At 49.7% G+C, this 71,360-nt stretch overlaps 3 long non-coding RNA genes across 5 annotated transcripts; 2 read left to right on the plus strand and 1 right to left on the minus strand.

The window, feature by feature from the left end:
* Positions 1-28,465: 28,465 nt before the first annotated feature.
* LOC128116425 (uncharacterized) lies at positions 28,466-33,014 on the plus strand. Its single transcript, XR_008220445.1, has 3 exons — positions 28,466-29,226; positions 30,619-30,728; positions 32,276-33,014. It is a non-coding gene; the product is annotated as an uncharacterized LOC128116425 (long non-coding RNA).
* Positions 33,015-36,989: 3,975 nt separating this feature from the next.
* LOC128116426 (uncharacterized) lies at positions 36,990-49,244 on the plus strand. Of its 3 annotated transcripts, none has more exons than XR_008220446.1 (3): positions 36,990-37,726; positions 39,480-41,793; positions 47,099-49,244. It is a non-coding gene; the product is annotated as an uncharacterized LOC128116426 (long non-coding RNA). The 3 variants fall into 3 exon arrangements; XR_008220447.1 differs by lacking the exon at positions 47,099-49,244 and adding an exon at positions 42,183-45,154; XR_008220448.1 differs by lacking the exon at positions 47,099-49,244 and having other exon boundaries at positions 39,480-40,315; positions 41,286-45,154.
* LOC128116427 (uncharacterized) lies at positions 48,538-54,960 on the minus strand. Its single transcript, XR_008220449.1, has 2 exons — positions 54,709-54,960; positions 48,538-50,103 (listed from the first exon to the last, which is right to left on the minus strand). It is a non-coding gene; the product is annotated as an uncharacterized LOC128116427 (long non-coding RNA).
* Positions 54,961-71,360: the final 16,400 nt, after the last annotated feature.

Genomic DNA, 71,360 nt, shown 5'->3' on the forward strand with positions numbered 1-71,360 from the left:
CTGTTAGTTTTTGAACAGTGACCTCTCAGCACGGGGACTTTTCCCCCAGACTGGACAACAGAGCTGAAGTTTCCCCAACTGAGAGCACTCCTCGAAGCAGGCTGTCTTGGGAAGATAAATGAACTGAACTACTTGGGAATAAAAAGGGTCTTTAATCGGGGCATTTATAACAGGTGAGCAGAAGCCAGGAAAACTGCCAGCTGTCACCAGATAGTGACTGAGACATGAGAGGGGCAGTAGAGGTTGAGGGTACGATAAAGGAAGAGAGGGGGGCTCTTGCTGGACTTCCTGGGCCGTGGTGCCTCTCACCCACAGGAGGGGCAGTTTCAGGACAGTGTGTAGGAAGGAGGGAATTGAGGGCTTGGTTTTGGACATGATGAGTCTGAAGTCCCCATGAGTCCTTAAGTCTGAGGCCTCATGGGGAGTGTGATCTCTGAGTCTGGAGCTTAGACTTCTTACTTAGCTTTTCCTCTCAGGATACTGTCAGATTGCAAAGAACAGCTGATCACTGTCAGGGGAAGGAAGGAGACAGGTGACCTCTAGCAGGAGAGGAACCCGTACAGAGGCCTGGCAGGTACAAGTCCAGAGAAGCCACAGAGAGCTCCAGCCTGGGATTGGCATGACATTGGCATTACATCTAGAGAGATCTCTGGTACCAACACAGCAGACAGATCCCAGGGAGGCCAAACAGAGTCAACTCTGATCTATTGTCTGCTGATATAAGTGAATATCATGGACTGGATAGTTTTTAATGAAGGCTGGAAGGCTCAACAGTGTAGAAATGAGAGCCTTCTCGCAGATGGGGACTCTCTGCAGAGTTCCCAGATGGCACAGGAAACCTGTGGTGAGAGGGGTGCGTACATGACAGACCTACCCTAGGGAGCACCTGGTAGTCATGAAGCCACGATGGGACCGAGCCACTGGTAAGGACAACACCCTAGGACATAATTACCTCCAGTCTAAGTTAGGTTTCTATTACTGTGAAGAGACACCATGACCACGGCAACTCTTATAAAGGAAAACATTTAATGGGGTGGCTTATAGTTCAGAGGTTCAGTCCATTGTCATCATGGTGCAACATGATGGTGTGCAGGCAGACATGGTGCTGGAGAAGGAGCTGAGTGTTCTTACATCTTGACCAGCAGGACACAGGAAGCGGTCTGAGATACTGGGCATGACTTGAGCATATATGAGACTTCAAAGCCCACCTCCACAGTGACACACTTCCTTCAACAAAGCCACACCTCCCAAAGTGCCATTCCCTATGAGCTTATGGGGGCCAGTTACATTTAAACTTCCACACCTCCCAAAGACCTCACCTCTTAATACCTCAGATGGGGTTAAATTTCAACATGGGTGCTGGTGAGAACATTCAAGTCTCAGCAGAGGCAGAGAAGGAGGAGTCAGGGAGCTAAACAAACACTGGGCTGATAAGGGTGGAAAGAGGACTTGGTTTGAATGAGGACAGATGAGAGTGTGTAGACAGGCCTAGAATAACACCCAGTTTCCAGGCTGAGAGACTGTATGAGCCACGGGGTCATGTCTCCAAAGCATTTGTAGGAGGAAAATCAGGGCTGTGTTGGAGGAGGCAGGAGAAGGCAGATCCTCAGCTCACTTAGACTTGCCCGTTCCCAGAACAGGCCCTGTGTGGTGGAACCCTTTTCTCACCCCTGTCGCTGGCTAGGTCACACAGCAGCCTCGGGCTGGGTCTACAGGGGACCCTTCCTCTGCCATTGCCGATGTTGACTCTTTTCTCTGCCCCCACCCCAGACTCGCCACCAAAGTCTGAATGTGTGGCCACCACACTGCCTGCCTCCCTGTCTTCTCTGTTCTTCCCGTGGGCACCTCGTCCTCTTGACTTTCGGTCATGGCCTTCAGTCTCTCCTAACAGCCATCCTTGACATTTCTCTGTAAGTTTCATCATGCAGCTCACTGCTATGAGAAGTGCCGGTGGCCTGCTGCCCAGGGGGTTGCTGTCCAGCTCCTTAGCCAGGCTTATGTTCTGGTCACCGACTGAAATATTTCTCTTCTTTCCAATAGAAGTCACTTCCTTACCAAACAGCCTTCCACAACGCATCCTCAGGGTGCCCCAGCCACTTGGCTCCTGTTCTGAAGCCCGCACAGTGCTTGAGGGCCTTTGTCTCAAAGTAGCACTGCTGCGACGGGCTCTGGTCTTCTTCACTTTGCCTTCTGAACCTGTTGTCAGAACAGACACCGAGGCACATGTCTCGGGGATCCTTCAGGGAGGGCTGCCAGGCTGCCTCCGCTGACCCTCAGTCTGAGCTCTACTTTCATGGTTGAGGGCTACAGTGGCTGGAGATGGCTTGGACCACTCTGGACCCCTGGAGGTTGGCAGTGGCTTTGCATCTGCCTTGGGGTATCTTACAAAGGCATCTTGTTTATAACAGATAGTACTACCGCAGACAACACAGCACATCCTTGTGGGAGCCCACAGAGGTTTCCTAGTGAGACCTTACTCAGGGTCAGAGAATCTGAGTGTGCTTTACCCAGCAGGGCTGCATAAGGAGATGATTTGACCACAGACGTGGTTACCAGGTATTTGGAAGGGTCTATACTTGGCTGTACAGTGTGCTTTGATCTTGAAAGGGGGAGGTCTTTTGCCTCTCCCCTTGGCATATTATAAAAAGCCCTTTTGAATAAACGAAGAGGCTGGTGGGTATTGACTCAGGCCCTCCTGAAGCTATCCTGTGTTTCTGTCTTCCTTCTCATCATCTAGGTCTCTCTTGGTGGGAGCAGGTCGGAGCTGGACTCCCACAGGCTCCCACACATCCTAAGCAAGTATTAGGAGCACACCAATCAGTGCGACAGCATTGTCTCCTCTCATGGATAACGCTGGCAAATCTGAGTTCAGAACTGAGTCCCCGATTGCTCAGACTCTGAGGACCTGCCCACTCTGAAGGTTGCAGAACTGGACTGTTCCTCAGCTCCCTGCTTTACAGTCAGGTAAACTGAGATTAGTTCTGAAGTGGCAAGATTTTTCTGTTTGACCAGCCCAACAAAAGGATGTGTGTGCAAACATGCACACGCTTGCACTGTGTGGTCAGGTACGACTGGGTAGGGATTTTTGAGGTGGTAAGAGCTTGAGAATTAAGAGTGTTTGAGAGATGACTCAAGGGCAGGCTGTGTCCACGTGGGCCGTCAAGGCCAGGCTGTCCGATGCTTTCCCGACTAAACAAAAAAGAATAAAGCACAGTCTCCTACAGTCCTAGTGACCCTAGGCTCCACTGAGGTCACTATGTGCTGTTCATTAAATGTCTTAAGCACAGCCCTGGCCATGGTAGTCTGAGTGTTTCTACAGCCCCGGGAATGGAGGTTGCATTCTGGTGGCTTGGGGCTTGAAAGAGAGTCTGTCCCTGCCAGCTTCTTTTAGTTCCTTTTCTTCGCTGACCGAAATACCCGACAGAAAGCGACTTAAAGGAGGAGGAGTTTGGTCTTGACATACACTACGAAAAGATGCAGCCTGTCATGGCGGGGATGTGGCGGCAGGGCCATGAGGCAGCCTGTCACACTGCATCTGCAGCCAGCTGTCAAAGAGAGATCGGTACTGGCGCTCGGTCCAGGACCCCAGCCCACTGAACAGTGCCCCACCCCACTCAGGGTGGGTCTTCCCTCTTCAGTAAAACCACTGTGGAAACCACCTCAGAGACACACCCACAGATGAGCTCCCATGGTGATTCAAAACGCAGTCAAGCGACAAGGGCACCAGCCAAGACACCACTTCTCCTGTGTGCCCTCTTCACAGATTAGGAAGTCCGAGGCACGAGCTGTGTGAGTCTGTGCATGAACGAGTGTGCGAGTGGGAGATGGTGGAAGCTGGCAAGATCGCGGGCTGCCCGCCCTTGTCTGGATGGGCAGAAGTGTGCGGGCAAGAGAGCAGCAGCCTGCTGTGGGCCCGGTGGGGAGAGAGCCTGTGCTCTCTATGCTCACAGGATTGACTGCCCTCGGCCAGCCAGCAGCCGCCTCAGTGTCTCAGGATTCTAGCATGGTGGTCTGGAAGGCAATGAGGAAAGAGGAGGAGGGGGGGGGAGGAGGGGAGGACAGGGAGGAGGAGGGGAGGAGGGGGGGAGGGGGAGGAGGAGGTGGAAGGGAGGAGGGGAGGACAGGGAGGAGGAGGGGGAGGAGGGGGAGGGGGAGGAGGAGGTGGAAGGGAGGAGGGGAGGAGAGGAAAAGAAAGGAAGTTTTGCCTCCTTGCTGTTTTGACTCATGGCTGTAACTTATCAGCACACTGACAAGATTTTTATTTTTCATTGAAATGAAACTTTTGTTGAATGCTTGAGTACAAAGTTCGATACACTCACAGGAGTGAGAAAAATCAGATTTTATTGTGTGAGCAATTGTATATTCCTGAAAGCCAGAGAGTGCAGTTTAAGGCAGAGAATATCAAGTTAAATAGACTTATCATACTGATTGTGTGCGCGTGTGTGTGAGTGTGTGTGTGCACACACACATGGGTGAGTGAGGTGCAGGGGTGTCGGGAGAAGACGGAGCTGGAATCTGGGTAGTATGGGCATGGGGCAAAGCATCCTCCCAGGCAGAGGCCCCTGTTCTCACCTCTGGCCCCCAGCAGGTCCAGCACAGTGTAGGGCACATCCTGGGTACCTTGGGGGCGGGACTCAGAAAAGGCTGGATGAGCTGTGAGGGCAGTCCCTCTGAGCCAACGCAAACTTGGGGGGAAGCTGTGTGACTGGTCACCTGTGAGCTTTCTTGTCAGTCACAGCAAGGCTTGCTGACTGAGCATTTAGACTTGTCGTGCCTTTGAGCCTACACCTAGATTCAGGTGCCCACTTGACCCCCGTGACGCTTCCCTTAACTCCTAAGGTTTGAGCACCTGCTGTCCCGTTAACTACCACAACCACAGGGCTTTGACAGTGTTAGTACCAAGAAATGGGGGGGGGGGGGGGGGTTGCATGCATGCACGTACGCACAGAGAAGCCAGAGCTCAGCCTCTGCTGGCATTCCTCAGGAGCTGCCCACCTTGGTTTTTGAGGGAGGAGCTCTCATGGGCTTGGATCTGGCTGGGTGGCCAGCAAGCCCCAGGGACCCTCCTCTCTCACAGTCCTGGGATTAGAAGCTCCACCGCGCCTGGCTCTTTACATCAGATCTGGAGTTAGAGCGCAGGTCCTTGTATCCGCACGCGAAATACTTCACCAGCTGAGCTGTGTCCCCAGAAGTCCTCCCCTGTCACTTCATCTCCTTCCCTCATACTCTCAGGACCTTCTCCCCCACCCCAGAACTGCAAAGTGTCTACACCTTCTTCAGCTACTCTTAACTTCTCAGCCACTCACTTCCTCTAGAGCCACACTCTCGATATTCCTCAACGGAATCACTATCTAAAATCACCAACCCTACTGTGTCTTAAGTTTCCCTCACCACCTCCACGAAATCTCTCTCCTCCTAGTCCAGCATAAATTCCAAGGTCAGCCATTATATTACACATTAACTCCCCTGCCCTTTCCTGCTGTGCAGCCTGTAGTTCAGGTCTGGTTGAATCCAGCCACTTGTTTACTCCATACCTGTCCCTCCCCCATCTCAGAAGCTCCACCCACACACTTCAGCACAGATGGAGAAATACAAGTGACGTCAATGTTGCTTTCAAACTCCTGTGGGTCTTCAGCACTCACAGAAAACACAATGTATCCTCCGTCCACTTGTTCTTTCTCGTACTTCCCATTTTCACTTTCTCTCCTTCATCAGCTCCACCTTCCCATCCTCTGTTGGGTGATGTGGCTTCTGCTCTCACTTAGAAAACAGGAAAATCAGAAGAGGATTCAGCAGACCCTATGACCACGTCTACTCCTCTAACAGCCCCAAACCCACATGCTGTTCCCTGCCTCTCATAGAGCAATGTCTGCACCCCAATACCTAGAACCTACGACTAGTCTGTCTCCATGGCAGAAAGAAGTTTGCAGCCATGTACAGGCTCCAGAGGCAGGAGGATGACCTTGGGTTATCTGGGTGATTCAATGCATCAGAAAAAAAAAAAAAAAAAAAAAAACCCTTATAGGAGAGAAGCAAGAGGTCCTGCCCGAAGAGGTGATGTGTGAAGGGAGGGAGAGGCGAGCCCTGTCTCCATGGCTGGCTTTGAACTTGAAGAAGGGGGCCAAGAGGCAAGGCGTAGACAGGCTTTGGCAGCAGTGCAACATGAAGTCACTCTCCTGGCGCCTCCAGAAGATGGATTGTAGGGAGTGTAGCCTTCAGAACTGTAAGACAATGAGTTTGTGTTGTTCTCTAAGCGTGAGGCAGGGTCTTGCATAGGCTTGGCCAGCTTGGACCTTGCTGTGGAACCTATCTACCGTCTAACTTGGGATCCTCCTGCCTCAGCCTCCTGAGTACACGTGTATCCCCACGCCTGCTTTGTGTTTCTGTTAAGCAACGTTTGTACTAAACACATCTAAAATCAGTGGCTTCTCCCGTACTCCAGCCCAACAAGTCCCCTCGTGTACACTGGCAAGTTGTCCCCTCTCTTGGATATTCTCATTAACACATCTACACAATGCTGTTGTTTTTCTCTTGTCTTTAGTAAAAAAGAATGTATAAAACCTCGATACTATTCTGTTTTAGCTTGGAGTCTGATTCTCCGCACTGAAGTGTCCGTCTTCACTCTCATTCTGTTAAACACACTGGAATGAGGCTTTTTATTTCACAGTCCTCATGCTATGGAAGTTCTCCTGCCAAGGTCACAGATGAACCACGGTCACCACATCCCACAGTCTGCGCTGGCTTACCTTTCAACTGAGCCACCGGAGCGTTTGACACACAACCGCTCAGTCCTCTCAGTGGCTTCTCGGACATTATATGGTCAGTTTCCCCCTGCTCTGCTGACTCCTCAGCTTCCCCCTGCTCTGCTGGTTCCTCTGTTTCCCCCTGCTCTGCTGGCTCCTCATCTACCTCCTTTGTCTTCAGAGGTCTGCAAATGTCAGAGTCCCAGGCCCTGCCCTCAGGTCCCTCTCTTTTACCTATTGCCAGTGGTTCCATCATTAATAGGCCAGTGACTCCTGACTAGTTTTCATTATCAAGCTGACTGGATTTAGGATCACCTAGGGGACCTAGGATCACCTAGGGGACCTAGGATCACCTTGGGGACCTAGGATCACCTAGGGGATGTGTCTGTAAGGCTTTCTCCAGAGGTTTGACTGAGGAAGGAACCCCTGAAGGTGGGTTCCCAGTTGAAATAAAGAGAAAAAAGGAGGAAGATTGCAGAGCACCGTATCTACCTTTCTCTCCTGCTGAGTGTAGGTGAACTGTGGTCTGTCTCATCACGATCTCACTGCCAAACCTTCCCTGCCACTAAGGACTGCGTCACCTCCAACTGTGAGCCAAAGAAACCCCTTCATTCCGTAAACTGCGTTTATCAGGTATTTTGTTATGGCAGTGGGAAAAGTAACAAATACCACTCCCAACTCCGACTTTCTGGCCAGCATACCCAACTGGCTCTGTCTGTCCAATCACGGACCAATGTGCCTAATTGAGTGTCAGCGGCTGACCCTGACCTCTCTGAGGCTGCACTTCCTAGTTTACACACTTCTTCCCACAGATTCTTTCGTCTCAGTGAATGTCACACTGTCCTGATTTTCCTGGTGAAACCTTGGAGTCATCCTTCTCTGTCACCTCGATGCAGCTCACCAGCAAACCCTTTGTCCCTACCTTCAGAGTTTGACCTTCTCCCTAATATCGCTGCCACAACATTTCCAGCATTTTTATTCATCTGGATCAATTTCCCATCTGACTGAGCAAAGGCCAAAGTCCTCTCAGGCCTCTGTGGGGCTTTTCTAGATCTGGCCTCACTCGGCCTCCTACTTCTTCCTCCACTTAACTCTGCTTCCGACCCTGCTGCCCCTCCACACCTGCCAGTTCCTCCAACACGAGCTGCAGAGAACTTGCCTGAAGTGCGTCTGCACCTGGACAGCATCCAGAGCTCACAGTCTACAGCAGCGTCTGTCCATCAAAAAACCAAGAACAGCCTCCCCCCAGACCCCAGATCATTCATGCCAACAACCTCCTAAAGACAGCCAGTTACACATGATAAGTGCACCCGATCCCTCCGCTTCAGGCCTCACAGAAGGACACCCTCAGAGAGCCCACTCCTAGCCCAACAACAGCCCTCGCCCCCATTGGTCCTCCAGGATGTCCGAGTCTCTCAGAGAAGGTTTGAATGACCGACCACAGCCCTGAAGTCAGCTCTAATGCAATTCCAAGCAGCTTTGATTTTTTTCAGCCACATCCCTAAATGCCACTGGAACACAAAGAGAGAATGAGATTCTTGAAGGTCAAATGGTTTATTGATCTAGGTTGGCAGTACCAGGACTGGGGTGTCCGCAAGTTTCTGAGGTGGGCTAGGGAGGTAGTGGCTTCGATTCTGCAGAGGCTGAACATTCAGTCCCCAAGGGGAGAAGGGACTCCCAGCCACTCTAAAAGGACATTGACCCTCACTTCCTGCTCATAAACTAAATTGTGCTGGGCCATGAGACTGAAGAAGCAGTTTCTGGGTGCTCACAGTTTTATGAATTCCACCCCACATCCTGCTTCATTCTGGTGTTTATTTATTTCCCTGAGCTGCAAACTTCTCCAGCTTGTGACTGCAGTCACCTTGAGACAGAAGCCTGGAATAGTAACAACCAATTAAAATGCAGAAGCACCGATGACTGACATTGATTAAAATCACAGGGACACAAGTGACAAAAGATGGCCTCCTCCCAGGCGCGAGCCTGTGCCTTTCCCCTGCTGTGTCTCAGAGAGTCAACCAACACTCTTTCTCTAAGAGAAAGAGATTCCGGATTTTCTTGCTATATTTTTTAAAGTTTTTTTTTTAAATGTGTATGCCTGTGTAAGTGTATGCCACATGAATGCAGGTTCCTGTAAAGGCCAGAAGAGGGCATTGAGTCCCCTGGAAGTGGAGGTAGAGGTGCTTGTGAGCCATGTGGGTGCTGGGAGCCGAGTCCAGGTTGCCTGTAACCCCTAAGCCATTTCTCCAGCCCTATTCTTCCTGTCTTAATGAAGGGTCCTTCTTACCATCCAAACCATTCAGGCGGCACCAACAGACTGTCGCCTACCTCCCAGCTTAGCCTCTCTTAGGTCTTGATGGTTTCCCTCTTGATTTTCCTATTTTATTATTATAAGCCTTTCTCCACACATTTTCTCCTCTCTCTCTCTCCCTCTCTCTCATTTGTTTTACTTTCTCCTTTCTTATCCTTTTACCTCATAGAGTGACAGGCTCCTTGTCACAGTGCCGGTTCACCTTAGGGAGGGTTACACATACGTCTTATCACGTGACCGCTGCTGTCTATGCAGCATTTACTGTGTGGTTCAGTGACACACACCTTCAATGCATCGCCCTGCATAATATCCAAAGTTACTGCATGAAATTGTGAGGGGGCTTGAACCACAGGGAGCCACAAGGGACACCTAGTGGGCAGCATCTGAGTCATCTTCAGGTCCTGTGGGTGCAGCCTCAGCACCCGAGAGTGCCTGCCTTGGTCCTGGACCTTCTGGAATTGTCATTTCCATCATTGTTTTAACATACAAGGGAGCAAGGTTCACAAAGGGTCAGTCACTCACCCAGGGCCACAGAGTCCAAGAATCAATAGGTTGTGAACACTGGACTAGTTGATGCCAGACCCAAAGTCACAGGAATGATAACAATACACAGGCTGAGCATCCACATGGCTTTTAAGGACATCTTGTAAAATCTTAAGGGCCAGTCCGAGCGAGGTTCAGACCCTCGAGGAAAGTCTTCAACAAGTTTAGCGAGCCAACAAAGCAAGCAGGAAATGCCAACTATCTCAAAGCTGAGACAATGCAGACAGCAGAAGCATTGAAACTGATCTCCTTGAAGGACACAGGAGTGGGGTAAAAACCAGCATTCAGAAACTAAGAAAATGTTGGTAGAAATTATGTCCATAGTAGAAATGAGTACAGTAGCCATCCCTTATCCACAGGGGCTATGCTCCAAGACACCCCTACCCCAGCAGACACCTGGAACTGCAGATAGTACCACCCCTGTACATACATGCCTGTGATAAAGTTTAACTTATAAATTAGGTACAGAAGGACATTAACAGTAACTGGTAATACAATAGTTGGTTGTAATGGCATGCTGTAGTCCACATTAGTGGAGCGTGCTGTGTCTCCCTCAAAATGCCTACTCTGCTTACTCCCCTTCTTTTTTTTTTTTTTTTTTTTTTGTTTTTTTCGAGACAGGGTTTCTCTGTGTAGCTTTGCGCCTTTCCTGGAACTAGCTTTGGAGACCAGGCTGGCCTCGAACTCACAGAGATCCGCCTGCCTCTGCCTCCCAAGTGCTGGGATTAAAGGCGTGCGCCACCACCGCCCGGCTGCTTACTCCCCTTCTTATGATGACAGATGAGGCAAATGTCTGTATGATGACATGAAGCGGGGGTGAATGAAGAGAATAATGGGAGGTAGCTTTAGGCCCCTAGCAAAGGGTTACTTAGGAGCTGCAGGGTGATATCTCAACAGTCAATTAATCACTAAGATGGCTTACTAAGTGACTATATACAACATGTGTCTTTTGCTGTGAAAAGATAGCACGATCACAGCAACTCTTACAAAGGAAAATATTTAATGGAGTGGCTTACAGTTTCAGAGGTTTAGTCCATTATCATCATGGTGGGACATGGCGGCATGCAGGCAGACATGGTGCTGGAGCTGAGAGTCCTACATCTTGATCAGCAGGCAACAAGGAGTGAACTGAACCACTGGGTGTGGCCTGAACATATATAAGACCTCAAAGCTGGCCTTTACAGTGACACACTTCCTCCAACGAGGCCATACGCACCTAATCCAACAAAATCACAACTCCTAACAGTGCCACTGCCTATGAGCTTATGAGGGCCAATTACATTCAAACCACCACACCATGCATATTGAAATCTGAAATGGTGCCCACGGGGACATACTTTGGGCATTGGGCACACAGCTGGTTGAGGTGGGTCACTGGAACTGGGTCTTTGGGTGTCACAGCTTGGCTCCACACACTCTGGTCTCATTCTCTGCTCCCTATCCACTATGACATGAAGAAGAAAGATGTCATTGCCAGGAACAGGGGCAGTTCTGACATGCCTGCCCACCATGATGGACTGATAGCCCTTGAAGCCATGAGCCAAAGTCACATCTTCCTGGACTCCCCTCTAAATCCTGCTGTAGCCATTGCTGCCACCACGATGCCAGAATGAAAAGATCCAACAGCAACAGCTCCCACCGCAGCGTCTACAGCTCAAGAAGGAAGAGCCTGGGGAGGAGGGTCCACTGCTTCTCATGGAGGTCGCTCAGGATCAAGGTGGCCACTCAGCACTGCAGACTTTCAATCCTCTCCCCATGGTAGAGGCTCTGTGTGGGGAGACCTTGGCCCCAGGTCTGGCCCAATGTCAATGCTGGACCTCCTTTTCTTAGACCAGGCCATGGGGCTCCCTTTAGGGAAAGCATTTACAAAAGCAGAGAAACTCCAAAGGCTCAAAAGCTGCTCTCTTGTCAGCTAAGGAAAACCCACCTGTTGTCCTTTTATTTGTTTGTTTGTTTGTTTAATTGTTGCTGCCTTTTAAGTCACGGCTGTCCTAATCAGCAACCACAACTCCACAGCTACCCACAGCAGTCCGGCTGCAAAGGCTGAAGCCAGAAGGGATTCTGTTCCCTCAGGCACCAACTCTTTCAAAGCTACCAAGGGAACTTTTTAAAATCTCTGTCCCTCTAAAGAACTCAAGACTCAAAGGTTGAGGTGGAATTCCGCTCCTCAGAGAGGCTGAATAGCAAGTCACCCACCTCCTCTCCTTGCTTGAGTCTCCCTGGAAAAGCCCTCCTGCTTCTCCTTGCCCCTCCTTAAAAACCCTTCTCTACCTGGCTCCTTCCTACCACTTCCTGTCAGCTAGTTGCTGACTCAGCCTCCTGACTGCAGGTGAATTTTATTTAATCAAACAAATGTAACACTTCTTTGCATCATTAAACAAATGTTCCAGAGCATAAACAAAAGTAACACACCTTAAAAATACCATCCTACAACATTTCCCCCTTTCTGTCTAAACAAAACAATGAAAGGTTTTAACATAGTAAGACTGTACACAATAGGAACAATTATCAAGTAAAGATTGCATTCACAATGGAATGAATTCCAGTCCATTTGTGTTTGGTAACTTAAAAGAAAATACTCCATTATCTATCCTATCTTAGTGAATCTAAAGTTGTACACCTAATTTACTTTCTGTCATAACTAAAGAAAACTACAACTAGAACTATCTAATCTTCAACTCCATCAAAGGCCCCAGAAGGATATTATTTAAGTAAACAAAAAGTGCATTGGAAACTACTTCCAAAACTCCAGCAATGACAGAGACATCTGACTGTCTGGACAGTCATGCAAAGTTCCTCCTGAAATGTTGGGGCATCCATCTTCAGCCTGCAGGCCCATAGTATCTGGCAGACTTCTCAGTGAAGTAGGAAATTTGAAGGACTGTCCTGACTTGTATTGGCAAAGTTTATCAGTCGCTTTTCTCTATGTCCTGAAGAACATCTGACTGACTCTTCTGTGAAGCAGGAATTTAGAAGGACTGTCCTGACTTGTATTGGCAAAGTCCAACAGTTCTTTTTCCTATGTGTCCTGCATATTCAGTCTGCACAGCACATTGTCAGTAGTCAAAGGCAAGAACAGTTCCTTTGCCCAGTAGCTAATTTTGCCACAATGAAAGCAAATTCCATAAGGAGTTTCTTCAATGCCCATCACCTTCTCTGAAGTAAATTGGTGCTGCCAGGAACAAATGTGTTTCATTGTCATGAAAAATCTTAAGTTAACAAAACATTTTAAATTCCATATTCTATGGGCCTTTGAAGTGTTTGAAAACCATTTATCCATCTAAAATATATCTCTATATGATCTTGAAAACGTACTTAACGTATATACAAATTTGATTGTTATAAATGACTAACTACTAACCTGTGTTTCTTCATTATCCTAAATAGTTCATAACAATATTTCAAAAACTAGAATTTTACCTTACATTTTTAAATAAACTGCACAGGCACAATACCCCAAACAAGAGTAGAAACATGCCTGGTGGTGGTGGCACATGTCTTTAGTCCCAGCACTCGAGAGGCAGAGCCAGGCAGATCTCTGTGAGTTGGAGACCAGCCTGGTCTATAGAACAAGATTCAGGACAGACACCAAAACTACACAGAGAAACCCTGTCTCGAAAAATTAAAAAAAAAAAAAAAAGAGTAGAAACATATATACAGTGTAATAAAAATAATTTTAAATTTGTATCAATATACCATATTCTCCTAAATGAAAACAAATATCCATAACCCACCAAATAATCAAAAATCACCTCCCTCAACTCTTGGGAATGTGGGCATAGTTCTCTCTAGACTGCCTCCTGCTGTCTGTGGCAAAGCAGCTTTAGGGTCACAGAGAGAAAATTTGAGATAATGGCCAAGTCCTGCGAAGACCGGCGATAATCTCTGTTGATAGATAACACCTGTCAAAATTCAGGAGATCTCACCTGATCAGACTTGATCAATATTAACCCTGAAGGAACCCACAGCCTCTCCTCTCCTGTGGAAACAAAACTCCAAAGCCTTTTTTATTTCCATTTGACAAATATGTATTTTTTGACTTCTTCTATGAAGTTAAGGCAATCCCAAAGTATCTAGGTTGGTTCAATTTTGCAGCCCTGTTCACAGTCCCATGTGTCCCAGCAGCCCTCTTTTGCTCTTCAGCCTTCAAAAAATTCAAAATCAGCATAATACTATACAGGATCCAGATTCCCTGTGCATTTTCCATCTTATGTGGCCTTTTTCTTTTACTCTCTCTTTAAAGACTTTATTTTACAAACTATTGATTCCCCCCCCCCCATGACTATACCCTTTTTCTCTTCTTAAGCCTATGTACATTGTTAAACACACTGTAACCTGTTTAGAGGTTTTTCTCTCTGGACCTCTTTTAGCCTTTTTTTGATCGTGTGAGCAAACCTTTAAACTGCTACCAGCAGGCAGAAACACTTAAAGGAGCCATATCCTCTATTTCTTTTTTTCTCTCTGCTTTCTTAAGCCCTTCGTGGAAATTCGGGTCCAAGTTGGAATGCCAAAATGTTGTTGGTTGTTTTAGTTCTTTTAGGGGGGCCAGTCACCCAGCTCCCAAATAAACCACATGGAGGCTTATTCTTACTTATATATGCTCAGCCTTATCTTGGCTTGGTTCTTGCCAGCTTTCCTTAACTTTAAATTATCCCATCTATCTTTGGCCTTGGGGCTTTTCCCATTCACTCACTTCTGTAAATCCTACTCATACTCTGTGGCTTGCTGTGTAGCTGGGTGGCTGGCCCCTGGAGTCCTCCTCCTTCTGTGGCTACTTCTATTTTCCTCTCAGATTTCTCCTTTTATTTATCCTCTCTGCCTGCCAGCCCCACCTATTTCTCTCTCCTGCCTCGCTATTGGCTGTTCAGTTCTTTATTAGACCATCAGGTGTTTTAGATAGGCACAGTAGCACAGCTTCACAGAATTAAAACACAAGTAACACATCTTAAAATAATATTCCCCAACACTTGCCCCCACCCCCAGGTGAAGCAAGACAAATCTAATTGTCATGTCTGCCAACATGTTTCCAAAAGGGCCACTGTTGACGTGAAGCTTTCCATGCCTCCTGCGTGGGTGTCAACAGACTTCCTCTGTGAGACTGTGCCCTCCCTCTGCGACCCAGGGGACCCACCATACTTCCCTCCTGTCCGGTTATAGCTACTGTGAGGCTCCTCTGCACAACACTAGCAGTCAGTGGCACATCCACCCTCACCCTCCAGGTCCCTGATTTGGAGCTTTTTCATGATTGGCGCATGGTGTCTTCTGACCCAGGCTCCTAAGGCTCACCCTCCAACTCCATCTTGTCTCTCTCACTTGTCTCCTGGAACTTTCTCCCCTTCAGCGGTTGACTTCGGAATGGGAAACCTTTGGTGCTCTGTCTTGGGCATCTCTCCTTTGTTCCCATGTCACTGTTAACTCTGGTGAGTTAACAGTCTGCTATCTCTTAACTATTAAAGTCCCTCTATGGGACACCCCAGGGCTCTCAGCTCCCAGACACCCACAAGGCTTTCAGACAGAGGCATGGAGTTTGGGTGAGCCATCAGGTTTGTATGACTGGCACAGAGCTGCTCCCGCACAGCTTCTGTCAGTAATGTGAGCCCTGTTGCTGCGGCCTATGGTTGCTATACTTTTGAAACGTACATTCCCTTTCTCACCAGCTGGCATCTTTGTGACCTTTCCAACACTAGAATAAGGGTTTTGCCCTGGCCCTTTAGACTTTCCTGTTGTGGTTTGAATGAGACCAGCCACCATAGGCTCATATATTTTCATACGTGTTCTCCAGTTGGTGGAACTGTTTGGGAAGGACTAGGAGGTGTGGCCTTGTTGGAGAAGGTGTGTCACTGGGGGTGGGCTCCTCCTCAGACCATTTTGGTGAGACTAATGGCTATAAGGCCACTGGCTTTGCATTCGAGCCTGTGAATTTCCAGTTGGCCTGCAGGGAACCCGGACAGGAACCCTCCTCTTCTGAGCCTCTTCCCTTACATCCCCGGCACAGGTTGTTTCCTGTGAAAAATGTAGTTGACAGGTTGGGCTTTGAGCTGTTCCTGAGGAAATCAGCAAGGAATTGTGTGGGCAAGTGGGAGAGATGGGCGATAATGGAGAACTGAGAATAAGGTTTTTAAAAACATTTTTATATTAGTAATAAGTACAGTGGAAACCAAATTAACAAATAAATCCTCCCTCCTTACATTGCTTCTGCCAGGCATTTTTCACAGCAAGGGGAAAGTGATGCAATGTGAAAGGAAAGATGGTAAAAGTTAAGGCTTAATTATGAACAATACCTAATGGTAGTCATTATAATATATTAACATAAATTATGAATATTAATATGTCCAACATGTGAATAACATAGTGAAGAATGAGTTTGCGTATGCATGTTCTTACACAACATAAAGGCTAAATTCTATTCTATAGAAGAAAGTTAATATGTGTCTAAAGAATCAAGAACTATACTACTGAAAGAAAATGCCAAACACCTATCTAAAAGGGTGGACAGTGTTTTTCTCTGAAAAGATGTATTCCAGGTGACAAGAAAGGAGATTTCTGTTTCAACCTTTATTTCTGTCCTATTTTGCCTCCCTGTGCTGTGAGAAGACACTGCCCCAAAGTAACTTGATGGAAGAAAGGGCTTATTCAGCTGATAGGCCACAGTCCATCATGGAGGGAAGCCAAGGACGAGCTCAAGGAAGGAGCCTGGAGCAGGAGCTGAAGCAGAGACCATGGAGGGGTGCTGCTTACTGGCCTGCTCTGCATGGCTTGCTCACCCTGCTTTCATATACCACTCAGGACTACCAGCCCAGGGGTGGCACCACCCACAGTGGACTTGGCCCTTCACATCAACCAATAACCAAGACAATCCCTCCAGACATGCCTTCAGGCTCATCTGATTGGTTGAGGAGGCGGTCCTTCAGCTGAGACTCCCCCAGACAGCTGTGTCAGGTTGGCAGCTGGAGCTAGCTAGGAGAATTGCTGTGACCAAAACTGATATTAAAGGTAAGTTCGGAATCAGCTGACTTGCTTCTCTTTTCCCCTCGTAAAACTAGAACCCAGACAGGGACATTTTCACCTGACTGGGCACTGTGTCTTTGGATGGGGTATGTTGTCCGACTCCTTCCTTCCTGTTGGTATAGAACAGTAGCTTAATAACCCCACATAGCACAAAAGTCTTCAACCCAATATTTGATTTTGAGATTAATTTTATGGTTATATTGACATAGGTCATCAATTATATTGGAAAAGTCCACTGGGAACGAAGTTTAATACTGCCCACGGTGCCCAGTCTACCTCCTACTTTATTGTTTCCTAAGCAGCATGCCCATGGGAACTCCCATTTGGTCCTTTTTGAGTTCTCACATGTTGCTTGGAAGCAGCTGTCAAACTCAAGGGTTCTGCCCCCACTCAGTTAAACACCTTCCATCACTAATTCTGTGAGGGCTTGGTTTTGTTTGTTTGTTTTTAGTCTGCCTGTTTATTTGCCTTTTGAGGCTGTTTTCTATGTAGCCCTGGCTGGCCTGGAAACCTCTACATAATTCCAGGCTGGCTTCGTTGCAATCCTCCTGTCTCAGGTCACAGTGTGCTAGAATTACTGATGTGTGCCTCTGTGCCTTGCTTCCTGTAAGTGTTTATCAGGCATTCTGGTATACTCAATGCTGAGAGGAGGCTGGGGGAAGAGTGGTTAAGAAATCCTCTCTGCCTTTAAAGAACTTAAAAAGCCAGTGAAAAAGAGGAAACCCAAGCCAATAAAACCCAGACAAGGACAAAAGAAACCAAAAACTCAAGTGAACAGCGTGATGGGCAGGAGGCTGCACCGTCTGCATCCTGAGCCTGGGAGAGCAGGGGTGGAGGCCAGCTACAGGGGTGAGAAAAGGCCCTGTGCTCAGACTTCTGTTTAAAACTGTCCTCCTTGAATCCTCTGCATGGCTGCTTCTCCCTCTCCCGCCTCTCACCTGCAAGGTGACCCGGCCTCCATCAAGCCTGTGCTCTATAAGTCACCTGACCCAGCGGTCAGTCTGAGACATGGCGCTTGCTGACGGCTGCCCCCCCACCTGCAAGGAGAGTGTATTTTGGTAGCCCAGCCCCTTTCTCCACCCGTGTTCCTGTGTGTGAGCTGAATCCAAGGGTACTGTTCACTACACAGAGGAAAGTGTCTGGAAACGGGGCCTCCCTTTCCCGCCCTCCCTGAATGTGGAGGAGGAGGATGTGGGAAGGCCTGTGGAGGAATGACTCAGAAATGCAGGCAGGATAAGAAGCAAGACCACCCTACAGGAAGGAGAGGCTGAACTCTGACCTGTGTACTGTGGATGCCCTGAGAATCCACATTTCCTTCTCTTGGGCCTCACATGTGGGTGACCACTCAAGGCCTGCCAGGTGGACTGCCTTCTCCTGACTTCTCCAGCCCACAGAGCAGAGCAGCAGTGGAGGCTGGCTTCCGGTGGGGCCAAGTGTTGACTAAGGTCCCCAGAGGCCTGCAGATCTCCAGTCACTTGAATCCATCCCGAGACCTCCCAGGAGCTAGCAAAGCATACCTACTCTAAGGCAATGCACAGCTGTGACCTGCAAAGCTGGCACCCCGTCTCCTTGCACTCCCTGCAGGAAAAGAGCAACATCTGTCACTGCTCAAGTCATTTGGAAAGCCTCCTTTGAGGAACATGAGGCCAGGCTGAGACGGTACAGAAGCGGTCTCCTCCATGCCGGGCACACTGAGGGTCCCAGGGTTCAGTGGTCACTGAGCTGCTGCTACTGTTCCATCCCCCTGACCGCAGGACAGCAGGACAGCAGAGAACGGCAGCATCTTTGAGAAGGACAAGCGCTCTAATCATGACTTGCATTATTTTTATAATTCCTTTTCTCTTTTGACCTAGTTTTTTTTCTTTCTTTTTCTTTTCTTCTTCTTCCTGTTTTTTTTTTTTTAGAAAAGGTTTCCAGCCGCCTTTCTCTTGAGCACAGAGGTTGTGCTGGTTTGCCTCAGTGTGGGCACAGCGTTTGAAGCCGGCAGAGGAGGGCCATGCGCTACCCCAGGGTGTGTGCAGGGGTGTCAGCTTGCTCCGGCTGTGTCTGGGGGTGGGGCTGGAGCGGAAGGAAGGAAGGAAGGAAGGAAGGAAGGAAGGAAGGAAGGAAGGAAGGAAGGAAGGAAGGAAGGAAGAAAGTGGAGGAAGGAAGGAAGGAAGGAAGGAAGTGGAGGAAGATGGGCAAGGACAGCCCCCCCCAAAGTTCCCCTCGCCTTCCTGTCCATTTTCCCTCCTGCCCACTGCAGCGCCTACCTTCCTGAGATGTTTCAGAAGACATGGCTGCCCAGACCCCACTACTGGCAACAGTCCCACTCCCTTGTCTGGGAAGGAATGTGTTTGAAGATTGTCTTAGGGGCTGGAGAGATGGCTCAGGTGTTGAGCCTTTGCTGCTGTTCCAGAGGACTTGGGGGTTCAATTCCCAGCACCCACCCAACTATCTGTAACTCCTGTTGCAAGGATCTGACGCCCTCTTCTGGCCTCCGTGGACACCAGGCCCGCAAGTGATACACTTACATACATGCAGTCAAACACTCATAATTAAAATAATAAATAAAATCTTTACCCCTTCAAAAAAAAAAATACTGGGCATGGTAATATACACCTTTAATCCCAGTACTTGAGAGGCAGAGGCAGGCAGATTTCTGTGAGTTCAAGGTCAGCCTGGTCTACACAGTGAGCTCCAGGACACTCAGTACTACATTAAGACACCTTGTCTTAAAATATATATAAAATCTTTTTTTTAAATTCCTCTCAAGACTCTCACGAGCTGCCGGGAGCAGATGCTCTGGCCTAACGAGATGGCAGAGCCACCCTTCTCTTGGAAAGTGAACCAGCTTGACAGGCTGCCCTGCATGTTGGAGGTATGCGGCAGAGAACCTAGGGACGCAGGCATGCAACTGGCTTTATACTCCAGACTGTGTGTGAGCTGGACACTCCTGAGCCTCAGTGCCTACAGCTGTAAACTAGAGAGAACAGTGATTTATACTGCAGGCTGTGTGTGAGCTGGACACTCCTGAGCCTCAGTGCCTACAGCTGTAAACTAGAGAGAACAGTAATTTATACTGCAGGCTGTGTGTGAGCTTGGCACTCCTGAGCCTCAGTGCCTACAGCTGTAAACTAGAGAGAACAGTGATTTATACTGCAGGCTGTGTGTGAGCTCGGCACTCCTGAGCCTCAGTGCCCACAGCTGTAAACTAGAGAGAACACTGCTGTTCCTTTTCTTAGAGCATCCTGGGGAGGACTGATGAGGTCAGGCCTGTACTGGGGTTCTCCAGGGAAGCACATCCATTAGATAAGGGGGCAGCTAGACAGAGTACTGGTTAATTGGTCATCCTTGTCACCAAAATGCCTGATGTGGATGCTACAAGGTTTAGTTGGAAGTCTAGAGAAGACAGCATCCTGGCCGAAATCAAGCAGGAAGGGTCCTTCACCCTTCTTGTTGAGAGGACCTTCATCTGATTGGATGAGGCCTCTCATCTCAGGTTACACTATCTGCTGTTCTCAGCCCACAGACTCAGATGCTACCCTCCTCAGAAACATCCTCACAGGCAACATCCAGAACAATGCTTTACCCAGTGTCAGGACACAGACAAGTTAATACACAAACAGCCATCAAGCACACGGAGACCCGTCATTACTGGCCATTACCCGTCTGTCATCATTGGCCGTTTCTGTCCACTGCCATCACTGACAATGCTCCCACTTGGACTCACTGCTCTTCCTTCCTGCCCAATCTTACAGGTGGAGGTGGCCCTGAATCTCTTGGAACTCCTCACCAAAGACCAGTTCAAGACCTTTGTCTTCCTATGCCAGAAGAATCCTCCCATTGGGCCCTTTGTTCCCAGGGGTGACAATAACTTAACCCCTGACACACAGTTTCCAAACATTTCCCATGCCCTCCCTTTAGAACTGATCCCAGTCTCATGAAAACGTCAGCAATGGTCTCAGCTTGAGTGGCAGCCTGAGCCCTTTCTCTGCCCACAGCCACGGGACAAGCCCGGCCACCCCAGAATCAGCGCTGGCTTTGAAGGATTTGAACCTTAGACAGATCTGGCAGGCTGCCTGCTCACCACCACCTAACACCTGTGCAGTCACTGTGCTTAAAAAAGAATTCTCATTTCCTCTCTGGAGTGGGTGAGCCTCCATGCCTGCCTCCCCCTGCAGCCACAGGGGCTGAGGAGGCCTGTGCCCAGTCCCTCCTGCCCCACACCTGCAAGTACTGGATAGGATGGAGGAGCCTGGATTCTAGGGGAACCAGAGCCAGAGGCACAGTGCATGCTGAACCAGGTCCTCAGGATAGAGGAGAGTGTAAAGGGGCAGGAGTGCACTCAAACTAACCACTCCACACAGCCTCACCCCTCCACACAGCCTCACCCCTCCACACAGCCTCACCCCTCCACACAGCCTCACCCTCCACACAGCCTCACTCCTCCACACAGCCTCACCCCTCCACACAGCCTCACCCCTCCACACAGTCTCACCCTCCACACAGTCTCACCCTCCACACAGCCTCACCCCTCCACACAGCCTCACCCTCCACACAGCATCACCCCTCCACACAGCCTCACCCCTCCACACAGCCTCACCCCTCCACACAGCATCACCCCTCCACACAGCCTCACCCCTCCACACAGACTCACCCTCCACACAGCCTCACCCTCCACACAGCCTCACCCTCCACACAGCCTCACCCCTCCACAGCCTCACCCCTCCACACAGCCTCACTCCTCCACACAGCCTCACCCCTCCACACAGCCTCACCACTCCACACAGCCTCACCCCTCCACACAGCCTCACCCCTCCACACAGCCTCACCCCTCCACAGCCTCACCCCTCCACAGCCTCAACCTCCACACAGCCTCACCACTCCACACAGCCTCACCCCTCCACAGCCTCACCCCTCCACACAGCCTCACCCCTCCACACAGCCTCACCCCTCCACAGCCTCACCCCTCCACACAGCCTCACCCTCCACACAGCCTCACCCCTCCACACAGCCTCACCCCTCCACACAGCCTCACCCCTCCACAGCCTCACCCCTCCACACAGCCTCACCCTCCACACAGCATCACCCCTCCACACAGCCTCACCCTCCACACAGCCTCACCCTCCACACAGCCTCACCCTCCACACAGCCTCAACCTCCACACAGCCTCACCCCTCCACACAGCCTCACCCCTCCACACAGCCTCACCCTCCACACAGCCTCACCCTCCACACAGCCTCAACCTCCACACAGCCTCAACCTCCACACAGCCTCACCCTGTACACAGCCTCACCCCTCCACACAGCCTCACCCTCCACACAGCCTCACCCTCCACACAGCCTCACCCTCCACACAGCCTCAACCTCCACACAGCCTCAACCTCCACACAGCCTCACCCCTCCACACAGCCTCACCCTCCACACAGCATCACCCCTCCACACAGCCTCACCCTCCACACAGCCTCACCCCTCCACACAGCCTCACCCCTCCACACAGCCTCACCCTCCACACAGCCTCACCCCTCCACACAGCCTCACCCTCCACACAGCCTCAACCTCCACACAGCCTCACCCCTCCACACAGCCTCACCCCTCCACACAGCCTCACCCTCCACACAGCCTCACCCTCCACACAGCCTCACCCTCCACACAGCCTCACTCCTCCACACAGCCTCACCCCTCCACACAGCCTCACCCCTCCACAGCCTCACCCCTCCACACAGCCTCACCCTCCACACAGCCTCACCCCTCCACACAGCCTCACCCCTCCACACAGCCTCACCCCTCCACAGCCTCACCCCTCCACACAGCCTCACCCTCCACACAGCCTCACCCTCCACACAGCCTCACCCTCCACACAGCCTCACCCCTCCACACAGCCTCACCCCTCCACACAGCCTCACCCATCTAGATGCTGGAGGCTGGGAGATTTGGGTTGTCACAGCAGGAGGAACTGCCTACCACCACAGCAGGATGGGGCGTCACAACTGTCATCCCTGGGGTCCTTTAGCTTCTTTCCATTCCCAGAAGAAGGCAAGTCTACCAGGCATCGGCCAAGGAGGCAGCTGAGCACCCTCTGGGGACAGGGAGGAAAGTCCCCCACAGAGGACTCGCTGGTGTAAGATGTCTAGGAACGAGGCCAGCAGGGCTGTGGGAGAGAGCCCTGCATGAGGCTAAGTTCGAGCCAGATGCCTTCAATCCTAGCACTGGGGAGGGAGAAGGCAAGAGAATCTAAGGGAAGAGGGCGGAGGGCTTTGTAACAACCCCGCCTCCTGGCACCCTGCCTATGCCCGTGAAGACCTTATGTTGTTCTTGGGGGCTCTGTCCCACCACACGCCTCTCCCCTGGGTCCTCTTCCCAATACCACTGCACTGGGGACGCTTCCAGAACCAGGACAGAAGGGAGGGAGCACAAGCCACAGCAGAGTGGCGGCAGCCATGTTTGTGTGTGCATGCTGCTCCAGGAAGTCCAGCGTCTGGCAGGACAGGAGGTGGTGAGATTATCTGTTGGGGGGATGAGGAAGCCGGGAAGGGACAATCTGGGAGTGCAGCAGAAGGAATAAAGATGACTGAGCACAGGGGAAGGAGCCCATGAAGGGATGGCTGAAGTTGGTACCCAGGACCCACCGGGGCCACACTCCTCATAGCCATGTAACGTCTACAAATTCTTAGTGCCAAGGCAAGCAGCAGGGAGGCATGAAGGGCCAGGCCATCGTAAAAGGATCTTCATTGGAGAAATGGTTACAGCGGTCAGCCTTGTGGCCTGGGCTCTGGGCAAGTCATTAAATTCTCAAGACCTCAGTTTCCTCGTTTGTAATATGGAGACAGTCTGCCTCGCTGGATGGTTTTAAGGGTAAAGAGGCAAGAGTTTAGTAAGTAGACTTTGTAGCCTGAACTCCCAGGCAGACATTATTATCAGCCACAGTCAGTGAATAATTACCTTTGCAGTCATCTTCATGAAGTTCCTGCGACTTTTGGTGTTCTCTTCGAGACAGAAGATTTCTGTCCCCCTGACAGATGGACAAATAGAATTCTCCCTGGACATACAGCAAGCCCTCTCTGTAGCACTGAGCACCTCTACCAAGAGTCCCGCCTCACCTGGGGCCAGGCCTCTGTCCACCCTGTCTTGGGCCTCTGTGCACAACCCTCCTTCAAGAGTTGGGAGAGAGGGGACGTCTCCATTGTCACCTGTGTAACCCAGTGAGACCTGAACTAAAGCAGACAGAAGCCGAGAGGGGACAGAAATGAGATAAAAAGGCCGAACTGAAAAAAAAAAAAAAAAAAAAAAAAAAAAAAAAAAAAAAGGCCGAACTGAGAGAAGCCGGAGTTGCATTCGGCAGAGTTAGGAAGAGAGATGAGGGACAAGATGAAGGTCTCGTAGCCATGGCTGGCTTTGAACCATAGGCTAGTGAACATGACCTTGGACTCCACCTTCCAAGTTCTGGGGTATTGCCACCACACCTGTAGTGCTCTTCATCCCTCAGAGGTGGCACAACCAGGGAGCAGGGGCTGGAAGCTGAGGCCAGGGCAGTGTGGAGAGAAAGAAGTGACCCTTGGAGGGTCAGGATAGCAGTGCTTAGGGGACCAGAAATGAGGTCACCTGGACAGGCTTCTCTGGAGATTACAGTGGTTACATCGTTGACTTGGATTCATACAGTAATCAGAGGGACAGTCACCATTTTCTGCCCATCCACTTTGCTGGACACATCTTGTTATTAGTCAACAGGCAGACAGCTGATCCCACCCATGGGGAAGGGCCCTCCCCAGGTCAGGGAGAGGCACAGCTCTCCAGACGTAGCCCAGAGGTTGCAAGGACCGTACCCCTGAACCACGTGTGTGTTCTCTGCAGAATCGCACGACTCATACACTAGGTTGATATCTTTCCAGAATGCACTTACCTAGCATGTCGGTTCGTTTTTCATTGACTTACACAAGCTAGAGTTACCTGGAAAGAGGGACCACCAATTGAGAAAATGTCTCCATCAGGTTGGTCTAGAGGCAAGTCTATGGGGAGCTGCTCATGGAAACCAGGATTGTTTCTGGAATCCCAGCATTCTGGAAACTGAGGCACAATAAGCATGAGTTTGAGGCTAGTCTTGGTACATGAGCCCAGCCTCCAAAACAAAAACCAAACACAAGGCTGTCAGTAGAGCACAGGACTCCTAAGTCCTGCTCACCACACTGCTAATGGGTTACTCCATTCATTGCCCCTTTCACTCCCCGTTTCATAGATTTCATTGTTAGTTCATTCCTGCAAGACAGTAGTTCTAAGCCTGGACCCTAGAGAACCACTACCTATGGTTAAATCCTCACTCACCCACTTGGAGCTTTAGAAACCTCATCCTCCTGGAGGGCAGTTTCCCCACTGAAAATGTCACAATGCTTCTGGGGTGAGGTGACGGTCTGGTGGAGAAACACACTTAAAATGTGTCCAATAGTCCTTGGTCCCCCAAGTGCTACCGTGTGCTGGAGATACCCAGTGCGGCACTGGAGACCCAGTTCACGTCCTTGAGAGGCTCGCAGCCCAGGTCATGTTCATTCTGTTCAAGCTGACTGCCCATCAGCCAGGACAGGGTAGGAAGAGGCTGCAATGTCCTCTGCTCTCCAAGGACTTTTCTTCATCAGCAGACCCCACAGCCCTGGGACTGTAGCCCAGATGGCCAGTGGCTGAATTTAGTTTTTGCACCTGGAAGTCGGCTCAGATCTCTTTGATTGGGTTCTTCTAGAACCCAGAAGCATCCTTCTGTCTGAAATGAGAGGGGCCTTGTGGGTGCCAGGGGCTGCCCTAACAAGGTTATCCTCCCGGGAGGTGACCGGTGAAGATCTTGTCCCAGTACTCGTCTTGATGACACCTTGTTATGCACCTTGAAGCTAAAGCTCAGCCTAGTAAGAAAGCCACAGCCTTAACTAGGGCACCGGCCCAGCTTTGCTGCCACCCGATTGCCCAGCAGTCTGTGCCTTGGATCTGGCTGCTGCTGTATGGAGGCAAGAGCCTCTGATCTCTCTCTTTTCTTCAGAGCATGGCAGAACAAGGCTGGAGTCTCATTTGTCTGTCTGAGAAGGAGACTTTCAGAGCCAGGCAGCTTGTGGGAAATAATGTGACAAAAGGGGGTGTCCAGCAATTAGATGATGCCAGCCTAGGCAGCCCTGCTCAGATTTGAGCCCGAGTGCAGCGGGGCACCTGGATTCTGGGACTAGAGACACGCAGCCAAGCACTGAGGGTGTGGTCAGGCTGTATTGGATGGAAGAGTGGCCAGTGACCTGAACAGTGCATGGAGAATGCTTTTTTTCTCAAACAGATGAGATCCTAATTAAATCCTGTGATCACAGGTGGCAGGATCAGGGTCCAGGGATGCCAGCACCCCTCCTTCTTTAGTGGGCATACAGAGGCACCAATGCCAGACAAGTGACTAGAGGCCCAGGGTTTGACTGTGGGTCTCTTATTCTCTCCTTGCCCATCACCTGCCTTAGCTGGGAACGGAGCAGTCACCTAAGGTCTCTGGGCTGCAGACACTCTCTGGAGGACCACAGACCTTCTGGAAATGGCCAAGCTCCTCTGCCCACAGCTGTCATGCCCCCTGGTCCCTCCAAGATTCTCTGTTATGAACAAATATAAGACTTTAGTTCTTGGTCTCTGAATCTTCTCCCAGGCTTGACTTCATCCAGACAAGAAAAAAACAAAACAAAACAACAAACAACAAAACAAGAACTCCGACCCTGATGCTGGCAGCACACACTTTACTCCCAGCACTCTGGACGCCAAGGCAGGCCGTCCACAGTTTGAGGCCAGCCTGGGCCACACAGAGAGACCTTGTCTCTGAAAAACAAAAACAAACAAAAAGTGGGGCCAGGTGTGGTGGTGCATGTCTTTAATCCCAGAACCTAGAGGGCAGAGACAAGTGATTTCTGTGATTTGGAGGCCAGTTTGGTCTACTCGTCAAGTTCCAGGCCAACCAGGGATATACAGGGAGACCCAGTAAAAAAGAAATAAATAAATACATACAGAAAAGGGAGGAAACCCATTGGGAGTTGGGAAAGAGAGGAAAACGGGGTATGTGAATCTGAGTGAAGTACATGATAGTACTTCACTATAGTACATGAAGTACACCCTTGGAAATGCCATCCATTAAACTCACTATTTTGTTATACTAATTTACATAAATTTTTAAAAGGTAAAAATTTCTTGAAAAATAACAGCAATAAGAAACCACACCAAAAAAAAAAAAAATCTTCACAGAAGCCTAGCTCTGCTCTCCTACACAGCTCTTTTCTGGTGCCGCCCACGGAGAGGCTTGGCGATGACAGCCCGAGCTCTCCTCCCCACTTTTTCTCTCCTCCCAGGTTTTCATTTGGCGTTGGCTTGCTTGTTTGCTGAGACTGTGGACCTGTTCTTTGTGTGAAGAAGAATGGGGGAGGTCTAGAGGTTTGCTGGGACTGGATTTAAATGCAGCTTCCCAGTGTCCTAGCAGCTGACTGAGGGTGCCACTCAACCCTGGGCATCTTGGGGCCCTGATCAAATAATGGCCTCTGCCTCCTCTATACGGTTTCGGCTGCTGTCCAGGGTCAGCCTACAGGCAGGGCTGCTGGAGAGAACGGTTTCACAAAAGGAGAAACCAAGGCTCTGTGAAGTCCTCTGGGGCCTCTGGGGCCAGCGAGAGACAGAACCCTGGCTGGGCTCCAAATCCCCACTCTGCCTTTGGAGTCAGGGGAGGCGAGAGTCTTTTTGGTTTGGTTCTGTCATGGAGTTGTGAACGTCTCCAGACATCAGCCACTCATTTTAAAATCACCTCTGGAGGGCCACGGTGTGCTACCTGGATCTCCTGGAGCCCAGGGTCCTCGCACTGTGAGCTGAGGATTAGACACCACCTTCCCAGGCCTCCTCCCAGTCTACCTTCAGGACCTCCTTTCTGTTCAGGATTCATTCCCACCAGACAGAGAAAGCACAGCTCCCTAAGAACCGGGGTTTAGTCTTGGCTGCAGGTGGGAATACCTGAGAAGCAGTGAGAGCCCAGAGCCAGACTGAGTACCAGGCCCTTAGAGGAACAGCTGTCCTTATAGCTGGCCCACCCCGGAAGGACACCTTAGTGGCTGGGTGTCCAACACGGGGTACAGTGGATGTGGATGGTACAGAGTGGTGACTCAGCTGGTCATTGGTCCTCCTCCGGACTTCCTTTCTTGTAGGGTGATGTGTGGAGGGACTGTGTGCTTGGGGTAGCCCTTCTCCAGTCTTTTCCCACCAGTTCTTGGGCAGGGCTCGCCTCTCTTAGCCTGTGTGCATAGGCATGTGTGAGTAGCTTCTTGTGGTATTCTGGTAAAGCAATTGAGGCTTCTCTATAAATATGGGTTCCCTCCCTTCCTCTTCCTTCTTTTGCTGCCCATCTTTATTTATTCACGTCTCCTCCAGAGGAAGCGAAACTCAGCTTGCCCTCTTCTAGGCGGCACAGCCTGGGGGCTGGGTGAGCATGGGAACAGACAGAAACTTCCAGATGCAAATGGATCTGTTGACCACCCCACACCGCTAACTCCAGGTCAGTGGCTTTTACCCCTTTGAGGATCAGGACTGAACAGGTTGAATTAAACCAAGGGAGGACAGGATCCTGTGGGTTCCGTGTGTTTAAAATGGGGCTTCATTAACTGAGCATTTCTCTTTCTGAAGGCAAGTTTGAGAAGCAGGAATGTATGGCCGCCTGAGGGCCAGGTGGCCAGCAGGCAGCTGGGGTGTTGGGAGCGGGGCTCCACTAGGTGCTTGTGCTATTGAGGACCCCACCTGACCTGTCACATGTTATTGGGGAAGTCAGGGTCCTCCTCTTGGAGTTCATGGTCTCATTGATCAAAGAATAGAAGAATGGACTCAAAAGAAAGCTTGAGGACAGTTTTATTAGAGTTTAAAAGAAAAAAAAATATTTTGGTTTTGAGACAAGGTTTCTCTGTGTGGCCCTGGCTGTCCTGGAACTCACTCTGGAGACCAGGCTGGCCTCAAAGTCACAGAGATCAACCCACCTCTGTCTCCCAAGTGCTGGAATTAAAGGCGCACGCCACCACTGCCTGGCCAAAAGAAAATTTTCAAAGCAAGCAAACTGTGAATCTAGGCAGCTGCCTGGAGGAGGGAGATGGAGAAGAGGAAGTCTGACGCTATCTTCTTAGAGTTAGACTTGGAGGTCAGCCATGTGGTGGACAAGAATCCACTTGGCAGAGCGGGGAGCTTTACAGAAAAAGCGATGTCCAAAGTATAGGGTAAGCATGCTTAGAACAGGGGTAGAAAGATGGAAAGGAAATGTTACTCTTTCCGAGTAATTCAGAGAACTGGGCAGAATGAAGCCGCATGGCTGTGGCTCTGTAAGCCACCACACTGAGGGTGGGAATTCATTAAGGGATAATTATTCCTCCCCTACCTTTAACATGCTTAAAGTAAACTTATCCTCCCGAGGGCTGGTCCTTGGCCAGGTGATTGACAGGCCCAGCTGGATTAACACTTTTTAAAATATGTTTTCAGCAGCTTTGAATGTTGGGGTGCCACTCAGGCCAGGCTGGCCTCCACACAGCCCCCATCAAAGTGACTGTAACACTGGTGGGCCCTGAAAGAGTTACCCCAGGCTGAGAGTTAGCTTGTTGCCTGCTGCATGACGGAAACTCAGGAGGTATGTGAAGGTCAAAAGGCCGAAGGGTACCTAGAGGGGGCTCTCACCTGGAGGACAGATAGCTGCTTCCTCTGTGTCCCCGAAAAAAGGGGGAAGGAAGAAGAGGGAAGGTGGGGAGGAGGGGGGAGAGTACTGTGCACCTGTGATCTCCTTTGTAAGGCTCTAATCCCATCATGGGGTACATCCCTCAGGACCGCATCTCACCCTGTCTCCCAAACACCCCACTTGAAATCCCTAAACATTATCACATGGGGAGTGAGGCTTTCCTTGAGTCCTTTTGTGCCGCTGTGGCAGCATTACCACGGACTGGGTGATGTGGTAAGAACAGATATGTTTTTTTCATAGCTTGGATGGGAAGTCCAAGATTGAGCCACTGAATGCAGTGAGCCTGCACCAGCCCATGGCAGACATGCAGCAAGCCTGCACCAGCCCATGGTAGAGATGCAGAGAGCCTGCACCATCTCATGGCGGGCATGCAGTGAGCCTGCACCATCCCATGGTAGACATGCAGAAAGCCTGCACCAGCCCATGGCAGACATGCAGTGAGCCTGCACCACCCCAGGGCAGACATGCAGCGAGTCTGCACCATCTCATGGCAGACATGCAGCAAGCCTGCACCACCCCAGGGCAGATATGCAGCGAGTCTGCACCATCTCATGGCAGACATGCAGTGAGCCTGCACCACTCCATGGCAGACATGCAGCGAGTCTGCACCATCTCATGGCAGAAAGTAGAACTCAAATTTAGAGTCTCAAGGCCTTTTACCATGGTCATTAAACCAAAAATAACGGCTGGGCTCTGGGGTCCTCCTCACCTGCAAAAGGCCCCAGGTCTTTAATATTATTGCCTTGAAGACTGTTTAACACACCCTTTTAGGGAGCAAGCTTCAGTATACGGGTTACAAAGGGTTAAGGATGTAGGTGTGTCCAACCTGTGGCTAAGGAGAGCTATGCATACAGCCCAACACAAAAACCTGTATTCACGTGAACACTAAGAGATTTCTGTGGGTCTCCCCACCTTGAGCATGAACTTTGTAGGTAACACCTTCAAGTCACAATGTCAAAATATTGGATGTGCCTGGTAAAGTCTTCAGAATAATGACAATAAACTAGAGAGATAAGGGCAAGCCTTCCCCACCCTTCCTGCCTCTGTCACCACAAACGCTTGAGTCCCAGTGACAAGAATGATGCCCTAGAGCGGTGTTTCTAACCGTCCTGATGCTGTGACCTTTCATACAGTTCCTCATGCTGTGGTTGACTCCAACCATAAAATTATTTGTTGCTACTTCATAACTGTAATTTTGCTACTGTTATGAATCATAATGTAAATATCTGTGTTTTCTGATGGTCTTAGGAGACCCTTATGAAAAGGTCATTTGCCTCCCTCCCAAAGGGGTCACGACCCACAGGTTGAGAACTCCTGCCCAGGAGCATGGCGGTGCAGAGAATTTGCAGTTTGGACCTTGAAGATGACAGGAGACAGAAGACCAGAGCAGAGATGAGGTAAGAGGAACAAGTCAGTATGTGGACAACAGCCGTGTGTGAGTCTGGTGCCAGACTACGGTCCAGGACGGTGGTCAACCTGACATGGCTGAAGCCAATGGACAGAGCTTGTAAACCACCAGCACCCTGCCTCCAGGGAGCACATGTTCACAGTCCCTGAATCCTGGTGTGCCTTCACTGAAAGCTGTGTGCCAACCTCGGAGTGTGTGCTTGAACCCAGAGCTTTTCAAAGTCCCGCCAAAGAGCCTCATATTGACACTAGTTTTCAGGGGCAAGAAGGGAGCTTTGTACATAGAGGTAGGAATCTGATGGACGTCGAAAATCCCAACCATGCCGTCTGATGGGTCAAGAGGGAGGTAAGCCCCTGCTATAATCCACACGGTTATATAACAGCCACAGGACGCAGTGGCTGGGTACCAGGGCCTAGAAGCCAGGCTACCGGGTTCAGTGTCAGGATTTGATTGTTCCCAAAGTCTCAGGTGTTTCTCCAGATCTCTACACTTCTGTGTCCTTCCTGGAGAGGCAGCAATGAAAACAATAACTCCTATTTTGGAAGGTGAGGGTAAGAATTAGATAAATTAAGTAATTTGTTTGTGCTAATTCGTGGTATATATAATGACTACACCGAAACACAAGAACACACAGAGACATATTAGTCATAATACTTCATGACAACACTCATGGCTAATGTCTGACAGCCAGTCAGGAGAGATGAGGCAGGGAAAGGGCAGGGCTGGGAGGGAATGGGCTGAGCTGCAATGGGACGTGTTTAGTACCCCCGACCCACGGTGACAAACCCTGGGAATCTTTTTAGGCAGCATGTGGCATGTAGTCAAAGGAAGACACGCATCCCACACTCAGGAAGGGAAATGGAGGCAGGATGGGTCATGTGGCTAGTGTGGAAATGCTGAGATTTGAGTCAAAGCCATCTGCCCCCAGAGACATCTGTGTCCACACTTCAAACTGCTGAAAATGTAATTTGTCTTTATTCAGGGTTTTTTTTTTTCATTATGAGCTGTCACAGGAGAAGACATTTGCCAAGCAAAGGGATAAATTTGTCTTAAGCCTAATTTTCAGTGAACTTTTTCCTCGATCCTCCTTTAATAGACTAGCAGCCCTTAAACTGGAGATTACATAAAACACAAAATCCGTTTGAGCTGACATCTGTCTAGAAGGACTAGACTTCAGGAGTTCATGTGTCTTAGTGTCTAGTAGGCTTAAGGTACACTATCCACACATGGTACCGTACCAGAAAAACAGAAGGCACCACAGTGCCAGCGACGGCCGCTGGTTGCAAGCGGCATTCACTACCACGGAAGTACGACGCGGGGCTTGAAATGGTGAGATGCCTGCTTACAGGGCTGAGGCAGTCAGAGCTGAAGGTCAAGCCCAGGACCGCAGCACGTCTCCGGAAACAACAGCTACAGATAGTGTTGAGAATTTCACCGACTGTGGAGGACTTCACCGGCGTGTGCTCGTAAGCACACTCTTGAAGGGGCCTGGTGACGGTTTCACCCCAACCGCGGACCTTCGTTTTCTTTCCCTAGGCATGCTCCTTGCCCTGTCATTCGTCAGCAGATAGAAGGTGCCGGGAGCACCATCCTCGCATCTTCTAAACACCCTGAACCAGCCACCAGTTTGAAAAGAGCTGGGATACTTGCTAAAATGCAGGTGTCCTGGCTGTCCCCACCTTTACTGACCAGAGTAGGGGATTCTACATTTCCTTCACGTCCTCTACATGGCCCTGGACAGGTGTGGAGGAGAGGAAGAGCAGGGAGGAACCTTCCCGGACCCCGCTGCTCCGGGTTTGTCCGAGCTTTGCCCCTAGCCCTTCCCACGTGTCTTAGAACACGCTCCCTTTCGCGTGGACTCTCAGGGGTAGCAGCTGCCACGGGGCTTTCTAACCCACGCTGGCTGGGCGTGGCTGGGCCCCTCCATCCCGGGGGCGCTGCACAGAAGCCACCTTGCTCTGTCTCCATCCCTTCCATCGCCGCAGCCAGGCCCGGCTCAGCCGAGGGCCGCATCCTTGCGGGTGGGGCCATCTGGCCACACACCCGGCCGTGACTCAGCCTCGGCGGGCGGCACAGCCTCGGGCCGTGCGGGGACAAAGCTGCGCCACCGCGCCCCACCTGCAGGCCGCCCGGCTCCCCCGCCCTCCGCTCGGCTCCCGGAGGGAGGTGCTGGCTGTTGCCAGGCAGGCTGGGCCCGCGGCGGCTGCGGTTGGCTCCCGGTCGCCCGCCGCCCCCGCACCGCCTCCGCGCGCTGAGTCACCCCGCCCCACCGGCCGCCGCCCCGCGGCTCCCCTACCTCTGCGCCTGCGCGTGCCGCTGCACCCCCGTGCTCCCACCGCGCGCGTGGCCTGCACGCGCGCGCGCGCGAAGCGCCGGGCACGCGGAAAGGTCATCGGTTCTTCCACTTTGCTGCGGTAGCCGACAGGGCTGCCCACGAGACCCCTCCACTGTCTTGCACTGTCACTAGCCTGTTGCCCTAGCATCCTCTCTGATGTTGTTGGAACGCCCCCACCCCGGTTTGAGCTCTGCCGCAGTGACATCGCTGCCCCGCACCGCCACCACCATGCTTCTTGCTCAGTGGACCACAGAGGTTGAAGTCCACGAGACTCTCCTGAGGGCGGCGCTGTAAAAACCCGGAAGCCAGGCTGCACCCAGGCCCACCCACCCAGACCACTCAGCGGTGTGTGACCCTGGCCTTGGGTAAAGTTCCCTAGGTGGTGCCTGTTGGACCAGGATGATAATCACCAAATTAGCAAGCCCCGGGGGTGTGTTTGAACGCTGGCTTTGGTGCAGGGGACTGAGAAGGGCCGGTACACCTGCGTTTCCAACAAGATCCTGGTATGGGGAGCAGAGGCAGGAGAGGGACTTCGTGAGGGGAGCATCACGCTTCAGTCTTGTTTATCCTCCTAAAGGAAATGGTGCCTCCGGGAGCAGCTCAGTGGTAGAGTGCTTGACAAGCATGAACTAAGTCCTGATTCTGACCCCAACTCTGAATCTCCCCCTTAGGTAGTTCTGGGACACTGGACAATGGCTATTACGCGCTAAGCCTCCGTTTCTCCTGCAAAATGGAGTTACTGTCATGGCTACCTCACCGGACTGTGGGCAGGGCAGCACAAGACAATGCAATACGGCCTCAGATCAGTGACTGACACCCCTTGGAGGCTGTGTGCTTGTTATCCATCAGAAACATTGGCAATTTTGATTTCAAACGGGCTGGAAATTTTAAGTAACTGCCATGTTTGTGCTGCTCTGTCTTGGAGTTCTTCTCAAATCTGAACACCCGCTTAAACCACTCCAATGGCCTAATCAAGAGCTGCCCAGGTATGTTGATGATGGAGTCTGAGACCAGAGACCCCACCTAGGGAAGGCATTAGGAACCAGAGGCCATGGATTAACGGTCACCTCCCTCAGGCTGTGTGTGTGTGTGTGTGTGTGTGTTTGTGTGTTTGTGTGTGTGTGTTGGGGGCGGGGGTCACACCTCCTGCCACCCAGGCTCTGATGGATGGCTCAGTAAACAAGTCTTTGTTTGTTTTTAAAATAAGCTTGTTCACAGAATCCATAGACATTGCTCAAGGGACCCGAAGCTGACGTGGGGGCTCCTGTCCGAGCCCCCAGCCAAGTTTCCTGAGTACATTTGGATCCCGCAACACTATTGTGGAACTTGCTCAGTGCGCCCTCCTCCACACCCTGCCTTGACAGTAGGCTTTTTGATGTCCTGCTCCATCCTGAATACTCGTCACCAAGCGAATCGCCTGACAGGCAGTCTAACTGATGCTCATTCACTCCTCATTATCAGTGTGAAACTGCTGGAGGCTGCAGACTGGCCACCTGCCTCCCTTCTCTGACCCTCGGCCTTCTCTCGCGGCTTGGATTAACGTCCTCTCTTAGGTTGCCCCTGGCAATCCTTAAACTGCAGTTATTCTTCAGCTGGTCATAATCCACTTTACTTTTCCATCTCAGGAGTGCCGGCTAGTTCTACCTCAACTGGACACAAGCTGGAGTTATCTGAAAGCGGGGAGAACCTTGATTGAGAAAATGCCTTTGTAAGATCCAGCCATAGGGCATTTTCTTAGTGATTGGTGGGGGAGGGCCGGGCCCAGCACATTGTGAATGGTGCCTGGGTTCTGAGAAATCCATGAGGAGCAAGCCAGTAAGCAGCAACCCTCCACGGCCTCTGCATCAGCTCCTGCCTTATCTGAGTTCTAATCCTGACCTCTTTCAACAATGAACAGTGATTTGGAAGCCTAAGCCACTCTTTCCTCTCTGTGGAGGTCTGAACAAAAATGGCTCATAGGGAGTGGCACTATTAGGAGGCGTGGCCTTGTTGGAGGAAGTGTGTCACCGAGGGTGGGCTTTGAGGTTTGCCCAAGTCAGGCCTAGTGGCTCACTGTTTCTTCCTGCTCCCTGTGGATCCGGATGTAGAACTCTCAGCTACCTCTCCAGCACCATGTCTGCCCGCATGGCACCATGCTTCTGCCATGATGATAATGGACTGAACCTCTGAATTGTAAGCCAGCCCCAATTAAATGTTTTCCTTTATAAGAGTTGCTGTGGTCCTGGTGTCTCTTCACAACAACAGAAACCCTAACTGAGACAGTCCCCAAACTGCTTTTGGTCATGGTGTGTCATTGCAGCAGTAGAAACCTTGACCAGGACACCAGATTACCTTCCTACATTTCACCTTGGATGTGTTGTATAAGATGGTTGTAAATGCCCTGCTAGTTAGGACCTGAATGCCCTTAAGGTCCCTGATGGGTTTTCTGAGGGAGCATTGATTTGGCTTTGTTAGAGGACATGGAGCTGGTTATTTTGGCAGATGAGGTTAGTTTGGCCTTCCTCACTTGGCAATCCCGCAACACCCCTGGTACATTGCCTGAGTGCTCTGTGAGGTAGACACCGCCTGCCCCTTCCCCTGCCCACGTCTGTCTTGGCAGACAGTATGTGCACATTGCTTGAGCCAAGGGAGGGTGTTGCACCTGCACTGGACTTCTTAGTCAGAGAACCACTAGACTGTCACCACCTGAAGAACAGATGCGTGATGCCAGTCGGTGTCCAACAAACACCTTCTACATTTACTTGTAGAGTTGAGAGAATGAGGGCAGTGTGGTTTCTAGGAGAATCTTTTCCCTTCCAGAAAAGTGGCCACGGTGGGATTTTCTGTCACATTGGCCTAACACTTGGCCATCTGCCTCTACCAAGACACCATGCAGGTAGATCGTCTGCAAAGATGCTTACATACAGGCCATTGAGCCATCCGAAGGAATCTGTTTGAATTTAGGCTGACCCTTTGACTGGACGGTCTCAAAGAATGAGACAGAAAGATGCTGTTTCTGTTTAGACCTCAGCAGAGCTGGAGGGTAATGCCAAGCCCCTGAGTTATGTGAGATCTGAGCAAGGCTCTGGTCTGGACAGTCTGGTCGTCTCACATGGAGTCATGCTGACCCTCTGCCCAAAGCCCTGGCTCACAGAGTGGAGAAACAGTGGCTTTTGGTTTCAGCCATCACATTTTCGGATGGTTTTCTATGCAGGACCTCTCTTCACAATTCTTCCCTCCATCCCTGAGTTCCGAAAATGCCTCTTTAAATTGCTTGTCTCTCCACTGGTGAGCCTCTCAACATCTCACCCCCAGACAAGAATCCGAAATGAAGACAAATGCCTGAAATCCTGGAGTCTTCAGTCATGCATCCACATGCTCACCGGGGAGGATAGAGGAATACACCACCCGAACGCTCTGGCTGGGGAACTGTACTTTCCTGGCTTTGGGTTCTGTCCCTTCCTGGCCATTTGATCTTGGATAAATTCCTTAGCCTCAGTTCCTTATCTATGAAATGGGTTGATCCCAGCACCTACTTAAAGTAACATCTGGGTGTTGCTTTGTGGGGTGCCTGCATGTGGAAGGGATTTGACAGTCTGTAGTGATTCACTTCATGAGTTCATGTGTGAGTGTGTGTGTCAGGGTAGTGCATCTGCCTTAAGGGGGAACAAAACTTAGCCAAAGCATGATAACTTCTGCCTGTCTCAGACAGAAAGAGAATGAAATCCACACCTACAGGGTCCTCGGGGCTCACAAATGTGTGTGTGTGTGTGTGCGTGTGCGTGTGCGTGTGCGTGTGCGCGTGTGCGTGCGCGTGCGCGTGTGCGTGTGTGTGTGTGTGTGTGTGTGTGTGTGTGTGTGTGTGTGTGTGTGTGTGATTCCTCTGTGCTAAAAGGAAAAGAAGTAGACAGCATAGGAAGGAGCAGAGGAAAGATGCTAGGGGGCAAGTCTCCCTGGGTTCCAAGAAGCTGTTGCTCCTTGAATTCACGATCTGAGGAAGGTCGGGTTAAAAAGGGTTAAAAATTCATATGTGGCTTTATTAAAATCAAGCACAAGAAAGGAGTGTCTTGGTTAGCACATTTTTTGAGGAAAGAAAAAGCAGCGAAACAAGAGAAATCAGAAGCTAGCCTTCTACCATCTGCCGCGGATGGGAGCTCATTAGCGTCTTCCCGGAGGCTGATTGTAGCCGCCAGCACCGCCACCTAATGAAGGAGCCGCCACGCCCAGTGCCAACCTGAGCCTGCTCTGCGGCTCGCCTTGATGGCTCGCTGCTGATTCCTCCTTCAGACTAAAGAATCTCAAGCCAGACAGAAGCTCCTGTGAGGCACTGAGAGAGTTAGCATTTCCTAAGGCGTCTGCTCCAGGCTTTGAGAACAATGGAGACTCTGGCCCAGCTAGCCGAGAATAACACTTCAAACCCACATTTGCTGCTGGATCTGGGCCTCCTGGGCCTGCTCCCTCTACCCTAATCAAAAGCTGCATGCTGTGGAGCTTAGAAAAGCTGGGCTGTCAGATCTGAGGTGTAGGAAGAGCATAGCCTCCCTCCTACCTTGCTTCCTTTAAGGCAAGTAGGTCATGCAAGAATGTCCTCACACGGCTCCAGTCCCGTGGCTGGCTGAAGGACTTTGTGCTTTTGGATCAGAATATCACAGGGCTGGGGAAGGACCCAGGAGGTGAGTCCCAAGCAAGTTTTAGGAAATTATGATTTGTTTTCACTGTCTAATTCTTCTTTCCTGCAAGGGTAGAACCTGAGGGGCTGAGGTAGGGGTGTGTGTGTGTGTGTGTGTGTGTGTGTGTGTGTGTGTGTGTGTGTGTGTAGAGGTCAAACTTGGGTGTAATTTGTTAGAGGATGTCTACTTTTCTGGAAACAGGGTCTCTCACTGGGACCTGGGGCCTGCCAGTTTGGCTAGGGTTGGCTGCAAGCCCCAGGAGTGCTCCGCATCTTCCCAGCACTGATCCACAAATGTAGACCGGCACTCCTAGCTTTTCACACAGGCGCTGGGACTCAAACTCAGGTCTCTGTGTTTGCACAACGAGCACTTTATTGACTGGGCCATCTTGGTATACCCTGAAACTTTTAATTTTCTGGGTTCATCTTTCACGGAACTGATAACACTTAATTACTCTCAGAAGAGTCTCAGATAAGGTTGTGAAATTAACGCCAGTGAATCTGATATCAGCTAGCTACACCTTTATGGCTGCGAGGTACTCAACACCAACTTAAGTGAAGAGTAGGTTCCATCCTGACCCTTGGCCAAAGAGAGCTCCCAGATGGGCCAGCCTAGACAGCAAGGGGCCAAGAGCTCACGTGGAGGCACCAGCTCGCTGTCTCTCAGTTTGAACACTACCTCGGGCCACATAGGGAGACCTTGTCTCTACCACCAAAGTAGAAAGACATCATCACAGCTCACTTGCATAAGGACGAGGCTAGATTTATCCAGGACCAAAGGTTGCCCTGGTAACGAGCATAAAAGAGTTTCTAGGACAGGCCTGCCCTCCACAGTCCCCTGCCTGTACAGTGGCAATGGAGCCAGCTTGCCCGGCTGTGGAGACAGGAGCTTCTTGGCCTTTCTTCCCTGTGACTCTTCCCTGTGACTCACACATGAACCATGAACTCCCTGTGCTCCAGCCATGGTTCGGAGCGTTTCCATTCTATTAGTTTTTTGTATGCTCACACTGCCCTAAGTGGTGTGTGTGGTTATCATTGCTCTCACCTCACAGACAGGGGAAGGAGCTGCCCAGAGGCTAATTTGCTTGAGAGTACAGGACATCTGCATGGCGGAGCTGAGAAACCACAGGCATTGAAGTGAAGCCAGCAAATACGCAGACCCTGGAGTAGGTCAAGCTTTGTCATACTGTGACCTGGGACAATTTGCTTAGCTTCTCAGAGCCTCGGTTTCCCCATCTGTAAAATGGATCTTCAAGTTCTCAGCTACTCCTAGACATCTCCATCTTCTTCTTGCCCTGCTCTCTCCCGCTAAGTCACCCTGGTCAGCTGTCAAAGCTGCCTGTGTGCCGATGACTCCAGCATGTCTTCAGTCTCGCTCTCCTCTGAGCTCGGGGGTTTTAGTCTTTGAACATTCCCTTGCGCCTCCAGGTTAGCAAATGGAGCCAGTGCTTATCCCCCACCCCGGTCCCTCTTGCCGAGTCTCTCCAGCCTTGGTGCTGCCGCCGCCATCTGCTCGGTGCTCAGGCCAACTGACTAGAATTTAAGCCGGAGCGGAGTTTATTTTTTTATTTTTAACTTACACCAAATAAATATGATATAATGAATACTGTACAATTATAATTATATTATACATAATTAAATATCATAATGTTTGGTTGGAGCCTCCAGCTCACCCCTACACAATCCAGAAAGCCCCATCATTCTCTCTCTCTCTCTCTCTCTCTCTCTCTCTCTCTCTCTCCAACCCGCCCACTCAGAGAGTCTCTGAACAAAGAAAAGGCACCAAAAAGCCCAGTTCTGCATTCTTGGTGACTACTGCGGCTTCCTCCCCTGAAGTGGCCAGCAACTTAGTCCCTGCCGAAGCGCTCAACTATTGACCACACTTGGTCACAAACCCAGCTTGTGGTGGACACATCATCACCCCTCGTCTACAACCTATAAAACCTCCCTGCTTTAGTTTGGGGGTGGGACTTCTCTGGCCTCCATCTTTGGGACCAGAGAACCTGCCCAGGAGTTGCTTTCAATAAACCTGTTGTTATACTTTTTCAATTCAGCTTGATCTGGCTTGTTGTGTCAGTGGAGAAACTTACTATCAGGAGGCAGAAAACCTATTAAAAATATATAATTATATCATATAATATAATTAGTATGATAAATTAAATATAAAAATACATTTAAAATTTTTTCATTAAATTTATTAATTTTATTAAATTTTACAAATTTAATAAAACTAAGTTTTTATTCACTTTGCAATTAATCCCTCATTGTAGCTTGTCAGATCCGCCTCCACGATGTGCCCTCTGTGCAGGTCATCTTTGTGGTCCCCACAGCCTAGGCTGCCATCAGCTTGCAGTCCTTAGCCCGAATCACCAATGGATCTTTTTGCCTCTGCCCTCACTTCCTGGCTAATCTATCGTTCTCACCTCTGCTTAAAATCCTCCACGATGGGCTGGGGAGATGACTCATAAGATACCCGCCATGCAAGGACGGGAATCAGAGCTCAGGACCCCAGCACCCAAGTACAACTGGACGGAGTCGGAGAGGCTGCACTCCCAGTGCTCCTGTGAGGAGATGGACAGGAGAGACAAGAGAGGTAATTCCCTAAGGCTCAAGGGCCAGCAGTGGGGGACAGCTAGAGACCCACGCCAATCGTGCAAGTCGAGGCCCAACACCAGAGAGAGGTTAACCTCTTACCTCTGGTAGCGAGCACATACCCCGGTTACGGGGGAGGAATAATCACTCTTGATTCAGACTTGATATAACATTTATTCACACAGTAAGATTACAAGCAATATTTATCCCGTCTTCCAAATGGAGGCGGGAGTACCTCTCCGGGTATACAGGTCCGGACTCGCCACATCTGTTCCTCTGGATCTTGGGTCAGCCTTCCTCAGGTCAGCCATGTCTGCACTGGGGACAGGATCTCACGTCTCTGGCAGAGGAGAGTCGTCTCATGAGAGGGCCTGACGAGCTCTGTTGGTCGGGTCTGAGGCTTCATCTTTTATATCCCTTTCTGGCTAGGTTTCTAGTCCTATCCCTACTTCCACACATAGCTTATAGGTTATCACTACTCCATTTGTGGTTTTCTTACGTCATTCTATTGCTTATCACTCCTGACCAGGGCTGTTCACCCTAGGTCTTACATGTTCCTTACACCTCTATAGCTACATTGTGTGCCTGTGTTCATATATACACACCAACACACACACACACACACACACACACACACACACACACACACACACACACACACAGAGAGAGAGAGAAAGAGGGGGGGGGGCTTAAAGCAAACCTCCCTCTTCCCTGCCTCCCACCACAACTCCAGGGAAGACCCAGGCCGCTTTCTATACAGTCCTACTTGGCCTTTGACCTTCGTCTCCTCATCCAGGCTCTCCCAGCTGCCTCACCTCTTTGTCCCAGGACAGAGCATCTTATGTCTCATTCCCCGCGGGGTCTCCAGAGCCTAGAATAGGGCCCGGTACATGGAAAACCGCAGACTCTCTGCATCTGTTCTTTAGTTCAGTGACTGACTGTGCCAGCCTCGTGCCCCTTTCTCTCCCCAGACCGCCAGGCTTCGGCTTCTGTTGGCGGACCTCCTGTTCCAGCACTCTCCTCCAGCTGTGCACAGCCACGCCTTGCTGGCCTTTCAGGTGCTCACTCAGCTGTTAGTCCCCAGGGAGGCCCCCCTTCCCGACAGCGACGGCAGAAGCACCCCCGGCCCCATGCTCCTCTACGAGGCTCTAGATTCCACAGTACGACCGCACACATCTGAAGGAGGTCGGGCACACGAATGCAGGCAGTGGCCTGGTGACAGCAGCCAAGGCCATCAAGAAGAGACCAGACATGCACCGATGTGCTCTTTTCCATTTGTACATCGAAAAGCCACCCAGCAAGAAGAGCTTCTGTGCTGATTGCCCAGGTTGGATGACGCTCATGGGCAGTATGTTGATCAAAGGTAGCCGCTCTCAGAAAGAGGACACACTGCGTGAGTCTATCTATATGAAATTCAGAATAAAGCGAACCAGTCCTAGGTGTGCCCAGTGCCCTTCCCGGAGCTACTCATGGCCTAAGGTGAGACACACTGGTGTGTTGGGGGGGGGGGGGGCTTGCATTGGCAAGCGGCGCTGGGGTCAGCGCCGGCGCTGGGGGTAGAAAGAATGTCTTAGCCTTGGTAATTTTGGAAATCCATGTGCAAGGCTGTGTCAGCCAACGAAGGTTTGCGGAGCAATCTGCTTTCCACTGAGGAGGCGGCTGTGGCTTCACCCGGGAGTCAGATCTCAACATGTAATGCACGTGGAGCGTATGACCCCAGTAGTGACCACTGCACCAGCAGGTGGCTTCCTGCCCAGGCAGGGAGGGGAGGTGGTGAAGGCTGGGAAGGAAAGGGGTGATAAATCTTTTCTTTTTCTTTTCCTTTCTTTTTTTTTTCTTTTTTTTTCTTTTTTGGTTTTTCGAGACAGGGTTTCTCCATGTGGTTTTGGTGCCTGTCCTGGATCTCGCTCTGTAGACCAGGCTGGCCTCGAACTCAGAGATCTGCCTGGCTCTGCCTCCCGAGTGCAGGGATTAAAGGCGTGCACCACCACTGCTGCTGGGTGATAAATCTTTTCTTAAGCCATAAGTCCTGGTCCTCAGGGTTGCACTGGCCAAGGGCGTTCCTCCATCCAGTGGTAGGAGACGAACCTTGGGGGCCCTTTTCACTTCATCTAAGACCATGGCAAGAGCACACAAAACAGGAAGAGGCCTGTGAGGTATGTATGTATTGAATAGCCCGAAGATCAATCAAAGCTCCCGAGGCAACACACAGAAGGACAAAGGCCTTCTTCAGCCCTCGCCCGGAAGCAGCTCTGCAGCCATGTCCCATGTCATTCATCTGTCTTGTTGCAACAATGACTTTAGCTGGTTGGAAAACATGAAGATTAAAATGAACTACTCAGTGTAAAGCCAGGACTTGGTGAAACCTACAGTTATCCAAATTAGAAAAAAATGTGTAATGACAGGGCCATAGGAATGGGCTATGTTGGGGAGGGGGGGCTCTGGGGGCTGCAGACACGCACCGAGGAGCTGTTTGGGGATGCTGTTCATTAAGTCACTCGTGTGTGGTACTTACAATGTGTGCTCTCCTCAGATATCCCTCCTTCAAACTGATGGAGAAAAGAGTTGATAGAAGTTGGAAATGTCTCTTCTTGTTCTTAGCATCTAGTTTCCAGAGGAGAACCTGCAGGTGTGATTCAGGAGTGGGTGAGGACCACCGAGGAATCCTTGTGTACTGCCAGTCATTTTTTTCCCTTTCTTTTTGTTTTGTTTTGTTTGTTTTTGAGGCAGGGTTTCTCTGTGTAACAGCCCTGGCTGCCCTGGAACTCACACTATAGACCAGGCTGGCCTTGAACCCACAGAGACCTGCCTGCCTCTGCCTCCTGAGTGCTGAGATTAAAGGTGTGCACCACCACTGCCTGGCTCTTTTGTTTGTTTAGTTGGTTAGCTAAAAAAATGATGGGTTCTGCAAGCATTTCCTCAACCCAAAGATAGCCAAGTAAAGGAGATGAGAGAAGGTGAAAGTATGAAAAAATGGAAACTTGGATTTCAGTTTGTATTTGAAATGCTAAGTATGTGCACACCTGGAGGAAACACCATCCTTGGAAGATGTCCCTGAGTGTCAAGAGTTAACACACAAGATGGGTTTCTGTGGGCATGACAGGGCTTCAGGATAAACTTCAGAGAATCTGCAGCTCCATCTGGGCTGCTAAGAGACATCTCCTGGCATCATCCTGGCAGATCACCTCACCACCAGCAGAGGTTGAAGGACTAGAAGCTAAGAGATCAAATCTTAACAGACAGGAGATGGTTGGAGCAGTGATGCTGACCATGAACTGCCAACCGAGGTGAAGTGTGAGTGGTCTTCTGTCAGGTGAATGATGCCAGCGGCTTTCTCCAGGCTACCCTGGGTCCAAGAGCAAGCAGGTTTGTTCCTCAGCCATGTGATGGGCTAACAAGGCAGAGTTACGGATGCCCGATGGCTGGAGAAGGAAGTGGATGCCCGGATGGCTGGAAAAGGAAGCGGTGTCTGAGGCTAAGGAGGAGCTTTGGGTAGAAAGAAAGGAAACAGAGATAAGAGGTCATGAGAGACCCCACTGTGGTGCTTCCCGTCCCCCCTCAGCTTCATGGAGTCCCCTGGGGGCCTGAGGTCATGTGGTGCTCAGGGCTCCAAAAAGCTCTGATGGAGTGTCTGCTGGGTGGGCTGGGCCTCTCAGGAGCCCTTAAAGGATGGTCAAGGACCTGAGCCACTTGGCTAGGCAGGAAGTATAGGAGGGACAAGGAGGAGAATAAAGCTGGGTAGTGGAAGGCTGAGTCGGAGAGACACTGCCAGCAGCTATGATGAGAAACAGCATGTGAAGATGCCGGTAAGCCACGAGCCATGTGGCAAGGTATAGATTAATGGAAATGGATTAATTTAAGCTGTAAGAACAGTTAGCAAGAAGCCTGCCACGGCCATACAGTTTGTAAGCAATATAAGTCTCTGTGTTTACTTGGTCGGGTCTGAGCGGCTGTGGGACTGGCGGGTGAGAGAGATTTGTCCTGACTATGGGCCAGGCAGGAAAACTCAAGCTACACCAGGACTCTATCAGTCCTCAAGGCTTACTTCTAGCAACAATCCCTGATTCAATGACCCATCCGGACATGATCAGTCATCAGCTATTTCCTTTGTTGCTGTCCTTTTAATTTGTATTGAATTCCTGCCATTTTCTGCCAAAAGAAATCTATTAAACACAAAAGCCGTTCTGCCGATATCTCCAGCCCCAGTCCAGCCCCGGTGATCTTCCAGCACTGTTGGAAGTTCCAGCACTGTTTCTGCTACCTCATTAAAGTCCTCCTGCTCGGCAGAAGTGACCAGCCACAGAGCACACACCTGAGGGGAGCAAGCCCCTGTCTCTTCCATAAAAAGACAGAAAGTAATTACTTGTGCTAGATTATACTATCTAGAGATTTCATTTCTCTGTAGTGAAGAGAAAGGAGACTTTTGCATTAGAAGCAGTTGAGACAGTGAGGCGGCACATGTCGACAGGTCCAGTTTCTCAGGAGGGTGGCAGAGGAGGGCTGCCCGAGCCCGGGAGTCTTATCCAGGATGAAGAAAGCAGCGTGACCCTCTGCCAGAGTGTATTAACTACTGAGGAAAAGATTGGCAATAAGCCAGACAGAAATTGTTACTGTGTGGTGCAAAGGTCTACCTTTTTGGGCTGAGAACAGAACCCACCTCCTGATGCCTGCGCCTGGGTGGAGGAGAACAAGTACTAGGACACAGTTGTTGCTACACCATCCACAGGCAGAAGAGAGATTCTGGATTCAGCAGGGACAGCTCTCCAGACTGGCACCTCAGATCCATGATGGTGAGCTCAGGTTGGGCCATTTCTAGTCACTGCAGAGGCAGGAAGCTGTGAGCAAGACTTCCTGTGGGGCTCTTCTCTCCTCTTTCACATCTTTTTTTTTTTTTTTTTTTTTAGTTTTTCGAGACAGGGTTTCTCTGTGTAGCTTTGCGCCTTTCCTGGAACTCGCTTTGGAGACCAGGCTGGCCTCGAACTCACAGAGATCCGCCTGCCTCTGCCTCCCAAGTGCTGGGATTAAAGGCGTGCGCCACCACTGCCCGGCCTCTTTCACATCTTAAGCAAGCAGAGGAAACTCCATTTTAAGGCTTGGTTACCCAGGCAGATGGAGAACGGGCCCTGACAGGCCTCTACTGCTGTGGCTAAAACAAGCATTGAGATGTTGGAAACATGCAAAGCTTTTGCTGAAACCAAGTGGTTGACAGGCTGGGCCACCAGATTTCTTCCCTTGTCAGTGAAAGGGAGGGACTTTTCTGTGGTCCCACAGCACCGGTGATGGGAAAGTCCAGAGAAAACAGATCTCTCAAGCTCATGTAGATCTCATAGACTGCCACAGACTCCAGGGCCTATTTAAACCTTCTCTCTGGTTTAAAACAAAAAAGACCCGCCTAGGACCTTTACGTACAGAAGACTTGCTGGTGGCTGAAGGATCAGAGATAGCTCCAGTCCCTGGGGTCGCAGCATCATGAAGACGTGGCCTGAGGCTCAGAGGAGCTTGGAAGTGCTCGAGAGACCCCTGCTCTCCACCCACGAAGAGCTTGTGGCCATCCACTCAAGCCTGTGGATGTACACTCTATGCCTCGAGGTGCCAAGGGCTGGAGGTGGGCATGGCTGGGACTGCAGTAGACTGCCCTTCTTCCAGCAGAGGAACCCTGGCAATTTCTCTTCTAACCGTGGGAATGCTTTCCTTACGCTTCTCTGTGTACAAATAGGCTCATACTGCTTTTAGATGGGAGGAAAGCTATTATGATTAATTATTATCTACGATTAATTATTACGACCTAATATTACCTATTAGAGTTTGGTTTTGAATGCATATACATGAAAGATAAAACTGTGGAAAGGGCCAGTGAGATGGCTCAGTGAGTCAAGAAAGGCTCAAGCCTGGTGGTCAGTTCAGACCCTAAAACCCATGTGAAGGTGGACGAAGAGAACAGACTCCGCAAAGCTGTCCTCTGAACACACACACACACACACACACACACACACACACACACACACACACACACACACCATGCAAATAAGTGAATTTTAAATACTTAAATAGTTCATTTTGTTTATTATTGTATATGGGTGTATGTGTGTGGGCACAGAGGTGACCGTCAGAGGACACCTTCGGGGAGTTGGTTCTCTCCTCCACTATGTGGGTCATAGTTGCCAGGTGTGGCCGCAGTTACCCTCACTTCCTGAGCCATCTCCCTGGCCCTAAAAATGGAAATACCAGGAGTGACAATTAGTGTTCATTTTCAACCTGAGGAACTCTAGTGCCGTTTGAGGTCCTGGGCTTGCCTCCGTGGGATTGTCTTCATTGATCCGTTCCCTGATTGTGGATGTGATGTGTCCACCTGCCACAGGGTCCTGCGCTCTCCCACCACGGTCCATTGTACTTTGAACTAGGAGCTAAAACAAGCCCTTTAAGTTTTCGTTGACGGGTTCTTCGGCTCTTGCTCGGCTTCCTTACCCTCCTTAGGACATCAGTAAATGTTTAGGTGTTCTCTGACCCACTGTTAATTTTGTTCTCACCACAAACCACCATTTGTGGCTTTGTGTTTCTCTTTTCCACACAATAGTTCTTCATTTAATCCTGTTCTCATTGTATTTCACCTTGTTCTTTTCTCATAATTTTCTTCTCCTTCATAAAGGCCACATCTTCTTCTATTCTGATAAAGGTATAAAAAATTTTTTTCTAGAATTCTTTTCTGATTTCTAAAATATGTCATTTTTAGAAATATGCTTTTCCACTGGGCTTCTAGATGACATTTGCCTCCTTTCCTCTGCAGGATTCCAGAACTTCTCATGTCAGAGAAGAAAATGTGTTCTGACCTCATGGTTACCAGAGGACACAGTGTGTGTGACTTTCTCTTGATTCTCCCACTTGGATGTTGGTGGATCCCTTCCTGGAATATAACTGAATACCGGGCTTAATGCAGGCAGGACTAGTGTCTACAAAGCATGTACTCCTCTACTGGGCTATGAAAGTTTGAGGAAGATATTTGACTCTCTAAATCATTGGTTCTCAAGCTTCCTGAGGCTGCAACCCTTTAATACAGTTCCTCACGTTGTGGTGACCCCAACCACAAAATTATTTTCATTGCTATTTCATAACTGTTATTTTGATGCTGTTATGAATTGCAATGTAAATATCTGTGTTTTCCAATGGTCTTAGGTGACCCCTGTAAGATGTAAACATACAGACCCAAGCAACAAAGGAGGGATTCCCAGGTTTTTGGTTGACCCAGATCTTGATCCTAAGTCAGAGGTCAAGATCTGGAAAGCAAACATCTAGCTTCTTTCATTGGTGTTGCAAGCCTGCCCTGCTGAAGATGAGGATGCCCCCAAGCCCGCCCTGCTGGAGATGAGGATGCCCCCAAGCCCGCCCTGCTGGATATGAGGATGCCTGCTCAGTCCAAGTTTCAGTTCCCTCTTGGCCTTACATATTTAAAATGACTCTACATTTCTTCCAAATTTGGACAGTAGATTTTCCAGTTGTTATGAATTATTTTATACATCTTAAATAGGTATTTTAACAGAGTTGGCAAAGGATATCTTACGTCTTCATAGCAGATTCCATCCAAAATAAGACTCTTTGAATTCTTACATCTTCATTGGTTCATCCAACCAGTATTTACTGAATCCAAGTCATGTGCTAGGCTCTGTGAAGTACTGACAACCAAAGCCCGCCTCCTCCTCATGAAGCCAATGTTAATAGTTCAGTGGGTGTTTCAAGACATTGTGAGGGAATGCTTCAAGATCACGTGCCAGGAACTCCTTGTCTGCCCTTTACTCTGGGCCATGAGCTAGAGGTTGGGAGAAAATGCTGGAACGATAGTTTGAGGTTTGGTATTGAATGTTCTCGACTGACACGGTGGAGTGTAGACTTGGACGTGTATGGGGTGTTGAGGAAGGAAAGGGACTGTGCTTTGGGACATTCTGCTGGATGAGGGAGCACTGAAGGAGAGCGCAGACATGGGAAGAGCAGCAGGGGTGCACAGAGCACTCGAGTGTGAGCAGCAGAAACAGATGAACAAGGCATGGGAAGGTCTGACAATCAGGGACACAGGAGATGACGCCGCACTTCAGGTTCCTCAGCAGATAAGGAACAAGAGATCATGAAGACACTCACTGTTGGTTATGAGAAAATATCTGACATGGGGCCAGACATGGTGGCATGTAGCGTGAATTCTGATTGGTCTTAATAATAAAAATCCGGAGTCAGATATCGGGGTAAATGCTGAAAGATCAGAGAACGAAAGGAGCAGCCACAGTCACCTCTTACCTCCATGACTCCTCAGAATGAAAAGGGGCCCAGCTCCTGTCTATACAGACCTCCAGACCTCTATGGTTAACTAATGGCTAGCTCCGTCCTCTGATCTTCAGGCAAGCTTTATTTGTTAAAGCACAAACAAAATATCACCACAGTAGCACCCACTTTTAATCCCAGCACTTGGGAGGCAGAAGCAGGCAGTCAGTTCTAGGCCAGCCTGGTCTATATAGTGAGCCCTTGTTTCAAAAACCAACCAACTAACCTGATACAAGCTACTTAAATGGAGGAGAAATTATTTATGGGCTCCTGAGCATCTTTATTTCAAGGTAAACAGGAAGCAGAGAAAGGGGATACAGGAGAGGCCTGGACAAGTTGGAGTCTTAGAGTGGTTTGGATGAGCAATGTCCCCCTCAGGCTGAGGTGTTCGAGCAGTGGGTCCCCAGGTGAGCACTGTTTGGAGATCAGTGCAGCCTTGCTGCCGGAAGTACGTTGCTGGCTCTGAGAGTGTAGAGCTTTGCCCCTTTGAGTGGGTTGTCTCTGCTTCTCACACTCAGTTTCTCACTTCTCACTTTCTCAGCTTCCTGCTCCTGCCACTGTGCCTGCTGGCCACTCGGCTCTCCCTCTGGAACCAGAAACCACAATAAACCTTCTTCCATAAGTCATGTTTGGTCATGATGTTTTCTCGTAGCAACAGCAAACTCATTAATACAAAACTCAAGGACACACCCTAGTGACCTACTTCCTCTAGCCTCAACTCACGCTTCACCTCCTCCCAGACATGTCGTTTAATGGCTCCATCGAGAAATTAATCCATTGATTAGACCAGAAACCTCAGCATCCAGTCAAAAGTCCATCAGCTGGCAGCAAGCCCCCGTGGCTGAGGCTCTGGAGGATGTCTCACACTCCAACCGTAATGCTAGCTTTTACTCCGCATTCAAAGTCCAGTCTTGTGCACAGTGTTGAGAGAGTCCATGGAGAGAACTAGCAAAGCCTTGAAGATGCCAGGGTGGAATCTCTAACTGTAATGTGACCTCATCACTTTGTGTAAGCTTTAGGGTCAAAGTGATTGTCCAAAAAGTGACGAAAAGCAAGTTGGGGAGGGAAGGGTTTATTTGGTTTACACTTCCACATTGTAGTCCATCCTTGAAGGACGTCAGGACAGGAACTCACACAGGGCAGAAACCTGGAGGCAGGAGCTGATGCAGAGGCCATGGAGAGGTGCTGCTTACTGGCTTGCTCATCATGGCTTGCTCAGCTGCTTTCTTATAGAACCCAGGACCACCAGCCCAGGGTGGCACCACCCACATGGGCTGGGCCCTCCCCATCAATCACTAATTAAGAAAATGTCCTGCAGCTTGATCTTATGGAGTCCTTTTCTTAATTGAGGTTTGCTCCTTTCAGATGACTCTAGCTTATGTCAAGCTGACACAAAACTAGCCAGGACAGTGGCTTTCTTCATCCATGTGAAGCCAGCAAGGCAGAAAGGCAGGAAGTGCTTTGCCCAAAGCACCAAGGTTGCCACTGTGGGGAAAGAATGCTGTTTAGAAAGCTGACGAGTCTTTTTTAAAAACGGCCATGGATTTGAAGGGGATTGATACTCAACATCCACAGTAGGTGGACTCCTAGGAAAATGTCCTCTGCTTTTCCAATTCCTGTGGGCCTGATGGAAAGAAGCTACAGATGAGTGCCAATTAATTTCTATTTGAAGAGTCAACTTTTGTTTTTCAGGGAGAGAGCAGGGAAGGAAGGATGTGGGTAATTAAAAATCTACAGATAACGCAAACACCGGATTGAACCAGATATTGTGATTCCTCCTCCACCACTTTTTTTTTTTTTTTAAAGTAGAGGTGCCAAATAGTACAGCCCCACCTGCCTGTGGGGTCTGGATCTCACATGGTAGAATTTTTTTAGAAGGCAGTGGGAAGAAAAAGAGCAAAGGCAGGACTTAGAGGCCTTTCTGCTTGAAAGGCAGCCGCTCCTGCTTGGTTTCATTGGGAGGAAGTTCAGGATCGGACGCTTTTTGAAAAGCCAGCTCTGTGCTTAGCATCAACAACTCCTCAGTGGAGACCCCGGTGGTGGCTTCGCAGTGGCTGAAGGCAGAGTGGGGACAAGAGAGGGACAGGACACTGGTCCTCAGGCACGGGGTTTCTCATCCACCTGGTGCCTCAAGCATCTCTTATGTAACCCTCTAATGAGATGCAGACCCAACCAACGGCCCCTTGCTGCCATTTTAAATTCCATGAAACCAACACTTCCCGGTGACGGTGATGCTGGTTTGTGGCTCCCACATTACCTTGCCCAATCAGTCACTGCTTCTGAGAACTGTATTCAGCCTGGGGCCAGGCTCACACGCTGCTCTGGAAGCACCTGTGTCTCTAACCACTGCACCATTGTCCCTGTCATGAGTCTCCAGCTCTCTGCTTTCTTCCCCTGATAAAAAAAATGTACTTTCCAACTCAAAACGACAGCTCCTTCCTGTGCCGACACTTCGTTACCATGTCTTTCTGACACCATGTTGTACTTTCCTGCAGTTTATATCCCCTATGACTTAGTGTTCTCTGAAATGTCCTGTGCCGACACTTCGTTACCATGTCTTTCTGACACCATGTTGTACTTTCCTGCAGTTTATATCCCCTATGACTTAGTGTTCTCTGAAATGTGGGTCATGACCCATTCATGAGCTTTGAAATCACTTTAGTGGGTCATGACCTGAATTTTTAAAAATGAAACGGAATAGCAGAGAACACCTTGGGATGCACTGCACACACATCCTAAAAGACACGAAGAGTGAGCATATGTCTTAATTTATGGTCAAAAGGCTTGCAAGTCACTGGCATGTAGTAATGATGTTTTCAGCATTTATAGAACAGAAAACCTTGATCCACCTAGTTTAAGTGACAAAGAATTTGTTAACTTATATGACAAGAAGTCCGAGGACGGGGCAGTTCTATTTAGCTTTGGTCTGTCAGCCACTTGGCAGCTTCAAGGATCTAGATTTTCCATCCTTTCATTTGCTGACTGCTAGAGTGCCCTACATCACAACAACATTCAGAGGCAGAAGAAAATGAACCTGAGATCAATTCTTTGATCTCTTTTTACCAACTCTACCCACCCCGGCTCCACCCACCCCGGCTCTACCCACCCCGGCTCTACCCACCCCGGCTCCACCCACCCCGGCTCCACCCACCCCAGCTCCACCCACCCTAGCTCTACCCAACCCCGCTCTACCTACCCCAGCTCTACCCACCCCAGCTCTCTTTCCACGACTCTTCAAAATAGACGACAGAAATAAAATGGCTCTCGCCAGAAGTAGCAAGAAAAACCAAATTAGGAGATGAAGAGAAAGGTGCCTCCCACAAACACTTGTCTGGTTTTATTGGTCAGGCAAAAGGGGGGGCACTGGTGAATTGGAAGTAGGTGATCCAAAGCATGTGTGGGCCACGCACAGAAGGACCGCCCGGCTCGGGACCCTCTCTCTACACTCTGCAATGCTTTCTGCGTATCCACACTAGCCATGTGCCTCGGTTTCCAGTGATCGAGTTAAACCAATCTCTTTGCCCCCAAGTATAGATATTTATGGGGTGCAGAGATAAAATATCCAGTTCCAGATACAGGAAGCCTGGACCGAACTCGGAATATGCCCTTGGTCATCCCCCTGGGCTGGGATTTCTTCCTTTTCTAGGTGCTATGGAATGTGAAGAGCCAGAGGGCCGCCGATGGACACAGGCATGCTATTTCAGTAATAAAATGCATTTTCGTCACAATGCAGATGGCAGCTCAGAGCTCCGCAGATGGGACTGGGGTTCTGGAGAGGAGAGGCAAGCAGGAGCGGCGGGCGTGGAGAGACCTGACGTCATCCCAGATAGGGCTTTCTCTGGAACGGTGGCAAGATTACTGCTGAATCATCCCCGGGGCCAATTTTCAGCATGTCAGTTGGACAAAGGTCCCTGTAATTAAGCCCTTGTTGCACCACTTGCCACGGCACCGTTGTGCTTATGTTGCCATTTGAGGCCAGACAAGAAAACATGAATACATAAAATTACCGTATCTGCTAGAGCCGCGGTGGAGAGTGGAAGCCACCGCTGTTGGGAAGCCAGTGCTACTGCTGGTCCTCTCCCAACAGCACAAATGTACAGACTTGTGTGGTCGCCTGCACACACACACACACACACACACACACACACACACACACACCACACCACACCTCGACCAGAGAACACATGCTCTGGACTTTGAACTAAAGCAAATCTTCATTCCTGAGTTAATTGGGATCTGTTTGCTCTGGCTACAAACACAAGACTCTCTTGCCTGCCCAGCCGAGGAACCCATGTGGGAGAGCCTCCCGAATTTTCAAAAGGCAGCCTTTCCCTCCCTCTGGAGAAGTGCAAACCTGCCAGGCTGCTCCCAGTCTTGGGCAGGCAGCAGATATGGAGGTGTCTGGCTTCCTTTCTGGGTAACTCATCACCTTTATCAGCCTGCAGGGGATCAGTGGTCTCAGGCAGCCCCAGCTGCGCTGGATCTTACCCTAGGTCCAGCTATAGCAAGGCCCCTGTCAACAGGTTCCCTGGGCAGCTATGACAGCCATTGTGGGAGGCATCCAAAGAGGAAGATGAAGTCACAAGAGCGCCACCATCACTTAAAGAGACTTCCCCCTTCACATCACACTCCCCATCAGTCTTTAGGATATTTTCATTGCCTTTACTGGAGTGGAGCTGGGGGTAGGGGAGGTGAGGTGAGGGGGGTAGGGGTGAGTAGAACAGAGCCATTTAATAAATGGCTTGGAGGACTTGGACAAGGAAGTGTCCTTACATAGCACTGGCAGGGTTCTTTCTTTCTATGGCACAACCAGTAACTGGTAAGAGCCAATGCGTATGAAGTGTTTGCCGTGTGCCCGGCACCAGCTGAGAGCTTCCATGTGTGTAGACCCCACTCTGAGATGTGGATGCGTCTATTGCGATTTACAGATGAAGAAATAAACCTTGGGGCCAGCGCAGTGGCTCCGTGAGTAAGGACGGCTCTGTGGGGCTTGACAACCTGGGTTTGATCCCCGGGACTTACATGGTGGAAAGAAAGCACTGACTTCCCCAAGGTGTCCTCGACTGCTATACACACTGACAGACAGACAGACAGACAGACAGACAGACACACACACACACACACACACACACACACACACACACACACACGTACACACTGACAGACACAGACACAGACACACACACACAGAGAGAAAGAGAGAGAGAGAGAGAGAGAGAGAGAGAGAGAGAGAGAGAGAGAGAGAGAGAGAGAGAGAGAAACTAACAAATGTATTTTTTTCTTAAGAAAGTAAGCCTTGAGGAAAGAGGAGCCGTCTGCTGTTTGGAGTTACCCTGTTCCTAAAACTGGCTCATCCCCATTCCTGAGGACTCAGCTCCAGCTGTGCCACAGCCTGGATCTCCAACGTCCCCCCCCGGGGTGGGGGGGGGCATTTAGTGTGCTAAAGGCTCGGAGCCGCAGGGGCTCTTCGGAAGGGGTGGAGCTGAGAGAGACAGGGCCGAGTTGGAGGCCCTTCGGTCATTGCATGTTACAGGACCCAAGACTTCCTTCCTCTCGTTTTGCTCTCTAGGCATGAGGTGAGCACTTGTCTCCCACATTCCCGGCACCCTGCACTGTCACTGTAGGCCTGAAGCCATGGGTCCAATGTGTCTCAGGCTGCAATCCCAATAAACCTCTTCTCTGTAGATGAATGTCTCAGGTGTGTCTTTCTAGTGACAGAAAGCTGACCAACCTATGTCCCCAGTGAAGCTCTCCCTACCCACCCATCTAAACAGCCCACTCTGCCTCCAGCCCTCCAGAACACCCACCCCTGCCCCTCAATTGGGCATTTTCTACGCAGAAAGTCTCAGGGTCTAGGTTTCTTTGGTTTCTTGTTTACTTTTAGCCTCTGCTTTTCAGAGACTTAGCTGTGTGAGGACAGGACGCTGGCTGGTCTTCCGTGTGCCCTGTGCACCCTATGCATGCATCAAGAGTGAACGCAGCTGACGACCTGTGGACATGAGCATGTCTCATGCAGAAACCTAGTGCTTAGACCTTGGTCCACCCTCCCACTAATGCATCCAGTCATCAAACCCTTATTAAATTACCAACCAGTGCCAGGCATCGAGGGAGGTCCTGGAGAACGGAATGAACAAGACAGCCTCTACCCTGGAGAACCCCACCTCTGAGAAGGAAAGGATGAAGCGGAATTGGTGTGAGAACCACAGATGAAGGCATACCACGGGCACCTCTCAGGGCAGAGCACAGAGTGTCACGTGACACGGCAGCAGGAAGCAGCAGCAGGAAGCACAACTGCCTCGCCAGCACAGGAATACCTCTGCAGATCAGGGGACTTGGGCTGGAGCTGGAGGGAGGGAGGGAGGGAGGGAGGTGTGCGGAGATGAGTGAGGCAGGGAGGGTGCGGGATTCTGCAGCACACCTGTCCCACCCTACCCAGCTGAGTCAGGAAGCTAATGGAAATGCTGTGGAGGGGACTTGTAACACGAATCTTAAAAGGTCTTTTAATAAAAAACCCGGAGCCAGATATTGGGGTGGAAGCTGCAAGATCAGAGAAGCAGAGCAGCCAGCCACATTCTTACCTCTACGAAATCCTCAGTCTAAAGAGAGTGAGTTCCTGTCTCCTCACGCCTTATACACCTTTCTCTGCCCAGACATCACTTCCTGGGATTAAAGGCATGTGTGCTTCCCAGTACTGGGATTAAAGGTGTGTGCCACCCCTGCCTGGCTCTGTTTCCAGTGTGGCCTTGAACCCACAGAGGTCCAGATGGCTCTCTGCCTCCCAAGTGATAGGATTAAGGGTGTGTGTCACCACTGCCTGGCCTCTATGTCTAATGTAGTGGCTGGCTCTGTCCTCTGATCCCCAGGTAAATTTATTAGGGTACACAATATGTCACCACAGGTACTCCAGCCTGAGGGTGGCCGGGGCACAGAATGTGTCTGTGTGGTGGATCAGGTACCTGCCAACTCTTAGAGTGCCGTAACTGGAGTGTTTGTCTCATGAAGATGTCAACAGATTGTACGTGTGTGTGTGTGTGTGTGTGTGTGTGTGTGTGTGTGTGTGTGTGTGTGTGTGTGTGTCTTATAGTCTCTGAACACCTGCTAACTTATGATCTCATTGGTCTCTTATTGATCTCCAGGTGTCTGCTGGGCATTCTGAAGCTCATAAAGGTAACCGAATATTCATTCCATTGGGCCTAGTATGGAGCATCAAGTCACAGGTCAGATCTGGTGGTACAGACAAGGAACACAGCCTCTGCGTATGTGTCTAGAAGCAAGAGGACTCTTTCTTTCCCTGGAGGGGGGTTCTTTTTTTTCCTCCCCCACGGGAGGTTTCCTAACCATCCTGAGAAGTAAGTGGGCAGTAGACAAACCAATCAGAGCAAAGGTACCCAATTTATCACATGCCAAAGAGCGGGATCCCAACAGTGAGGTTTAGAAGTGTTTGTCCTCTCCTTAAGGAAAAGAGAGATGCTAGAGGCACTTTTAGGTGAAGTTGGACAAAGTTTGTCTGGATAAAGTTTGCCTTGACTCAGGCTGTGGTGGTCAACTCTTGTCTTCTTCTTGTGAGTGAATCTTCTGGAAGACCAGCCGTTAGGTAGAAGACTTCTGAGAAAGCTCCTCTGGTGGTTGGTTCTGATTGCTCCTTTGTAGGTCAAAGTATTTAGCATGTCAAGGTGCTGTACCTTGAACCTTTAGAGTGTCATTTTCTGGGCCTGGATCTGGAGGTGGGGTGTAGTTCAGTGATGGAGTCCTTGTACAAGACCCTGGGTCTGAGTCCAGAACTGTAAAAGTAAAAAATAATAATAATAATAATAAAATAAATTAAATTAAAAATTAAAAAATCTCTTGCTAGGCATTCACCCACTAATGACATTGAGTAATTAAGATGCCTTTATGCTTATTTTATGTGTACTAATGTTTTGTGTGCACCATGCACACGCGAGTACCAACGGAAGCCAAAGGATGGCATCAGAATTATGGACTGTTGTGAGTCGCCATGGGGGTGCTTAGAATCATACTCAGGCCAGAAATGGCAAGTGCTCTTAATTGCTGAGCTTTTTCTTCAGCCCCATATTCAGTAATTAAATAAGGTATTTATTTCTGGTATGATGGTCATAAGCTGGCTGCTAAAACAAAGATCTTCAAGTGGATAGAGACTCAAACGAGGGAGGAATTGGTTTCGCTCTTGTGTAGACATCCATCCAGGCCTTGCAGCTGTGCTGTAGACCTCACCAGTCCCTTGTTCTGTCCACCTCCTCACTCTAACAGTTCTAGGCGAGAGCAGGGTGGGATCGTCCACAGAGTCCAAGGTGGCTCCTCAGTCATGCTGGCTGTGCTCACAGTTTGACACAGGAACTTAGCTGACATCACCAAGACCAAGTCCTCTCTAGGTCTCTCCCTCATCCTCTGGAGGTGAATCACATTTGTATTCTTAGAGCAGCCTGTCCAAGTGTGGAAACTTCTTATTCATGTCCCCTCAGCTTTGGGTTATGTAAATGGATGTTTCCATGTCCCGACTGTCCAGTCCCAAATAACTGACTCAGAGGCTGAATATGAACTATCAGTGCTTGGCCAATAGCTCAGGCTTATTACTAATTAGCTCTTACACTTAAATTAACCCATAATTCTTATCTATGGCTAGCTACGTGGCTGGATACCTTGATACTCAGTACAGCATTCTCGTCTTGCTTCTCTGTGTTTACTGGTGACTCTTGACTCTGCCCTTCCTCTTCCCAGAATTCTCCTAGTCTGGTTCTCATGCTCAATCTCTTCCTGCCCAGCTATCAGCCAATCAGCTTTTTTTGTTGTTGTTGTTGTTTTTGTTTTTTTTTTTGTTTTTCGAGACAGGGTTTCTCTGTGTAGTTTTGCGCCTTTCCTGGAACTCGCTTTGTAGACCAGGCTGGCCTTGAACTCACAGAGATCTGCCTGGCTCTGCCTCCCGAGTGCTGGCATTAAAGGCGTGCGCCACCACTGCCCAGCGCCAATCAGCTTTTTACTAGCCAAGAGAGTAATACATATTCATAGTGTAGAAAAGGATAGTTCCACAGCAGTGTTCAACATTTGCCCTTTCAGACTGAAAGACAGTTCTGGGTGCGCTTTCAACAACCTGTACCAATCCAGATTCCGTGCAGAGGATGAGTTGCCATCTAAGACTGATTAGAAGCCCTTGTCCCTGTCTCAGCAGCTGCATGGCTGAGAGAGGCAGAGAGGGATGCGCGCACATATGAATTGTCCACACCGTTCACTCGGAAAATGGTGAATGGATGGGAGGTGATGAACTGACCAGCATTCCTTTACTGTAACAAATACTGAGAAAGGCTATTTAGAAGGACATCTTTATTTTGGCTCATGGTGTTGGAGGTTTTCAGTTCTTGGAACACCAGTCTCATTATGTTTGGACAATGTAGCAAGAGAGTGTGTTATGGTGGGAGCACATGGCAGAAAGAAGCAGATAGTGACTGGAAGTTGCTAGGGTCCCAGTGACCTACCTTCCTCTTACTAGGTCTCACCTCTTATAGTTATGCTATCTCTCAATAGCACCATGGCCTAAGGACCACCCCTTTAACAACTGGGTCTTCGGGAGACATTTATCCAAACCATGGCAAATGATGAAAAGACATCCACACTCCTTTATTCAGTCAGTTACTGCGTTTTAGAGACGTGTGATCCATAGCAATGATCTTTAAACTCACTGCCAGGATCTCACTTTAACCGTGCTCCAATGGTGCATTTATTTCTGTGTAAGTGCACTCACAGGCCAATCTACTAACACGGTGGTCAAAACTATTAGCAGCATCCCATGATTCCTTCTTTCCTGGTTCCTTTGTATAGCATTCCCAAATGGACACAAGACATCCCAGAACGGACTACATTTCCCAGAAACCCTTGCAGCTAGTTGTGGCCATATGACGCAATTCTATCCAATGGAATTCCAGAGTGAGGTGTCATTTCAAGAAGTGTCCAGTGGGAAGGTGTACAGTTGTTTCCTTCTTCTGCTGCTGCCCAGAATGTAGACATACTGCCTGGACCATGAGGGTCACTTTAGATAAGGAAGTGGAAGCCACATGTTGAGGATGGCAAAGCATCAGAGAAGACAGTGTCCCAGCTCCAAGCAGCTCACTACCAGGCTCCACTTAGATCACACAAATTCTTGTTTAAGTCATTGTTGTCTTATACAGTCTCTTACTCTGGTCCTACCTGATAGAACTGTGTATATTGTAATACACATACCACAAAATGTATAAAAGGAAAAACATAAGCATGATGTATATCTTTATAAAACAGAAGTTACATTAGAAAACTCCAGAAAATCTAGTGTATTTTACTCTCCACTGGACAGAGTCTCACACCCCTCTGGGATCTGAGGCTGCATCTCTCCCATCCACTTCAGACATCTCTGGTCTCCTTGGCTCTTGTTCTGTGAGTCTTGTAAATCTAGTTACATTTGGGAAGTTATTTGTCCCTTCTCCTCTGAATACACTTTGCTTTCTGAGGCAGGGACCCTAAAGTTCCTTGACTCATCTAGGAGAGCCAGGGCAGAATTCCTCTCAGACAGAGCCTTGGCTAGATTCTCCAGGTCTGTTTCTAGACTCTGCCCTTGCTGAGGAGAGAGTCTGGTGGGACTGGTTAGATGCTGTGTGATCTGAATCCACAGAAGTGGGCAGTCTGTACTTCCAGAGGCACAGATGTGCTGGGAGCCCATGCCGATGCTGCTGTTACGGTGTGCCCGCCCACTCACCAACTTCTCCCAGCAGGCAGGCATGTGACTATGCCCTAACTGGTCACAAGACCGGAAGGGAGGAGAGGAGGAAAGCAGAGCCCCCACTCTGAAAGCCTTCCCCAGGCCTAGGCCTTTCGGTCGGGAGGCCGGGTCAGGGTCATACCCACCTCTCCTCATTAGAAATGATCAGAGTGGAATCAATACCAAAATTCTGAGGCAGGGGGTCTAGACAGCACCCCACTCCCACGCAGCCTGCGCCTGGGAAAGTGAGACTCACCCGGTCCCTTCAGCGTGGAGCAAGTCCACCCTCCCTCTCCACTCCCACCCCAGGCATGTGTCCTGCTGTGTCACAGCTTCTAAACTCCCTGACTCATGCCCAGGTTAGTCAAGTGCTGTAGGCTGCACGCTCCTCCCCCTCCCACTCCGCTCAGCGATTTTAATTACCGCACCCGTGTAGGGCAGAGGGCCGCGTGTGAGGCAGAGGGGCCAGGGAAAGAAGGGGCTAGAAGTGGGAGAAGGCTCCCGAAACCAGAGGAGGCCCTTGAGAAAAATTTAGGGATGATCACATTATGAAAGCAATGTATGGCTTGGTTGTTAACCCCAGGGGCAGGTGGGTGGTAAACGGGGCAGACCCTGGAGATGGACGAAGGAGGATGGAGCGGGGAGGCGAGGATGCAGCTAGCCCCCACCGCAACTTCATCTGTTCTCCTACACAGCTAAGTAGCCCGGCTATCATGTGATTCTCTGGTAACTATGGCAACCAGCCCTGTTTCATGGAATTCATGGTGAGAAATCACATAGAAAGATCCCAGCGCTGGGCTCCGTGCTGTGCCCAAGAGCAGCTCCCCTCCACCTGGGTCTGTCCGCTGGTGCTGCAGGGGTACTCGGTGACACTGGGATGCTGAGCAGCTCTTCTCTGAGCTGGAGGCACTGGTTCTTCTTGTTCTGCTGATACTTGCCTCCCCTTTTTTGGAACAGTCCCTGAAGATGAGAGACAAAAATAACACTCTCCCAAGGAGACGATGCTAATGCACATTCTGTGCTTTCAGAGAAGGGGCTCCATAGTGAGGCACCCACCTCCAGCAGCTCAGCAGTGCCAGGGGTCAACATTCTGGTCTCTGCCAGAAAAGCTGCAGGGAAGTGGGCCCGCACAATGGGAAGGCGGTGCTCGAGGAGGCTCTGGAACCCAGCGGCCGGCCCTGCAGCCCCTGCCCACAGGCGCAGCCCGAGGAAATGGTTGTAAATGAAGATCATGATTATAATGTGGTGAAACACACTAGGGGATTCAGCACCCAGAAGGCACGTGACTGCTCCCGAATAATGTCTGTGCATGTGGCAGGCTGAGTGGCGCCGTCCCGCCAGCCTCGGGGAGACACGTTATGCAGGCTGCCTTTTCAGGGGGCTACCATAGCTGACTGGACTGCAGCTGACTTTGAATGAGTCAGTCACTTCAGGTGTCAGTTTCTCGAAACAGGGAGAGTGGTCATTGTGTAGGCTTCCTGGGCTCTGGCTGCAATCATGCTTCATAACATGGAAAAGTACCAGGTACTAATCACACAAGAAAATACGTTTAAAACGTGGATCATTGTAAGGCCTTCCTCCTCCTCCTCCTCCTTCCCCTCCTCCTTTCTTCCCCCCACTCTCTCTTCCTCCTTCTCTTCTCCTCCACTCTCCTCCTTCCTCCCTTCCCACCCTCCCCTCCTCCTCCCTTCCCCTCTTCTTTTCCTCTCCTCCTTGTTCTTTTTCATCTCAGAGGTATTTATTCTTAAAGGATTCAGCAAGCTGGATGCGTGAGCATGAAAGCTACAGCAATGCAAAACCTGGGATGTGGCTGCAGTGAGATCCAGTTAGTACGCTGTGTGTACAGAGACATTTCTGTTTAATCCCAACCGTGCCCCTATAGAAGACCCAAAGTGGCTAGTCAATGACAGAGTCAGGATCTAGTCCAGGAACATCCTCTGTGCTATTGGAGTAACAAGGTCAGGTAGTTTTCTGGGAGCTCCCGGAATGCCGTGGTACATCTGTGCATCTGCCTGCCTGCTTCTTTGTTTGAGGGTACCCATTGTCCCGTGCTGACGTGACGACCTCTTAGGGTCCATGTGGAAGACTTCGCGCTGACACCGGAATACTGTAGCTTACCATGGCTTTAACAGTGAGAATGGAGGTACAACTGGGCACTACACAAAGCTGGAGAAGGGGATTGTGTGACACTGCCGTGGAGGCAAAGGAACAGCCGAAACTGCGCACAAGCCAGGGCCTGGATTCACCGGCTCACACCATCTGATCTTGGCTGTGACGTTCATGTTTGCTTTCCAGAGCCACGTCCGCTCTGAATGCTCACCCATCAGAACCACGTCACAGTGGCTCACTTGCCCTTTGTCTTCTGGTTCATCCAGCTGGTGGGGTCCCTGGGGCTGAGGGTTGGCTGCACCCCACACCTTCAGAGAGGAGGCCACTCAGACAGTGCTGGCCCGGGAATGCTCAGGGACTACCAGCCGAGTTCCTTTCCTCATCTTTCTTTGACAGCCTTCACTACACTTCCTCCATTACGGAGCCGAGCCTCCGGGTGACAGGTACAGCGCACTCCCCAGGACTGTCCTGAGAATGTCTACATTACAGGATGGGTAAAGCACACAAAGGCAGAGAAACGGAGCTGGATGCGCTTAGCAGGTGGAGATGGAACTAGTCAGTGAATTCGAAGATGGCCCTTTTAGGACTACAGTATGGTCAACATATATATATATATACACACACATATATATACACACACATATATACACACACATTATATATACATATATATACTATATACATGTATATATATTACGTATCAGCTGTGTGCAAAGGTGTAGCTGGACTGCGGAGCCCTGGCTGAATTCTCTCACAGAGTTATACTCTGGTGGGAATGGCACTCTCAAGCGAGGGGTGGAGAAAGCATCTCTCCCCTCAGTAACTTTGTTTCGAGAGGATGAGCGGAGGTGAGGGAGTGACTTCCTGATGAGCCGTTGAGCTGAGCCACCCACCAAGAAAGACATTCCATCTGTCCATCTCATTTCATTTCAAACACAGGGGAAATAAATAATTATGTCCTTTATGCAACCAGAGAGCCGAGGCCCAGCCTTGATATGACCTAGCAAGGTTCAAAAAAATCACTTATTAAGCACATACTGTATTACTTTATCCTTTTTTGTTTATTTTTTAAATTTATTTATTTATTTTACATCCTGGCCACAGTTTCCCCTCCTTCCTCCCCACCCATTCTCTCCCCCCACTTCCCCTCTGCGCCTCCCTCCACTCCTCCACTGTTTCTGTTCAGAAAGGGGCAGGCCTCCCACAGGTATCAACAAAGCATGACATATCACATTGAGGTAGAACTAAGCACTTCCCCTTGTATTAAGGCTGGGCAAGGCAACCCAGTATGAGGAATAGGGTCCCAAGAACCAGCCAAAGCATTAGGGACGGTTCCTGCTCCCATTGTTAGGAGTCCCACGAATAGCCAAAACCACACACTGTCACGTATATGGAGAGGGCCTAGGTCAGTCTTAGGCAGGCTCCCTGGTTGTTGGTTCAGGCTGTGTGAGCTCCATGAGCCCAGGTGAGTTGCTTTGTTTCTGTGGGTTTTCCTGTGGTGTCTTTGATACCTCTGTCTCCTACAGTCCTTCCTCCCTCTCTTCAGCAGGATTCCTGAGCTCGGTCTCATGTTTGGCTGTGGGTCTCTGCATCTGTTTCCATCAGTTACTAGATAAAGGCTCTCTGATGACAATTGGGGTAGTCACCAATCTGATCACAGGAGAAGGCCAGTTCAGGTTATGTATCCACTATTGCTAGGAGTCTTAGCTGGGTCATCCTTGTAGATTCATGGGAGTTTCTACCTGACCCCAAAATGTCCCCACTTCCAGTCATCTCTTTCAGCACTCTCCCCCTCCACCCATCCCCAAACCCAATTCCTCAAGTTCCCATCCCCACCTGTTCCCAGTCCACCCAGAAGATTTCTGTTATTTCCCCTTCCCAGGGAAATCCATGCATGCCCCTTGGGCCCTCCTAGTCTCTCTGGGTCTGTGGATTGTAGCCTGGTTATCCTTTACTTAACAGCTAATGTCCACTTATAAGTGAGTACATACCATGTTTGTGGGTCTGTGTTACCTCGCTCAGGATGCTTTTTTTCCCCTAGTTCCATCCTTTTGCCTTCAAATTTCCTGATGTCATTGTTTTTAACAGTTGAGTAATACTCCATTGTGTAAATGTATCACATTTTCTTTATCCATTCTTTGATTGAAGGGCATCTAGGTTGTTTCTGAGTTCTGGCTATTACAAATAAAGCTGCTATGAATAGATCTATCACCCTGCACAAAAGCACAAAACTCAAGTCCAAGTGGATCAAATACCTCAACATAAATCCAATTATACAGAACCTGATAAAAGAGAAAGTAAGGAACAGCCTTGAACAAATTGGCACAGGAGACCACTTCCTGAATAGAATACCAGCAGCAGAGACACTAAGATTGACAATAAATAGGACTTCATGAAACTGAAAAGCTTCTGTAAGGCAAAAGACACTGTCAATAGGACAAAATGGCAGCCTACAGAATGGGAAAGATCTTCACCAACCCCACATCTGACATAGGGCTGATCTCCAAAATATATAAAGAACTCAAGAAACTAGATATCAAAATACCAAATAATCCAATTAAAAAACAGAGTACAGATCTAGAAAGAGAATTCTCAACAGAAGAATTTCAAATGGCCGAGAACACTTAGGAGGATGTTCAACATCCTTAGCCATCAATGAAATACAAATTAAAATGACTCTGAGAGCCCATCTTACACCTTTTAGAATGGCTAAGATCAAAAACACAAATGACAGCTTATGCTGGATGTGGAGCAAGAGGAACATTCCTCCTTTGCTGGTGGGAGTGCAAACTTGTACAGCTGTGTTGGAAATCAGTATGGTGGTTTCCCAGAAAACTGGGAATCAATCTACCTCAAGACCAGCTATATCACTCTTGGGCATATACCCAAAGGATGTTCAATCATACCACAAGGACATTTGTTTAACTGTTTTTGTTTTTAAAAGATTTATTTATTTATTTTTATTTTTATGTACAGGAGTGTTCTGCCTGCATGTATGTGTAGTCAGAAGAGGGCATAAGATCCTCTGGAAATGAAATTACAGATGATTGTGAAACGCTGAACTCTGGGATCTGAACCTAGGACCTCTGTGAGAGCAGCAAATGTTCTTAACACTTCTGTTTTGTGGGATCATTCTTTTTGGTTTTTGTTTTTGAGAATTTACAGATAGCAAAAAAGGATAGGTAGAAAACTACATGTATTAAAAGTATCGAATGGACAATGATGGTGGTGATTCAAGGCATTATGGGAGTACTGAGGACTTGTACCCAGTTCAATACAGGCAGAAAGACTTAAGGGAAGGCAGCCTGGGAAGCTGGCTGAGTTTGAAGGAGTGGTTGCTAACGCCATGTTGGGGACAGTGATAGTCAGCTAAGGGGTCCACTGGAATGCACAGAACACAGCTTCAGAGCAGTCAGCAGAGTCGGGGGGGTGGGCACACACACTAGGGTTTGTAGACAGGAACCAGGAGGCTTTCCATCCTTTATATCAAGATGTCTGGAGTACAGGTGCCACAGCCCACTCTGTTAAACAGGAATCACATGATCATAGGTTTACATAGATCTTGATGACTATGATGTAGAGTACAAAACTGAAGTAGACAAGACCAGAAACAAAGAGGTTTAGGAGGGTTAATAGTCACCAGTCACCAGAGACAGTCTGACTCCCAAACTAGTCAGAGGGACAAGTGATGGAGAGGCAGCTGTTTTGAAAACTACTTTAAGGGGCTTTTTTTCAGAAGCCAGACTTGGTGGCACATGGATGAGGGGATACCAAGGTAAAGGCCAGCCTGGACTATAATAATAATATTATTGGCTTAGAAACAAAACCTGGAAGAGGTCAAATCTCAGGGTTTCCTGGGTAACTCCGAGGCTGGTTGATTGATTACAGCTGTTAGGGTAGATGAATAATGTCAGCAGAGAAGAAAAAGCAGATGTGGAGGCGTGGTGGCTCTTGCTGCATCTGCCAAGGAACATTCACATATCTAATTCTACAGCATTCTGACTACAGACACTGTGGTGGTTTGAAAGAAAATGGCCCCCAAAGGGAGTGGCACTATTGGGAGGTGTGGTCTTGTTGGAGTAGGTGTGGTCTTGTTGGAGGAACTGTGTCACTGTGGAGGTGGCTTTAGGTCTCATATCTGCTCAAGCCACGCCCAGTGAGACAGACCACTTCCTGTTGCCTGTGCAAGATGTAGGACTCTCAGCTACCTCTCCAGCACCATGTCTGTCTGCACACTGCCATGTCCCACCATGATGATAAGGAACTGATCCTCTGAACTGTAAGTGAGCCACCACCTAAATCAAATGTTTTCCTTTATAAGAGTTGCCGTGGTCATGGTGTCTCTTCACAGCAATAGGAACCCTAACTAAGACAGACACCAGGAAGTGGGACCGTGATCTAAGCTGGTACCAAATCTGCTCCTAGAAATTGAAATCTCTAATTTCCCTGGTTCAGTCTCTTAAGTCTCTGCTTCTCAGCCTAGACACCAGGTTGTTCAGGCTTCCCCTTGTTTCTAGAAACCACCTTGTAATCAGCCCCCCTCTCTCCATGGGTAAAGCAAGGTCAGTGACATTAAGAGTCACTGGGAGGCAGAGACAGGTGGATCTCTGTGAGTTCAAGGCTAGCCTGGTCTATAGAGTGAGTTCCAGGACAGCCAGGACTGTTACACAGAGAAACCCTGTCTCCAAAAACAAAAACAAAACAAAAGAGTGGAGAGATGAAACTGTTGCCTTCAGGGCCCATATGACCCCCCTCTGATGACCAGCAGCTCCAGCAAGTATGAGTCAGAGTGAAAAGAAATGTCTAGGCTGAAGTCATCATCGTGTGAACTGCAGCTGAATCAAACCACACAGCGAGAGTGTGGGAGTGAGAAGAGTGGGGAGAAGTGATCCAGGAGAGCGAGGACACGGGATTCCAGAAGCGAGAGCTCAAACGGTCAGACGCAGCCCAGGAGAACACCGGGAGAACATCTTATCAAAAGATGATTAGGGTATGGTCAACGAACAACAGACGCTCTGTGTGAAGGAGGGAGGCTGCACTTGGACTTGACAAGCTGATGGTTGGTGACCTTCAGGACAGGTCACCGAGACAAGATCCAGGCTGTGGGGCTGCAAAGCACATGGGAAATGAGACTCAGGGACTTTCAAGGGGAGATGGAGGAAACCAGGCAGCAGTAAGCAGGGAGGAAGGAGGGTCCTCAGAGGGGTTGTGTCAGGGAGGCTAGCCAGGATCGGCCTGACTCTAAGGGGACACAGTCCATCTGCAGGGAAGGTGGTGTCGTGGAGAGTCAGCCTGGGGGCAGGAGACTGTGCGGAAGCTTCTTCACGTCCTCACAGGGGTAGAAGGCGGAGAATGGGAATGGGAGCAGAGGCAGGCTATCGACCGCAGGCCTGGGCCAGCCACCCCCCTGCTGCTCCCCTGCAGCCTCCCAGGACACCACCGACTGCGGATGAGGAATTCCAACACGGGAACCATGACAGCATTAAACATTCTCTCCCAGGTTGGAATCTGGCCTGCTGGCAGACACATCTTGGTGGTGCTGTGACTGAGGGGCTGATGGGAATTTTGAAGTTTGTCCTGCCCATCTCTGCTTGTCCCTGCTTCTCACAGGCTCCTCAGGGCTCTCCTGTGTGACAGCATTTCTTGGCTTACAAGGCCTGTTGGACAGAGACAGTCTCCACCAGAGAATTTTAGGACTACATGGTAGAGACTACGTCTCAAACCCTGAGCCACCTTGCAAGGCCACTTAGCCTCACTAAATTTGGTTTCCTTTTCTAAAAAGTGGGAGAAAAGAGGGGATTCGCCCCAAAACACACAGTAGGGCAAATAATGATAGCGACCATGAATCCCCAGGTCAGAGTCTGGCACACACCAAGCGCTCAGTGAGGAGGAAAGAGCCGCCATTATACTGACATTTGGACTATCATTGCCTTCCACATAAGTGAGCCTTAGACACACACAGGGGCGTGGAGCAGGGGACTCTCCAGTCACAACTTTCTTCCCTCCCCTGGGGATTCGCAGGTTTGCTAAAAACCTCCAGCCATGGCTCCTTCTCTGGGTGGTGGGTGGCAGTTACAGGTTTTGGCTCTCCTGGCTTGGAATTTGCTTAGTGGGGGAAACACTACCATTTAACAGATGTGAAGTATCATTCTTGGACGGGACACAAAGCAACAGCAGCATCCTGCAAAGAAGGGAATTGTTTTTGTTGTTGTGCAAAACATTTCAATCAGAGCACACATAAACCCTGGGAAGAGCTGTGGTTTAAGAACAAGCAGATTAAACACCTTCGGCGAACTGAGAGCAGGAAAACAAGCATCATTCTTAAAGTTGGTAATGCTTTTACTGAATTTGAACAAAAATGAACATCAGGATGGAAGGGGTGGGGGGGAACAACACACTTCCGCAAGAACAAAACGCCTTCTCTTGCACAGAACCTGCTGTGACAATGTTTCCAGGGAAATTACTGGGCTCTGCTTCCTGGGCCTGGGAGGATGCGGTGACCACTCCTGATTGTGATGAAGAAGGGCTCCCTGGGCTTAGCTTCCAGAATTCCCAGGCTAGCCAGGCCAGTGTGCCCCCCCATATCTTCAGCCTTGTCTCCAGCTACCCAACGTGAGGTGCATCTGGGTGGCACAGCCACATCCAGTTGATTCTCTCCTCACGCTCTGTCACGATTGCTTCCAGGCGGTTCTCACTGGAAGTCAGAGCTGCACTGCAGGTGTTTATGGGCGTCTCTTGCTAGCCCCACGTGACCTTCCTTCATCCTCCGTCTAACTGCATCTTCTTCTGACCAGTTTTCCTTTATTGTTTTCAGAAATGGAGAGGCCTGACTCTCAAAAGAAGCCAATCTTGAAGACTCCATTTTTCCCTTTTATACACAAATCTTGAGTTCCCAGGAGCATCTACTCAACATAACAAACCAGCAGCTCTTCCACGGTGTCCCTCCTCACGTGGAATTCTTCTCTTCCTGTGACAGGCGATCAGCTATCTTCCTAGTTGTGGCTTTCCCTTCGCAATACAACAGTTTTAGTGGGCAGAGAGCTGTCTGGAGTAACCATACTTCCCAGACTAACTTGGGTTGGATGTGACAAAGTTCCTTCTAGGGTGACAAGAAGGAGAGCCATGGACTCAGCTTCCTGGTTATGCCCTCACCAAGCGTGAGTGTGCTGGGGATGCTGTGAATGTGTTGCTCTGATTGATTGATAAATAAAACGCTGATTGGCCAGTAGCCAGGCAGGAAGTATAATGTTGGCGGGATAAGGAGAGAGGAGAATGCTGGGAAGTGGAAGGCTGAGTCAGGAGATGCTGCCAGCCACCGCTGCATGAAGAGCATGATGTAAGATACAGGCAAGCCACGAGCCACGTAGCAAGGTATAGATTTATAGAAATGGGTTAATTTAAGATATAAGAACTAGATAGCAAAAAGCCTACCACAGCCATACAGTTTATAAGTAATATAAGTCTCTACGTGTTCGCTTGGGTCCGAGCGGCTGCGGGACTGGCGGGTGAGAGAGATTTGTCCTGACCGTGGACCAGGCAGGACCAGGAAAACTTCAGCTGCGTGAGTGATGTACCCAGGTTTCTCCCTTCCTTCCGACAGAGACAGGGTAAGGACTGGAGCCGTGAGGATGTGCGTGGAGCCTCATGGTGAGGACAGTTGGTGAGCTTGGACCAGCTGCTTGCCTTACCTGTAGAAAGAAGACGGGGTGCTGCTGGGCTCCAGTGTAGTACTGTGATAGTTAGGTGTGGTGCTGCAAACCTGTACTCCCAGCGACAAGAGGAACTGTGGATTTGAGATCAGCCCGGGCAGCAAAGTAACAAGCTCTGAGTGTTCCAAAGCAGGCAGAGGGGCCTGAGGGGTAGCTTAGCGGGTAAGCGCATTTGCTAACAGTCCTGTCAACCTGAGTCTGATACTCCAGATTCATGTGATAAAGGAGGGACCCAACTCCCACAAGTTGTCCCTTGGCCTCCACAGGCACACCATGGTGGGCATACACATTCACACATAATGGTGGTTGTTCTTTTTCTCTTTTAAATAGGCAAAATGAAAGAATGGATGGAATACACACAGTTGAGCAGACTGTCTCAACACAATGCTTCCTGTTTTGAGTTAGGTGTGGTGGTGAGTGCCTGTGATTCCAGCACTTGAGAGAGAGGCAGGGGCCTCAGGGGTTCAAGGCCAGCCTCAGCTACAGGAAGACCCTGGTTCACAAAGCTCTGTATCTGAACTTTGTCACAGTAGAAGCCTGAAGCCCATCTCCACTAATGACAACCCCAGGCATTCCTCAGGATCTTCTGGCTCCTGGCCCCTCCCCCGGTGGACGGTGGGCTCTGCTGAGCCCCCGCGCTCACCTATGCCCTGCCTTGCTCTGTGGTGCTACATCCGTCTGTCTGTGCATGTCTTATCTGTTCTTTACAGCCCAGAGTGGGGCAGGGACCAAATCTTACTTGCTGTTTCATATTACACAGTACCCGTGTACACAAAAATGAATTAATGGATGATTCCTCATTATCTGTATACACGCTAAGTTATAATAAAAACAAGGGGCTGGAGAGATGGCTCAGAGGTTAAGAGCACGGGCTGTTCTTCCAGAGGACTAGGGTTTTATTCCCAGCACCCACATGGTTACTCACAACCATCTAATGGGCATCAGTGGCATCTGATGCTCGCTTCTGGCATAAAGTTGTACATGCAGATAGAGCACTCATATCTATAAAAAGAACAAATAAATCTTTTTTTTATAAAAAGTTATAATAAAAACAAGGGGCTAGTCACTGGTGGTTAAATAACTACTCAGAGATGGCCAGATAAGATCTTGGTCAGGACTGGGGAGTTAGCTTGGAAGTGAAGCTTCCAGGCTAGAGGGTGAAAGGTCAAGCTGTGGGTTACCAGGGGTTTCCTCTGTTCAAAATACATTTGCATCAGCAGCCCTGATGAAACCTGATCAAAATGCATGCTGCACCCACGGAGAGCATGTGGGGAGCAATAAACAAACAAACAAACAAACAAATAAATAAATAAATAAATAGACAAACAACTGGGTAAGAAACTCAACCCACGACAAAAGATCTCAACAGTCAAAAACAAGGGATGGAAATTAAACTTCAGTTGAAAAGTTCTGCTTATCAGCCCAAAGCAGTCACAAGGAAATAACGGAAGCACTGCCTTAGTTAAAGATTACATTTTTAAAAAAGGGATGAAAGATTTTATTAGACTGGGAGCTTAGCGTGAGTCAAGAATAAGATGTGATGGCCCAAAATTTCTGGTTCAATTCTAGGCTGGACAAATCCACCCGCTAGCTACTCACAGGGTTCCTAGTTAGGTGCTGGGTGCTGGGTGAGAGAAGAGAATGGGAGCTGCCCACTCCCTGGAGCTCCCACAGAATGGCAGGAGTGCTGCACATGGCACAGAGCCGAGACTTGGTACCGTAGGAGCTAAATTGTAAGGAAGTCGGGCAAGTGCAGAGGGAGCGGCTGAGTCTGGCTTGAGAGCAGCTGTGGGGGGGAGCAAAGCCCTAGAAGCTGGGCAGGGTGGTGTGGAGCCGGTCTGTAGAGAGTCAAGTGCTGGACCAAGAATGCAGTCCGAGAGAGAGAGAGAGAGAGAGAGAGAGAGAGAGAGAGAGAGAGAGAGAGAGAGAGAGAGAGAGAGCAAGCAACATAAGTTTTACAGTCAGAGATACAGAGCAGTGGGGATTTCTGTCGGTGAGGGGGCTTGTGGAGGATGGAGCAGGAGGCATCTCTCTTAAAGTGAGAAACTGAAGCTAGTGGTAACTCAGCTAAACTTTCGAGGCTGGTGGGACACAGCAGAGCCAGAATCTAGGATGATGCTTCTTGTCCAGAGGTGAAATAAGCCAAGAATGATAGACTCTCTGTCACTGTCGGAGTGAGGACG

This window comes from Peromyscus californicus, unplaced genomic scaffold (genome assembly GCF_007827085.1).
Source record: "Peromyscus californicus insignis strain IS unplaced genomic scaffold, ASM782708v3 Scaffold_20__1_contigs__length_68692818, whole genome shotgun sequence".
Classification (NCBI taxonomy): Eukaryota; Metazoa; Chordata; class Mammalia; order Rodentia; family Cricetidae; genus Peromyscus; species Peromyscus californicus.